We start from the raw sequence: 70,953 nt of genomic DNA, 5'->3' as shown, positions 1-70,953 counted from the left end.
GAACCTGACCATTTGCATTTCCTGCTGTTTTTATTTTAGATTAGCAGCCGCACTGCTGCAGAAACACAAGGTATTTTAAGAAAGACAGAAAAAGGAAGGACGAGGGAGGGACCTAGCATGGGATCTCCTTCCCAAAGGCCTGCAAAACACTCAGACCAAGGTGGCACCCATCCCAGCCCCCAGCCCCACCCTGGCCTCTCGCCTCCTCTCCCTGAACAGCACCATCTCCCAGTCCCAACACCTTCACAAGCACTTTCAAGCTATACAAGAACAAAACAGTTTCCTTCCAGAAAAAATGTCGAGCCTTGTACTCAACCTAACATGCAGAAAGCATAGTTTCCCCATGTTAGAACAAACAAACAAATAGAAACACTTCTAGATTCCCAAAGGAATTCTCCAACCCTGACAAAACACCTGATCTCCAAAGATTATGTTTTCTCCTCTTTCTTGCCCCTTCTCTCCCAGCCACTGCCCTAAAGATGGGGGCTTGATTTTTCCTTAAGTCTTCACACAAATCAGTGTTACCTTCCCAGATCCCTCTCCCTTCTACTAATCTCTCCCTCCCTGTTCTAAAAATACCTGCATAGTATCACCATTACCTTTGCTTTTGATCGGTAATCTGTTCTTCTGTCTCCCCCACTAGACTCTGGACTCCTAGAAGCCAGTGTCCACGCAATTTTTATTTTTTAATCCCCTTATTACCTCTAGAATATTTTGCTCACCATAGAGGCCCATTAACACCTTTTAAAATGGGTTCATCCTGGGCTTCCCTGGTGGCGCAGTGGTTGAGAATCTGCTTGGCGATGCAGGGGACACGGGTTCGTGCCCCTGTCCGGGAAGATCCCACATGCCGCGGAGCAACTAGGCCCGTGAGCCAGAACTACTGAGCCTGCGCGTCCGGAGCCTGTGCTCCGCAACAAGAGAGGCCGCGATAGTGAGAGGCCCGCGCACCGCGATGAAAAGTGGCCCCCGCTTGCCACAACTAGAGAAAGCCCTCGCACAGAAACGAAGACCCAACACAGCCAAAAGTAAATAAATAAAATTTTTTAAAAAGTAACAAATGTTCAGGTACAATTGGTGTCTTTAAAAAAAAAAGATACTATGCTGTCTCTCAAATAATAGGTATTGAATAAAATTAAATTAATATTAAAAAAATATTGCACCCAGTTTCCTGAGGCAGCTGTGGTGGTGAAGCAGAGCCAGAGACACCAGGAACTGTGTCATGGAGCTGACTCTTGAAGAGGGATTGAAAGTCCACCATGGGATGACCACACTGATCAGATGGAACAGCCCGTGCAAAGGCACAAAGACCCGAGAGAAATGGAGTTGAATCTACCACCCAGGTCCTTCACAAGTGGAATCTTACTCTGGTCCAGTTCACCTCTCTGACACCCACACCCCAAACCTGCCCCCGCCGTGTCTTTCTTAAGAAGTAAAAATGTCTTCTCTCTCCTTGGTCACCTATTCCAGGCTGTGCTGCCAGGAAGAAGATGACGAAGACAGACCAAACAAAGCCGCTCCTCGACACACATCACAAAATCCCCTCATTCCTCAATGGAACAAGCACCCATTTATTTAGCCTCCTTTCAAATAACGAGCCTTGTCAGAGGCTAAACCTGCCAACCTCACTTGGGAGGACCAGCCTCTGAAGACCTAGTGTGAACTCAGGAGTGGCTGATGGGTTCCCAAGACAAAGTAGGCACTTTGATGCTCGGCCTTAGTCTTCAGTCAGCTTTGCCTGGGCAGTGGGCATGGAAATCGCAGAGAGATGTAACATCTCCTCCCTCGAATCTGAGATTCTTGACCTTCGGTGAGACAGAGACTGCAGCAGAAATTCTTGATTATCTGTCATTCTCGCTTTTTTCTTATTAATAGAAACACATTTTATGTGGAGTTGCAACATGCTCAGCCGAGAGACCGTATTTCCCAGCCTGTCTTGAGGGTGGGTGTGGACAGGAAGATGGAAGTGGATTTCTGGGCCAGCTCATGAATAGGGGGACAGAAAACTGGAGTGGAGCTTTTTTTGCCCTCCTCTTCCCATCGCACTGTTCTCCTGCTTCCTTCCTAGAAGACAGATGTTCAGCTAAGGCTCTAGCAGCCATCTTGAACCATGAGATGGGTACCACATGCTGAGGATGACCCTGTGGAACACCACACCAGCTCTGAGGGAAATTCATAACTCTCCCCCAAAAGTTGTCTATGTGCACACACATAGTTTTGCAAACAACTTCCAGTTTCCTGAGCCTTGAAACCAATGCATGGACCCCAGGTTAAGAACCCTGCCTTAGAGATGTGGGGAGAGCCAGCTCTACCCCAGCTTCTTAAATCACCATGTTAAAGTGAGGAGAGTCTAGGATTGTCCTGTGACCACATCCTCCGTAACCTGACAGCCCTCTTCTCCCCGCTCCCTCGCCTCATTCCTCTTAAAGGTTCTGAAGCTGGGCTGCCCATCTCTCCTCTCCTTCCCTCTCCCCAGCTATTCTCCCTGGGCTGCCAATCCCGCTCCAAAGTCACTTTATACCAGGAAGGAAATTAGCATTTGTGTTGGGACAGAAAGTGACACTGCTCCGCTTTCACTGTCATTCTGCTCTTAATTAATATTTAACCTCAGAGAGATTGTGCAGCAGACGGAAGTGGCTGATGGGAGAACAAAGTTGGAGCTGGCTCTCCTTTTCAACACTGCCTCTCCCACTTCCAGCTTCTCTCCCTGTACCTTCGGGCCCTGAAGGACACAGGGCCCAACGGGAAGTGAGGAGGGTTGGCAGAGGAAGCCCCTGAGGACGCTCGGTTGTACTTTTTGGTTTTGCTCGCTCAAATCTCTTGTCTAGAGAACCCTTCTGCAACAAGATGAGAGCAGCTAGAGCTCAGAACCCAACCCCCAGGGCCCAGAGCTAGACCCAGGCCTGGCCTGCCCAGAAGGATAAAGAGACCGGAGGGGGAAAGAAAAGCAATGCAAATGTGCCCCTCCACAGATTATATTTAATGCACTATTTTTAGTTGCCTTCAATCCCTCGGGGTTGTCAGGGCGCATGCAGCCCCACTCCCCCGGGAGAGGAAATGACAGGCATTATTACCCAGCCCAGAACACTGGTGCAGTGCGTGATGGGTGGGGGAGGTGCTGCCTTGCCGGTTCCAAAACTGGGGAACTTACTTTCCAACGGGAAATTGAGGACACCGAGAAAGATCAGGCCACGGACAGAAGGTCCGCAGGACCCCCTCCTCCGTTCCCCGCCAGGCTGCCAGACCGTCCCCAAATCCAGTCCACTGGGCGGGGACCAGGAGTGTGGGAGTCTCCTCCGTCCCCCAAGTGTCTGTAAAGTAGGTTATACAACATCCCTCCTGCCAAATTCTTCCCTCTCTCTAATCTTAGCCCTGCCTTCGGTCTAAGCCCATTTCCCCTTGCTCCGCATGCAGAGGCAAAGGAGGACAGCTGGTCACCACGCCCCGGCAAGAGAGCCCTTCTTTGTCTTGAAGAAGATGATTCAGTTTCCTCTCGGCCTTCTCTTCTCCAACCTGAGTCATTCTGGTTCTTTTAACCTTTCCACACATGTCATGTTTTTTAGCTCATCTCCTTGTCACTCTTCTAACTCTGCTCTGAATATATTCCCAAATTCCTCCTTGGAACCTCAGCAGATGCTGGGCCTTCGCCAGGGAGCACCTGAGCATCCATCTGAATGGCAGAACTTATCCTGCACCGCCTTGGAGAGGTTTTCTACTTGTCTGAGTTGTCCTGCCTCCGCAGGACCAAACTCTCCTTACAGGTCATATCCTGTCCCTCAGCATCCTCCCGCACCCTCCTGTACACAAGTGCAAGGCTTGTACTTAAGTGCAAGGCTTCTAAGTAGTGGTAGGTGCATTTTCATTGTGTTTAGGTTTAAATGAGATGCAGATATAAAATTTTTCAGCAAAGTAGTTATCATTTACTTTGTAAATTATACAATGGCATCTAAGTGGTAGCTTTTATTATTGTGGTGCCCGCCAGACCTCTGGAGAATATTTGCTTTCTTAACCATAGCATTGCAAACCGTAGCATTATCCTGTATTATATTCATTCATTTGATAAATATTTATTGAGGTCCTATATGTCAGGCACTATGCTAGATGCTGAGATGTCAGAATGAAAGACCGGATCCTGGCTCCACAGGCATTCACAGCCTAGTGAGGAAGATAAGATGTAAACAATTACTAGGCAGGGTTGTAACTGCTAATAAAGCACTAGTGGAATATTGAGAAGGAGGAGTCTGACCACAGCTCTTCACTCTATGATTCTGCCTTGGTAGGGGTTGATATGGATGTGTTTATGGCTGCCAGCATCCTGTCCTAGGCTTGGTCTGGTCTGTGTCATCCTGGAGTGTTTGTCAGTAATGTGGACAAATACCCATGAAGGGCTGAGCAGAATGCTTTCAAAAATGTGGTATATGGATACATACAGAGAGATGGTCTCTCTTTTTTTTTTTTTCAGTTTGGGCCTAACTGCAGCCTTCTCACCAATGCAAGGGTAAATCTAATACAGAGAGACTCTGAGGGAAGCACTGCTGAAAATGGCAAGGGAAACAGAGACCTGACAACACCATTCTAAGCCCCTGGGTCCAGCCATGCCAACCCAGTTAAGTGGCCCAAGAAATTCTTGGTTTTGTTTAAACTAGGAATTCCAGAAGGAAGCAGAAGCCTGACAAGAGCCCTCAATACCAAGACCCTTTCCTAGAGTGGAGCAGAAGGTGGCTGCCTAACGTGCAAATTTAGTGTAATTTGTCTTTATGGCCCCATGACTCTAAGATACATGGATTGAGGAGAAATTCATCTAGGCAGCAGAAGTGGCAAGGTAATGGAGGAGCTTTGGGGTTAAACAGACTTGAGTGGAATCCCAGCTCTGCGGCCTACCAGCTGTGTGACTTTGTTCAACTTACCTAACCTCTCTTTTTCCCCACATGTCCCTTGCTGGTAAAACATGGATAACAGTATTTGCGTCATTGGACTACTGTGAGCATTATAGGACATAGTGTACCGAGAATGGACATGCATTACTCAGTCAGCCCGGTCCAGAGCAACCCCCTTTCTTTTGGGGAACTGCTCTTCCCACACTCTAACCAAATGGTTCTGGAGGGCACTGCCAATCATACAGTCCAGCTGGTGACACAGTTGTGCCACAGGCTGGGTTACTTATAATACTTTAATCCTTCTAGCCACAGGGATTGGTGCAGGGATGGGCAGGCGACCCAAGTCAGGTTTATCAGAGACCACTCCTGGGAATTTTAAAATTATTATTAATGAAGCTGGGATTGAAGAAAGACATTTCCTCTTTGTTCCCAAGGCTATAATGGTTTAAGTTCAGTGATACCTGCAGCCACAATTCTAGTATTATGGGGAAGGCAGCATTAAGCAGAAGGAAGCAGAGACAAGAGATTAGAAAGGCAAGAAGAGAGTTTTGGTTAAGATTTTCTATTCCTGGGGCTTCCCTGGTGGCGCAGTGGTTGAGAGTCCGCCTGCTGATGCAGGGGACACAGGTTCGTGCCCCGATCTGGGATGCCGCAGAGCGGCTGGGCCCGTGAGCCATGGCCGCTGAGCCTGCGCGTCCGGAGCCTGTGCTCCGCAATGAGAGAGGCCACAACAGTGAGAGGCCCGCGTACCGCAAAGAAAAAAAAAAGATTTTGTATTCTTGGATCTGGTTGTGAAGCTCCTCCTCTGCCCCTGCAGTGCATTGATGCTTACGTTGATGTAAGTCGGGTTTCTATCCCTTAAAACCAAGAGACTCTTGATCAATACAATGTGTGATGCCCCTAATGTAAGGCAGATGGCACATAATAAATGCTCACAGTAAATATTTGGCATATTTGAAAGTGCTCCCAGGAAAACGGTTTGAGATCTTTCAGACTTATGAAATTTTTACTTTAGTTTAAGGTAAATTCAGAAGTCCTTGTATATACATATGTGTTTACAACAATAATAATGTCTACTAATAAGTGCCGTCCCAGTGTCCCAGAGATTTCTGCTTATAGGTACAAGTCATTCCCATGTAGCGCTTAAAAGTAATGCCTATTTTAAAGGAGACAAGTGTACTTTACCCAAAGAACTGGTAAGGAATATTTGTTCTAAGGACATCTGATTAACCCTTTAGAATATCAGCACAGATTGACATATATACACTAATATGTATAAAATAGATAACTACTAAGAACCTGCTGTATAAAAAAATAAATAAAATAAAATACAATTCAAAACAAAAAAATATCAGCCCAACTAGTCTGGCAACTGCATGTGGATGTACTGTCCTCAGGAGTGGTGGCGGAGAGGGGACGTGCCCTGAAGGAGCTCTTAAAGGCTCTACAAACAAGAGATTCAGGATGAATATCTGCTCTGCTTGAATCTGTCTCCTTCCAGTGTTAACCTTGGAGGGTTTTATTTTTAGTAAAAGAGGTGGGAAGTTTCTTCACTGGGTGATCTGATATGGTTGATCCCAATTTGAAAAAGTTTGTATGTTAATGACTTCTCTCTACCAAGCCTGTTGGGTGGATAAAGACCAGCCTGTCACTGCTAATTATAAGGAATTACGGGTCTCCCACCTATCACTTTTTTAAAAACAATAAAGATCAGCCATCTGACTAGAGAAAAAAATGCCCAAATCCACCCAGTCCTCATCTATCTCTGGGCTCTCTTCTCTGTCTTAAAGGAATTTTCCTTACTTGCCAGTAAGTCTAAGTATAGCAAGCCCACACACGAGACATGGGACAAGGGTGAGGGGTTGATGTGATAGAAATGCTGAGAGAGGGACTTCCCTGGTGGCGCAGTGGTTAATCTGCCTGGCAATGCAGGGGGCACATGTTCAATCCCTGGTCTGGGAAGATCCCACATGCTGTGGAACAACTAAGCCCGTGCACCACAACTACTGAGCCCGCAAGCCACAACTACTGAGCCCGTGTGCCACAATTACTGAAGCCCACGCACCTAGAGCCCGTGCTCCGCAACAAGAGAAGCCACCACAGTGAGAAGCCTGTGCATCGCAACGAAGAGTAGGTCCCGCTCGCCGCAACTAGAGAAAGCCCGCACGCAGCAACGAAGCCCCCATGCAGCCAAAAATTAAAAAAAAAAAAATTTATTAAAAAAAAAGAAGAAGAATGAAAGAAATGCTGAGAGAGACCCAGGGACCAAGGCTTTGAGTGTGACCACAGGAATTATAAATGGTCACCCAGAATCCTACAATGGTTCCTCAACTAAGCAGAGCCAATCTAGGACAACCAATTAAGAGGCCAAGCTGCACGAGGTCGCATAAACTCATGTCTGAAACGCTAGCTGTTCAAACTTAGAAATTTCAGGGTCTGTCATCAAAGAATCCCTGGAAATAACTTGCACATGCTGCCCCCATCCTGTCACAATGCTGGGTACATTGATCTGAGGCACTCAAACATCTCTTGTATTATTATGGCCTATTAGGGATTCCTTCATGTAAATCTCACAGAAAGCCTGAATGATACTAGCTTAAATATATAGGAGGTTGTTTCTTCATGATTTTAGCATTTGAATTGTTGCCTTCTGGTCAAAAGACAGCTGATGCAGCTCTGTACTTCAGGTCTGTATTCAAGGCAGAAAGAAGAGGGACTGGTGATGCCAGCTGCCTTTGCCTCCTCCTATCTGGAAAGCAAGAGCTTTCCAGAAGATTTCTCAGCAGAAATCTGCTTCTATCTTATTGGTCATATCTGGGCCATGTGATCAGCCCTAGCTGTCATAAAAGCTGAGAAAGTGGAAACAGGCTTAGACTGATTATGATGCATTCTCAGGCCCGGACCCATGACAGGCTCCAACAAAACTGCAGTTCTGTTAGGAAGCAAGTAGGGGGAATGCATGGCTGTTGGCTAGGTAACCAACAGTGTCTGCCATGATGGTTTTATTAAGATCCACACATCCTCACACAGCATCCCAAACATGGAACTTTCCCGTTGTTACGATCTGACATATGTTTAGCAAATTATAACATAGCTCAGCTCCACCATCCTGTTCCCAGTAGAACAGAAAGTGCTCTCTCTTCTTTAAGAGCCAAGCTTTAAATTATTAGAGGAATGCAAATCAAAACTGCAATGAGGTATCACCTCACACCAGTCAGAATGGCCATCATTAAAATGTCCACAACAATAAATGCTGGAGAGGGTGTGGAGAAAAGGGAACCTTTGTACACTGTTGGTGGGAATGTAAATTGGTGCAGCCATTATGGAAAACAGTATGGAGTTTCCTCAAAAAACTGAAAATAGAGCTACCATATGATCCAGCAATCCAACTCCTGGGAATATATCTGGACAAAATTATAATTCAAAAAAATACATGCACCCCTATGTTCATAGTAGCACTATTCACAATAGCCAAGACATGGAAACAACCTAAATGTCCATTGACAGATGACATAAAGAAGATACAGTACATATATACAATGGAATACTACTCAGCCATAAAAAAGAATGAAATAATGCCATTTGCAGCAACATGGATGGACCTAGAGATTATCATACTAAGTGAAATAAGTCAGAAAGAGAAAGACAAATACCATATGATATCACTTATATGTGGAATTTAAAATTGACACAAATGGACTTATCTATAAAACAGAAGCAGACTCACAAACATATAGAAGAGACTTGTGGTTACCAGGGGGGAGGGCGGGGGGGAGGGATGGGTTGGGAGTTTGGGATTAGCAGATGCAAACTAGTATATAGAGGATAGATAAACAGCAAGGTCCTACTGTATAGCACAGGGAACTATATTCAATATCCTGTGATAAACCATAATGGAAAAGAATATGAAAAAGAATGTGTGTATACATATATATGTGTGTGTGTATATATATGTGTGTGTATATATATCTGAATCACTTTACTGTACACCAGAAACTAACAACATTGTAAATCAACTGTACTTCAATAAAATAAATTTAAAAAAAAAGAAGAACCAAGCTTTATACTCTTTCACTTCTGAGGAACATTTGCTATAGGATTGTGCCTACTGTACAGAGACTCGGTCTCCCAGGTATGTGTGAACACTGAACACCGGTGGAAAGACTAAATACCTTAAGGCTTCAGGGTCAAAGGGACAGAGTGGTTTTACCTAACATGCTTTCTGTCTAAGCAGCAGGAACGTTTCCACTAACAACACAATCCAAAAACAGCTCATGTTCCAGCACTCCCCACCCTCACCCCACTCCAACACACGATCCCACGGCAGGCAAAGCAAAAATAACAAAAGTATATCAACCCAAATAACTATCAGTTCTTACCCCGTTAAACGCAAACACTCCACCCAAGCTGCAGAATAACAAAAGCTTATAGATAATAACCCTTTACTTCCCAGTGCTTCAGTATGACCAAAAAGGAAAAAAAAAAGTCAAACCAAACAAACATCACTTCCCAAGGTTAGAGCCAGGGTTAATCTGAGTAGAACTTCTCTCATTTTTACATTTTACACAGGACTGAATGTCCAAATTCCTGTGTCATGATCCAATTTGAGGGGTGCGTGACATGACTTTCATGTTGGGTGGTACCCTTGAGGAAGCTTTCTCTTGCAGACAGCCTGCCACCCAGGCCCTACAACGGCTGAGTTCTAACATCTGTTCACCTGTGTCTTGGCCATATTGGATGACAGTCTGCGAGGACAATTCTGTCAATGTTTCCTTCCTTTTGAAGTCTAGGTAAGAGACATTTCCATACCAACGGAAATCAAATACTTGAATATTTATGAATAAAATGATAATGGGGGAATCATAAGGAGTATAGATAAAATAAGTTTGGTGATGAGCTGAGAATTATTGTACAGATGGATACAGTGGAGTTCCTTATATACTACTCTATTTGCTTTTGCATGTGTTTAAATTTTTCTACAGTAAAACAAAAGTTTTTTTTGAAGTATAAATACAAGGCAATAGTCGCTAGATGCCAAATGAATGACCGCCATGGCACATGGACCCAGATCAAAACCAACACTCCATCCAAGCTCTCAGACTAGAGAGTGTCAGCGTGGAGAAGCGTAAGCCTGGGTTACTGGACATATACACACACTCTAAGAGGTGCTCATCCTGGATGATTCTGAGAGTCTCTATCTCCTATATAATAGTTTCTCCCTTCTTCCCTAAGGTAGACAATGGCAAGGGAGAATGGCCTGCACTTCACATGACACACATTACTGGAAGAACCACGAATTTCCTTTATTTGACTGTCCAGCTGAACCACAAAAGGAGAAAAGGTCTTTAAACAGACTAAGGAATAAGGAAAAATCATACCTCATGTAAGCCTTTTTATAAAAAAAAAACAATTAAAATAGGCATTTTTCTGGACCAAAATTGAAGTGGTTCTCAGGTTTGTGTGAGAGTTTAAAATATTAGCAAAATGGTTGTATCCTTGTTATAAAAATGATTGTGGGACTTCCCTGGTGGCGCAGTGGTTAACAATCTGCCTGCCAATGCAGGGGACATGGGTTCGAGCCCTGGTCCAGGAAGATCTCACATGCCGCGGAGCAATGAAGCCCGAGCACCACAACTACTGAGCCTGCGCTCTAGAGCCTGAGAGCCACAACTACTGAAGCCTGTGCGCCTAGAGCCGGTGCTCCACAGCAAGAAAAGCCACCGCAGTAAGACCACACACCACAGGGAAGAGTAGCTCCCGCTCGCCGCAACTAGAGAAGAGGAAGCCTGCGCGCAGCAATGAAGACCCAATGCAGCCAAAAATAAATGAATAAATTTATATTAAAAAATGATTGTGTTGGTCCAATGTCTGCAGGTGGGATGTGAGGCCCAGCAGGTACACACGTTGCCTGGCCATCACTAGCTTTTTAAAAAATTATTTATTTTATTTTGGCTGCATTGGGTCTTCGTTGCTGCACACGGGCTATCTCTAATTGTGGCTACTCTCCGTTGCAGTGCATGGGCTTCTTACAGCGGTGGCTTCTCTTGTTGCAGAGCACAAGCTCTAGGTGCGTGGGCTTCAGTAGTTGTGGCACGTGGGCTCAGTAGTTGTGGCTCAAGAGCTCTACAAGCGCAGCCTCAGTAGTTGTGGTGCACGGGCTTCATTGCTCTGCAGAATGTGAGATCTTCCCGGATCAGGGCTCGAATCCATGTCCCCTGCATTGGCAGGTGGATTCTTAACCACTGCACCACCAGGGAAGTCCCCACCACTAGCTTTTATTCATAAGGAAGTGTGGGGAAGCAAACTGAGGAAAGGGAAGTGGAGGGGTAGAGATCGGGTAAATGTTTGGGGTGCTATGGGAACAAGGAGCAAACCACATCCAGGACTTTGAACTACACTGAGACCCAGAGGAGATGGCACGGAGGTGGAGGAAGCAGGCACCTGGCACATGGGCAGAAGCAAGAGGCAAGTGTATGTTAGAGTTCCGAGGAGCAGTGGGGCTGCCAAGCAGGCACGAGCACACAGCTGGTGTGACCTAGAGGGCCGGAACTGCTCCAGTGTATCTAGTCAGGGCACTGAGCTTTAGACAAAAAACCCTGCGTGAGAGGCAGGAGACGGGGTTTGCTGTCCTCAGGGCCTTTCCGCACTGGGACAGCGTAAGCTAACAGTGACACTAAATGCAGTGCATGGCTCACAACTTTTGCCCCTGCCTGAAATGTCCCCCTGCCTATTCCCAGGCCCCTTTACTTCTTTGAGTCCTATTCTTCCTCCAAACTCTCCTCATCCAGGAAGCTTTCCTGGACCATCCAAATTCTCAATTATTTCTCTCCCATCTCAATTCGCATAATACTTACTGTCCACATCATTCATTTGGCATCTATCATGTATTACTTTAGGAAATATAAATATATCCCATACATGTACATGTAGATATGTATATATTTATATACATCCATATCTATATATACATAAGATATATGTGCACATAGATATATACACACATACATACATATATACTTTTTTCTGTAAGACTGTAAGAGACAAGAGACAAGAGACTGTGAGTGATTTGCTAACCACTGTAACCCATTTCTTCGAGCCCAGTGCACATGCTGGGAGCCAAAGAGGTGAACACACACAGAATTCAAAGCTAGAACTCCTGCGTTTTAGCCCTAGTACTGCAGTTCACTAGAGGTCTAATTCCAACAAGACACAAGTCACTTAATTAACCTCTCTAGGCCTCACTTCCTCCTCAGAAAAAGCGGTTAAAAATACTAACACCTCCTCACACAGTTCTCAAAAGCAACAAATTAAATCATGGATGTGGAAGCACCTTGTAAATCACTCTTCGGATTTAGGATAATGTTATTATGCTCTTCTGAGTTTTAATCTGGACTCTTCCATTTCATGATGGTGTAACCTTGGGTAAATTCTTCAGCCCCTAAAATCCTTCACTTCCTCACCTGTAAAACAGGAAAGACAGTGCCTAACTTGCAGAGTTGTTGTAAGAATTAAATGAAATCACATATATAACGTGGCTAGTACGACACACAGCACCCAGCACTCACTCAGAAGTCTTGGTTCCTTCCCTCGTCTCACCAAGTGTGTCCTGTTAAGCCTTCTATATCGTGTCCCTGACGGTACCTTGCACACAGCAGAAGTCCGAGGAATATTTACTCTTCTTGATAAAGCTGCTAATGAGAACGATGTCGATGATGACAGATAACGACTATCCACTATCGGTGAAGATGACTTAATGGTCGTCCAATGCCCAGCAAGCCTGACTTTTAAATTGGAATGCACCCCTTGAGCCGCGTGCTGTCTCCCACTCTCCTTTATGACCTGTGGGGCGAGGGTGGGAGGAGGCCTCCCGTCTAGCAGAGGCCCCTTTAAAGCTGTACCCGGGCTCCCCCTCTGCCAGCCAAGTTGCTAAAAATACTACTACAGCAAAAGCTGGAATATTTGCCGAGAAAACTGAATTTCCTGCCACCCTCACCCCCTCCGCTCAAATGAGTAAAATCCTGACCTAAGAAGACCCCAGATCAGCTCCACTAAAGGCACAGCCTCCTACTTCCCACCCTCGTCTTATCATGGAGTCCCTCTGTGGGCTTGAGCCGGGATGTTATGTTCAGAAAGTGCCCACTCCCAGGAGGGGAAGCCGCAAGTACTGGCAAATAGCTTGTCATGTGGCTTGGCTTTTCTCTCTGCTCACAAGGACCAACTCTCTCCAAATCCCCCTCCATCTGTCCCAAGAAGGATCTGTATCAGACCCCAGAAGCTTCCCACTAATCCATCTTTTATCCTCTCTTTTTTTGAACCATCTCCTCCTCTGCCAGCCTTGCCTTCTATTCTGTGCCCTCCTCCTCCATGCTCCATGCTGGGTCCAGACCCTGTACCCACAGGTCCCAGCTCCCTCTCTAACCGGACCCTTCCGGAGTTCCTCTCCTGTCCAGGCCTGCAGTCTTTCTCCTTCAATAGCTTGGGGCGGGGGGCAAAGATAGAGGAGAGTTTTTGAAATCTCGAGATTTCAAGAGTCAAGGAGGATAACTGTAGGGCCCAAGCCCAGCAGGTTACTAGGCAACACTCTAAAGGCTGACCTTGGCCCCAGGCGAGACGCAGGGTGAGACAGCCTGCTCCTTAAGCCAGCCAGACCCAGCATTCCACACCGCTCCTGTCCCCTTTCCTTCTCACTGATTCGAGAATCAGAGGCTCAGAGTTCCACCCAGCCGGACTTGCTGGCAAACTCTGGCCACTTAGTCCAGATGAGGAACCCCTTACTAGGGGAAGTGCGTGCCCTTGATGTGTGCTGGTGAAGGGGTCCACTTCTGTGCTTGGATGTGAGTGTGTGGCAAGGTGCCCACAGTCTGTGTCTCTGTGGCTGTGTGGACATTGTGTGTGTCTGCGTGTAGGTGTCATTAAATGGGGCCATCTGTGTTGCTGCTCCTGCCTCTGGATATTTGAGTCTGTGGGTGTCTGTCTTCCTATTCCAGTCTCTGCCTTCCTGTCTGTCTACCTTTTCCTCACCTCGGGGCCTGCCCATCCCCCAGGACAAGCACTGCGGCCAGTTCTGCGTAGGCGCCTCAAGTGGGCTGTCGCTGAAATGGTTGTTTTGCCGATGGAACTGATAAGCGCGCGTACCTGTTCTCCCTTGGGCCCACTGGTGTTCAGAGACACCCTCACCCCACACAAAGGTGTCTTTTAGGGAGATGAAAGGGCTGTGCTGCCTGTGAGGGGGTTTGACGGGGGGGGGCACATTTTAAAGATAGCCCCTCTTCAGCTCTGACCAGCAGGAAGAAGGGCCTAGAGGCAGCGCAGCCTGCAGAGGGATGTTGCCTAGCAACTTGGGAGACTTTACTGCAAACTCACTAAATCCTGAATTCCTCAGCTCTAATTTGGGAAGAGAAAAGCACGGAGTCCAAGCCTGATATCCAGTCTGCCCCCAGTGTCCTCCTTCCCTCTCTCCTCTGGAATCTGGAGTTGAAATCCAACGGGAACTGGCACAAACCAAGGAACTGGCACAAACCAAGGCCCTAGATGTGCGCATCATTTAGGCAAGGGCTCGAGTTCCCAGGACATCCTGTCATTTGGTGGAGGTGGGGGGAGGGAGGATGTGCCAGGGACAGATTGGGGAACAGATTTTCAGCTACAAGGGTGGGTGGGTCCCAAACATGCTGGGAGAGACACCCCTACACCCCAAGCTCTGGAATCCCAGCCAGCATCCAGCTCAGCTTGGGGCCCCAAGCTGGCTAACCCTGTCCCCAGCCAGAGTGGCCACTGGAATTTCCCCCCCCGCTCATCTTCCCTTTGGCAAGCAAAGCCCGTGGCCCAAATATTCAGGTAAGAAGGAAGCGTGTGACAGCCATGCTAAGACTGGCCAGGGGCTGTTGGTTCATAGCAGTGCTGTTGCAGGATCCCCTGTCCCCACCAGAGCCACAGGGCATTTCCCCCCTCCTCCCTCTGCTTCAGTCAACAGGCCTGAAGGGCAGCCTTCCTTTCTTCCTTCCCTCCCCTGGGACCTCAGCTGAGAAAGACTTTCTAGTTTCCTCAGAGGTGGCCCACTCTCTTCACTAACATGCCGCACTGCCAGCTCTCGTACCCTGACTGGTTTGGGGAGGCTGGCGACCACGAAAGTGGCAGGCTGCTCCTCCACGAGGCTCCTCCCCTATCTCCCCTTCCCAGGCCTCTCACAAAGCCCACATCCTTCCTCCATCATGGACCTAACGAACTGATGACTTCTGATATTTCCCTATACTGGGTTGAGAGTATTTTTTTCCTCCCAGGGGCAAGGGTGAGAGTGATCAGTTTTTGTCGTATTCAGAAACAGTAGATTAAGAGGTTAAGGAGAGTGTGGTTCAGTGAGTGGGAAGGAAGAGTGTCCATATCCATATATAAATACATACAATGGGTGTTGTGTATGTATGATTTTGTCTGTTTAGTGCAGGGCATTTAGATAGAAGGATGGATAGATAGATATGTAATGCAGACATTTCAGGTAGTGTGATTGCCTGTGGATGTGTGTGCGTGTGTGTGCACATAACAGGGAGTCTGCATGTATCTGCTCAGTGTGTGTACAAGGTCTGTGTAGTTATTTTTGCAGGCTGTGTCTGTAGCGTCTGCATGTTGAAGAAGTGCACGTTTTAGTGAGCCTGGGGAGTATCCTATATGGGCATGTGGGGCTCAGGCGTGAGCTTTTGTGTTTATGTGTGCCCACCTTCTCCATTCCACAGCAGAGTGATGACGATACCTTTAAACCGCACGTCTTAGGGGGCATTTCTTTGAGGACTGAGGGGGAGGGAAGGTAGAGGGAGCCATATTTGGGACTCTAGCTAGGTTGTGGAAGTGTGGGGAGGTGGGTGAGGGGTGCATGCTTTTCTCTATGTGGGTGGGAGGGGTGCTGTGCACAGATGCGAGTGTATTTATGCCCGGGATGTCGGGGTCCTCCTTCTGCCTGCGCCAGCATACATCTGCCTGGCAGTCTGCCGCCTCGGCAGCAGGGGCGGTGAGTTTGGGAGGATGGGGTGTGTAGGAGGAATGGATGGAAGTGTGTAGGCAGAGGGGTTGGGGCAGGAGGGGGAGCGAGCCGGAGGGAGCCGAGAGGGGGCGTGGTCCCCCTCCAATCTCCCCGCCCACCCTGCCGAAGGCTTCTCCTGATTGGCTTCTCGACCGCAGGGCTCAGGTTACTTTCTCCCGCAGGGCCGAGCGCGGGAGAGAGGACCCGAGAGCTGAGCGGCTGGTTTGGCCCCGGTCGGCTGCCTCCCCACTGCCCCAGAGTCCCCACCCGGCACCGCACCGACACCCTGCGCCAGCCTCCATCCCAGCCAAGGGCCCCCAACACCAGCATGGACTGCTGCACCGTAAGTTAGAGGGTCTGGGGGACGGGCACTCAGCTTGGCCTGGGGGAAGGGGCACCCTGGAGGGCGAGTGAGGGATGGAAGTGGGTGCAGAAGACCTAGCAGCAATAAGGGTGCCTGCTGAGACGTGGGTGGTGGGTGGTGGAAGGCGCCCGCCTGACTTGAAAGCCCTAGGAAGACTGTCCCCCAACTCGTGGGGGCGTCTGGGCGCGCATCCGCCAGGCAGTCTAGGTTGGTCTGGGAGCTCGGCAAGGCTCTGAAACAGGGAAGCTGCAGGTTAGACGAGAAGAGGAACTTCCCCCAGAGAGACGCCGGAAACCGTCGCCTAGCGAAGCTACCGCGACTCCTTTCCCCTGGCTTTCGTCCCCCACCCCATTCCCCATCCCACTGCCGCCGCCGTCGGTGGGCTGACAGTTTGACTCTCGTGACCCTCGCGCCCTGTACAGCGCCGGGTGAGATAGTCAATTATTATTGGTTAGCTCAGTAGCGATGATGGGTTGTGAAAAGCCTAGTCCATGTGGTTCTGGGGAGGGACTGGCCAGACCTCCAACGCCTTCTAGCCCTGGAGGGGGCTGGGTGAAGTGACCGCGAGAGAGCCCTGCTGGCGAGGGAAGGAAGTGTCTGCAATTTGTCAGCGCCCACACGGAGACCTAATGCCAAAGCGGGCTGCTGTTAAAGTACTCTGGTATGAAAGCGCCTGGTACAGGACCAGGCTGCTGGCACAGTCGTGGAGTGCAGTGATCATGCATGTATACAATTTATTTGTTCATTTATTTGATATTTTTATTTATTTATTTTTAGCCCCTACATATGGAGAAAGTCCTACTCCAAAGTCTTGTATTCTCAGACGTTTGGTCAACCCAGCTAATAATACAAGAGGTTATGACTTTGCCTGCTTAGAAAAGGAAAAAAAGTGAGGTTTGGAAGGAAAGAATAGACCAGTTTAGAAGAAGTGAGACTTCCCTATGTCTGGGTACCAAGAGGCAGAAAGAACTTAGGGACAAGTGGTTGTGGTTGTTGTTATGATGTTTAACTCTTATTAATACAAATAATAGTTGTCAATTTGTGAATGCTTACCATGTACCTAACATTTTATGTTTAATCATCACAACAACCATGAGAAGTAGATATTTATCCCATTTTACAGATGTGAAAACTGAGGTTTAGAAAGATTCAATGATTTGCCGAAGGAGGCACTGCTTCTAAGTGTGGAGGTGGGACACTAGCCTTGTCTGATTCCAATAGCTGTAATTTAACCTCTCCTATAAACATTTACTATATTTCCTCATTATAAAGGTGATATGGTCATAACAGAAAAATTTAAAAACTAAAGAAAAGTATAAAAAAGAAACATATCAATCATCTACAGTCCCACCCCCCTGGAGAAAGCTCTAATAACATATTTTCTTCCAGGCTTTCTCCTCTGTTTGTTATTCCCCAGGAAGCAGTTTTTGGTTGTGAAAGGAGGAATGGGCTCTTAATGGAGGCTCCTGGGCTCCTCACCCCCGAGCAGTATTTTACAAAACAGAGAAAATAAATGGATGGTGGGTTCTGGATACACATGTAAGGGAGAGGAAATAGTGCCAAGATGGTAAGAATGATGGGGAAGGGAAGGTAGGAAGACTGGTCAGTGGAAGGAGGTGAGAGAGCAAAGACTCCAAGAAGCCAGGGAAGGAATGTAAATTGTCTCCCCTGGTACCTGCAGGACTAATTAGAGTAGGATGTCGTGTCCCTGCCTGTAGGCTCTGGTCTGCCCTGGACCATGCTCCTGGGTGCCCACAAGGCCATACTGAGGGATTGGCAGACATGGTTGGAATAAGTGTCCCCTAAAAAAAAGGAGAAGCTGCCCACCCAAACAGTACAGAAGAGGCAAATGCACAGTTATCCCAGTGGCCCAGCACCCTGGGTCACCTCCTCCAGCACATTCTCTACACAGGAGCCTTCCCCTTTCAGGCCCTGTCCTGGGTCTGCGGGGCTAAAGAACTGAGCAAGAGACAGCACCGTTGTCAGGCTGTGGGGCGAGGCGGGGAGGGGTGGCGTGGCGGCCAAGAAGAGGTAACGGGGCAGAACGTAGGGGCAGTGCTGGCACTGAGCATCTTCCTACCCAACCCCATTCTGTGGAGGGCCGGGCTCAGTGCTGGGAAGCAGCTGGGACATGCATAGAGAGCAGAGCACATCGGGGGGGTGGGGGCCGGTCCCTCTTCACCTTCCATTCTGGGGCTCTCCTTGCTGACCGTCCGACCTGGTGTTCGGGCAACACCTAGTCCTGCTTTATTTTCTTCTTTCTCCTTTGTAAGGAGGCTCAAACTGAAATGAGAAGAAGAAAACAGATCCGCTTTTTTTTTTTTAAGGGCAAGAGCTGTTGATTCAGAGGTACCAGTTGCCCATTTACATAGTCTGACTTTATATCTGAACTTCCTGAATTCACTTCATATAAAAAGGCAAAGAAACATGTTTTTGGACCCATTTTTTGCTTAGTCTAGTTGACTTGGTCCAGCTGAACTCATAGAAATAATTACCTGCCCTGAGGTAGTGGTTAACAGCACAGGTTTCTGAATCCCATCACTATTTGTCAGCTCTGTGACCTTGGGTAGGTCACAAAATGTCTCTGAGGATGTGTCTTTACCTGCAAAATGGGAATTAAATGAGGTAATGTGTGCAAAGCGCTTAACACAGGGCACAGCATATAACAAGCAGTAGGCAGGGATCATTCTTAAAGCTTTTAGGATTGGGGAGCTGAAGGAGACTTTATTCATCTAGGCCAAGTTCTAGTTGTGGCTGAAGATATTGAGACCCTCAGAGGTGAAGTGATGGGACCATTTGGGACCAGAAGCCATGGCTCGTGTTTTGCCCACCTCTGTCCACCTCCCCCTCCCCCTCCTACAAACCCCCCAGTTCATGCAGAGCTCTCAGGCACACACCATCAGATCTTGGCTTTGGAAGGCACTGACCCAGGCACCATGACCCTTCCTGGATTCCTTGTACTGTCCCTCCATTTCTGTCCCTCCAGCTTTGCCCTGAGAATTCACCTGGAGGGAGAAGGGGCTGATTCTGGGGAGGAGCAGCGTGCTGAGGGTGGCTCTGCCTGTTGTTCCATCCTGGATCCAGCTGGGGTCGGTGGTGACCGCAGGTGGGCCTTAGCATGTTTGGGGGAAGGTACCCCTTCCTCCGCTCAACCTCTACAGCTGCTGGCCCAGGAGAGGGGCTCAGGAATGTTTTCTTGATCATTGTCCTCTTTTGAGAAGAAGTGTCCCTATTCTCTGAGACATCCCAAGAAAGGCTTGAGCTCTGAGAATCAAGGATCCAAAAAGGGTTGTTTCTGTTTCTAAGTGGGGAATAAGATGTCGGGGGGCGAGCACTAGACCCAGGAAAGACAAAAAGGGTGTGTCAGACCCCTCCACAACCACACCAGCCCTTGATAACTCCTTTTAACCGAAGTTAAATCAATTGTGGACATATTGAGCACACACTGAGGAACTCTGAAGCCCAGGAAATGAAGACAGCCTTGGGAACCATAATGAGAGGAAGCCATTTGTAAACCTGGGCTTAGGGCATCTGGGATGTAAATCTGTGCCTCCTAGGACAGGACCAGGCTGGGGCAGTGATCACTGAGGCCCCACGCACACCCATCCCAATTCTGTGAACCGGACGGGTGATGGAGCAAGGGGAAAGGAATAGAACTGAATTACTATTACTGCGTGAGACCTCTGCAGAGAAGCAAAGCACAGGGAAAGTAGTGGAAGTCCTCAGGCAAAAAAGAAGCAAATTCCTAGAAGCCAGAGGGTCAGTTCAAAGAAGAAATGCCCTTCTAACTCCACAGTACCCTTCTGCTTCCTACCCCACGTCATCACTGCGACTAAGCAAGAAGCAGGCTGGGGGCAGGGGCGCTGAGGCCCTCTCCGTTCCAGAGCCTCGACTCTGAAATCAGTCCCATCAATTCCCTAACCCTTTCTATTCTCAGCTAGGGCAGGCTGCTGAAGAAACAGAAACCTGGAGCCTGTGGGTGGGTCTCATTATTTTTAGGTTGATCCCTATGAAATTGTTTTTTTTTTTTTTTTTTTTTTTTTTTGCTGTACGCGGGCCTCTCACTGTTGTGGCCTCTCCCGTCGCGGAGCACAGGCTCCGGATGCGCAGGCTCAGAGGCCATGGCTCACAGGCCCAGCCGCTCCGCGGCATGTGGGATCTTCCCGGACTGGGGCACGAACCCGTGTCCCCTGCATTGGCAGGCGGACTCTCAACCGCTGCGCCACCAGGGAAGCCCTGAAATTGTTTTTATATGACCACTTTAGCCTACAAAAGCAGCTCTTTCACGTCAACTCACTATCATTTAAAGGAATCGTAATAGCTACCATTATCGACCAACTAGATCATGCCAGAAGCTTTCTGCATATCACATTGTTTATCCTTCCCCACAACCCAGAGGTAGATATTATTATCTGATTTCAGATGAAGGAACTGAGTTAGGAAAAGATTAGAAAAATTGCCCAAGACCACTCAGTTAGCAAGTGGTAGAGCTTGGTTCCTTTTCTTGACTGCCTTTGCTTACCTGCAGAGTAGGGGTTAAAAATATACTCTGGACTCTGACATACAAAGGATTGACTCTTTGGTCCACTGATAACTACCTGTATGACCTCAGGTATGGTTTCAACACTCTAATCAGTTTTATCAGGGGTAGACTGGGATAACAATAAAAGGTACGTCATAGAGTTGTTGCCAAGACTAAATAAAATAACATCTGTAAAACTCCGTGATGCTGAGCCAGGAACAAGGGCAGTGCTTAAATGGTAGCTATTGTCATAATTCTTTTCTTTCTCTTGAGCACATCATGGAAAGGGCTTCTTGCTCCTGCTATTTTCCTTTTGTCCTTTTTTGGAGTGAAGCCTTTTCTCTGTAGCTTCTTCCAGACCATCTCCTCTCTTCTGTGTTTGAGTACATCCTGAGGAGCAGTGCAAAATGGAGAGGCAATGGGAAAGCGGTCTCTGGCCTCTAGCCCTGGGTGGAGGGAGGCTGCGTCGCTGAGGGGTAAGCCCCATCTTCACCCTAACTCCAGCTTTGAGCTCTGGTGTGATTTTACTCAGTGTAGGGACTGGCCTGCTGATTCTTCTGAACCCTCTCCCAGGAAATCCTGGACTCAGAAGGGACCCTTCTGAGCTGGAGGCACCCTCTGAGGACAGGGGGAAAGGCAGCCACATCCAGGAGTCCCTGCTGTGGCTTACTGTGCTCCTCCAAACCCACCCTCCGGTCAGCTGGGCAGCTCCCCTAACTCGGCTGCTGGCAAGGGGCCTTCGCTCACTCAGGGCCACCCGGCTCTCCTCTATCCCATCTACCGCGCACGTCTCTTTCCTGAGCTGGGAACACAACTGTGCCCACCTGACCCTGAACCTTCCTTTTTACCTGCCGCTGCCCAGGAGACACACACACACACACACACACACACACACACACACACACACACACACACACACGGGCCCTGTCTTAGCCCTTCTCTGCACTTCCCACTCCCGCGTCGCTCTCGTCTCAATCAATCCCCTCAATCCCCCAACACTCTCCTCCCACCCCACCCTCGGGGGGCCTCGGCCCGGTCACCCCACAAGGACGCCCCCCCCGCCCCCCAGGAGAGCGCCTGCTCCAAGCCGGACGACGACATTCTAGACATCCCGCTGGACGATCCGGGTGCCAACGCGGCCGCTGCCAAAATCCAGGCGAGTTTCCGGGGCCACATGGCGCGGAAGAAGATAAAGAGCGGAGAGCGCGGCCGGAAGGGCCCGGGCCCCGGGGGTCCTGGCGGAGCTGGGGGCGCCCGGGGAGGCGCGGGCGGCGGCCCCAGCGGAGACTAGGCCAGGTGAGGCGGGCCGCAGGCTCTCCTTCCCGACCCCGGACCCCCTCCTCCGAAAGAGCAAGGAAGACAGGGTGGATGGCGGGTGGAGAGGGGTGTGGAAGGAGTCAAGGATGGAGACCTAGAAATCTGAGACGTGCGGCGGGTGGGAGGAGGCTGAGGATGCCGCGGGTTGGAGCGCTCACCTGTTTCTCTCTCTCCACCCGGCCTGCTGCCCCGCCCCGGACCGAAGAACTGAGCATTTTCGAAGGTAATGAACACGCCTCCGAAGCAGCGGGGTGGGACCCCTGGGTGGGAGGAAAGGACCAAATCCCCAGCCCTTCCCTTCGCCCGCCCTCACCTCCTCCCAGCCAGGGAAAATGCACCTGCGCCTGCAGGCTTTCTGACACTTGGAGACGCCTGAGACTGCGACGGGGACGCACCTGGACCGACACAGATACCCAGTCACCCGCGTTTGACCAGCCCGGCCGGGGGCCATAAACACCCAGCGTCTCACACGTACCGGCCGCGGGCTCATTTCAGCTCAGTGACTCCGGGTGGGCAGTTCCGGGTGACCGGGGCTCCCTGGTGCTCCCCGCCCTGGTTCCTGGTTCAGGAAGGAGAGGGAAGAGGAAGTACTGGGAGAGGGCAGGTGCTCAGACCTTCTCTCCCCTCAGTTCCCGAAGAGAGCTGGATGCCACGTCCCCTTCGCAGTGACGAGACTTCCCTGCCGTGTTTGTGATCCTCTCCTTCCCACCAACCTGCCAGCTTCAGGAGCCCTCTCTGCGTCCTCAGAGACTCCCTCACCAGGCAGACTCCGTCGAGGACTCACTAAGGCCATGCCCTTTTAGTTAGTTCTCCAGTCTCGTATGGTCCCCGTTCGCCCTTCCTTCGACCCTAACCCCAATCTCCGCGCTCCCAAATCTTCCTTCTTTAGCTTCTCGCCCACCTCTCCCCGCACCCAGCATGCTGCTCTGCCTCCGCAGCCTCGGTGCGCTTCCCTTCGCGCTCTGCGGAGGGCGCCCTAAGCGTTGCCCAAAAACACTCCAAAAAAAAGTCCTTTCGATCTCTGCGCAGCTAAAGGGGGAGCCGCCTCTCTGCGCTGTTCACGTCCCAGCTTAGTCCCAGAACTTTGGATAGGGGAGGAGGGTTTTTATGGTGTCGGATACCCCTAGCTGTGATCGGAAGTCCCCATTTCACACCCCAACCCCACACCTGCCTGTAATCTGCCCTGCCCTCTCCCCAGCGCACCCCGAGAGCCGCCTCTCCAGCTCTCTGCTTGTTTCTGCAAAGGCCGAGTGTGGGGGAGGCTCGGTAGGAGGAGTCTTCCGCGGCCCCGCCCCTGCTCCTGCTGGCCCCGCCCCCACGGGCTCCTGGGGCTGTGGCCGGGAGGGTTTTTATCTCCGTGTGTGCATGTGACCGTGCTGGGTTGGAATGTGAACAATAAAGAGGAATGTCCAAGTGTTCAGAGGGTGCCAGGGGGGAGGGAGTTTGGGTGCACAAGGCCACCGTTCGAAATTTGAACAATCTCCTTTGACCCAACCAAAAAGTGGAGGTGGAGAGGGGGAAGGGAGGAGAGGAACCTAGGTTAGAACGTACCTTCGGAACCAACCAGACTTCCCGCCTACAGCATCCCCTCTGGGACTTCAAGCCCGCTCCTTCCCTTACCGGTAACGCTCTCTGGGCCGCCAAGAGGAATCTGCTATACCGGCAGAAAGAAGGAGACAATATGGTACCCAAAGGCTTTAATTCTTGATATTCCCCCTCAGGGATCGGGAGAGAAATCAGACAAGCATAGGGAGCTTAGACTTGGCGGTCGTCACAGTGCTGGCAGACGGGGGCCTCTCCAGGAGCCTATTGTTAGAATCAGCCCTCACAGAAGTTTGCTCAGAAATCCCAGGTGCGGTGGCATCCTCCCTGATAAACATAGGCAATTCTTAGTGAAGGCTGGAAGCATCCCTCAGAGCACCATCATCCTGTAACCCAGGGACTTCTAATTTTCACTCTGCATAGGAATCATGGTGGAACTTTGGTTGAAATGAAGATTTCAGGCCCCAACACACACACATATACACCACACACACACACACACACAGATTCTGCTTCAGGAGGAATAGGAAGTGACTTGAATCTGAATGTTTAACAAGCTCCTGGTGACTTCTGTTCGAGTAATCTGAGGACCACACTTGGAGAGATATTGCTCTGATCCCTATTCTGGACCCCATGACTGACAGCCAAAGTTGACGACAGGCGGCTTTTGCCTCTCCTTTCCTTACTGCCTCCCACACAAGAACTAAACTCAGCTGAGTGCTCAGGACAAACAGTTCCTGGCCTCCACATCCTGTCGATGTATATAAAAGGCCTTAAATAGTGAAAAGTAAAAATTATTCTAAATGTGAGGAGGTGAGGGCAGCTCATGAACCAAGCCCTCCACCCTGCACACTTCGCTCACACGCTCAACTACATGGGCTGTACTGTCACTCCTACCACAAAAGCCCAGGGCTGAGCAGCACCCCGTGCCCTGAAACCCCCCTTAAAAGTGTCAGAGTTTGAGGGCTGAAGTCACCAACTCTTAACCCAAGCCCTTTCTTCCCACTCTGCACCAGCCCTCAGCCCTCCTGCTCACCGTAGGTCACTACCCCCGTATGTCTCCTTGGGTTTCTTCCTCCTGTCTTTCTGGAACCTTATCAGGCAGAACACAGCAACTGACAGGAAGAGCACGCCCAGCAGCACCCCGATCACAGCCCCGGCCACTCGGCCTTTGGAAGGCTCTAGGAGACACAGGATCCTCAGAGCTGCAGACCTTCCTTGGTGCCTCAGATAGCTTCATGCAGACCCCCAACCCAGGCCTGCCAGCCCAGCCTTTGCCCAGCATCCCCTACCAGTCACAGAGAGGGTCAGCTCACAGGATGCGCTGCCCATCTGGTTGGTGGCCACACAGCGGTAGGTGCCCGAGGAAGCCAGGGAGAGATTGGTGAGAATGAGCCGGCCGGACACCTCATCTAGAGGGTAAAGAGGAAGTGTTCTATCACTCATTCAACTCACAGTGAGCTATACTGTGACAAAAGCATATTTCATTTCATCCGTACAGTAATCCTGTCAGGAAGGGACTAACCTCATTCTACTAGTGGGGAAACTGGCTCAGAGAAGGAAAGTAATTGTCCAAGGTGACCCAGAGAGGAAGTGTCAAAACCACTGCAACTTCTGTGCTCTTCCCACACTACACAGCTGCCTTTTCAGGGAAGGGGGAGACAGCACACACCTGAAGGGCTCAGAAACCACAGTGGAATCGGGGTGGGGTGTCTACTGGCTGATGTCAGGTTCTTGGTTGGGGAAAAGGGCTTGATTGCTGGAAACTGTGCCCTCTGGGTGGCTCTAAGCTGACCCAGATGCTCTTCTAAGCTGCTTACCTTCCCTTTAGAAGGAAGAGCACACATTGGGAGGTGATCTGGGGGTCTCTCCGGATTGATAAAGGGGCTTGCTGGGGCTGGGAGGAGAACCAGGGCACCGGAGCCAGCATGAGGAGGCTGAGAAGCCAAGGCTCTTAGACAGTCACATGGTTCCTTGAAGAAACTGGCTAAATGATTCAAGCCAGTCCATGCTACTCTGCCTCGGCTTCCTCTCTAGGAAGTTTGGAAATGATTCATGACCCTCAAGAAATCTAAAAGGAATCCCGACCCCCAAAATAGGCAAGTGAGAATCATAGAATGCCCCTGCCTTCCACTCTCTTCCAGGATATCAGAAGTATGCTTAGCTTGAGTAATGCTCCAGGGACCATGCAGCCACAGACTGTACAGGAAGACAGGAGGGAACAACAACGGGAGCCAAGGAAGAAGCAGGGGAAAGGTATAGCAGTGTGTCTCATACCTACAAGCTTGGAACTCGTACTGTGGGCGTGTGGAGTTTAGAGGTCAGATTTGCCCAGGTTCTGAGTCCCGTCTTCCTTGATGGCGTGAGCTCTTACCTTGCATCATGCTGTTGGGAGGTGGTGTAGGAGAAGATCCAAGGTGGATCCAGTTGTACACTGGCCTGGGGGCTCCCTCGGAAGAACTGCATCTCAATGCAGCAGAGCCCCCCACGGAGGTTTGACCACTCTGACTGCACGAGGGGCTATTGGGGGGCACTGCAAAAATCACAGGAAGTACCTTAGCCATCTTCTAACCCCACCCCCATGAAGTGCTAGGTTTCCTGCTTCGATACCTCCTACCACGTAGCGGTCCACCTCTATTCACATACCACTGCATCCCAGGGAAATGATTTCCACTACTGGAAATTCTGATTGTTAGAAAATTCTTCTTCATGTTGAACCAAAATCTGTGTTAGTATAATATCCCAGTTGGTCCCAATACCTGCCCTCTGGGCCCACAAAGAGAGATGAAAAAAATCTCTCCTCCCTGGGACAGCCCTTCAGATATTTGAATGCCGCTGTCATATACCACCTCCTAAGTCTTCTCTTTCCCATCTAATCATCTCCAGCCCCTTTAATAGTTTCTTCTGTTTGCTCATCTCCAAGCAGGCTCTAGTTTGGGGTGAGATGGGTGCTCTGAAACACAAAGTCAGTGCTTAGTGATACGGGCCCTTTCTCCTTTAATGGGCCCTCCCCTCTCTGCTACTGACCTAGAGAGGGACAGAAACCTAGCTACAAATGGGAGGTTCCCCCAAAGGTGGAGCTGTCGGGGGCATGACTCAGATCCCTATCTGTGGGAAGGGCTTTCTCTCAACCCTCACTAGCGACTGAGGGAGGAGGCGTTCTTTGTGGAGGGTGGAGCCGGGGTAGGATTGGAGGACGTTGCGTTGGGAAGGGGGCATTTTCCTTCGGGGTCCCCAGTGCCATTGTGCCCTTCGGCTGGAAATCAGGATAGGGGAGGATTTAGCAGGGCCAGTGCAATCTTTCAGGTTATGTGGGTGGCTGGTGGGTCCCCAGCCTGCCTCACCCAGCACAGTAAGGTTGATTAACCCCAACCCATTGGTGTAGAAATCTGGCGGGTTGTTAACATGGCAGAGGTAGGTTCCAGTGTCCGAGGGGCGGACATCGGTCAGTTTCAGGGTGGCCACTCCTCCTGTGGGGGGGTTCTGAAGCAGGCTGGCCCTCTCTGCCTTAGAACCAGTTGGATACAGCTGGCCATTGGTGAAGTACAGGATCTGGGGAGAAGCAGAAGACACATATGTGTGCTTTTTGCCACGTGGCGTCAACTCTGTAGTCCTTCTTCGACGCGGGTGTTAGAAGCCCCTCCCTTATGGCAGCCAGGGAAGCTGATACTCTGTAGCCAGAACCAGGAAGGTCTATCTGTCGCCAAATACCGTCCCTTCCCAGGTGCTGAATGAACTAGAGTCATTGCTTTCCGCTAAGCATGCTCTCAATCTGGGGGGAGGGGAAGCAAATATTCCCGGAGGGGGCAGCATTTTTATCCTGTTTTTAATCACAACAGCTTAGCCTTGGTGGGTTTATGAACTGACACTGGAGCGGCACTAACGTTCGGGGGTTGCATGGAGGAACGCTGGGGGAGGCGGCTGGATACACAGGGCTGTATGTGTGAAATAGCCTCACGGAGACTGCGTTCCCAGGAAGATCTAGAAAGATCTTTTTCATCCAAGCGTAGTGATCCACAAATGCACCCTCTCCGACCCCCTCGTCCTCATCGCTGGGTGGATCCCCTGTTCCTGCCTCTCCTGGCCAAGCCCGCCAAAGGCAGGAGGGCCCCCCATTCCGCGCGGGTGCCCTTAGCTCACGGGTTGGGACGAGGAGACGGGCCTCCCAGGCTGCACGAAGCTCCACTCCAGGGCGAAGTTGTCTCCCACCGATGTGCTGTAGCTGCACGTCAGCTCGGCGGTCTTGCCCACCGGCGCGCTCAGGGGCTCGGTGGGCACCTTCACCTCCACGGCCAGCCCGGGGGCTGGAGTGGCCGAGAGGCCGGCGGGAGAAGTGCTCAGATGACGCGGCCGGGGTGCCCTTCTTCCCCTGGGGCTCAACTCCCTCCGCTCCATCCCTCCCTTCCTGAAACCTGAGGTTTCCCGGAGGGAGGAGCCCACACACCACCAGCTCTTTGGGTGAAAGGACCTGAAAGGGCCAAGACTGGGCCCGGTCTGAGGGTGTGCTTGTCGGGGAAAGGAAAACAAAAGTCGGGTGGTGCTTACACCCTCCCGAGAGGCCCAGCTTGTCTGCTGGCCCAGCGGCCTCCACTGTCCTCCACCCTCCCAGCAGCCTTCGATGTCTTCTCCCGGGCCTCTGCCCCCGCCCCCTCCCAGCGCCGTCCGCTGGCCCCCTCCTCACCACTCAAGCAGACCCAGCCCAGCAGGGCCCCGCAGAAGAAGGGCCCCTGGAGCCAGGCCATGGCCGCGTCCTGCCGGCTCTTGGTCCGTCTGGGTGTCTGGCTCTGGGAGAAGGTAGCAAGTGCCCACAGGGCAGCCTCCTGGTGCCCGGCCCCAGCGGGACTGGCTATCTCAGAGCAAACAAGGGGAGAGGCCTGGCCGTCAGGTGAGGAAGTGTTCCTCCCTCCTCCAGGCCCCAGTACAGGAATCATTCGAGCCTTACTCCCTTCTTTTGTCCCCTTCCCCCCAATTCCTGAAGCAGTCAGGCCCTGGGGAAAGGGCTGGGCCTGGGGTGGGCACCTCAGGGCAGGAGAGGGATCAGAACTAGTGCTCTGTAGGGAAAGAGTGACCCAGGAGGAAGAGGGAGGCATTCTGATAACCTGGGAGCTGGCAAATGACGCCACCACTTTGGGGTCTCACACTGCGAGCTCGAGCCCCAGGCCAAGGCCCTACCACCCCCTTCAGAGTCTTGTTCCTTCTGAGCCCCTCAGCCCCTCTTCCAGTTACTCCTCTGAGATCCCTTCTTTGGCACCTTTATCCCCACTTGCTGAGGCAGGAGTCTCCATGGAAACTACAAGCCCTCCCCCCTCCCAGAGCCACCCCATTTCACGGGCAGAGAAACTGAGGTCTGGAGGAGCCCCTACCCTTGGTAGGAAAAGGTGTGGCAGGACTGGGGTGGACACAGCGCCACCACATCCTGTGCCTGGCTCCTCCCCAGTACAACGGGGGTCACTGCTGGATGGGCAAGAAGACGGGTAAGGATTCAGTGGTCTGGGAGAGCAGCAGAAGTCAGGTTCTTCTCCCCTGCTCTTGAGGGGGAAACAGGAGCTAAGTGCACACACACCTGAGCTGTGAGCGCTCAAGCTCCCGCAGAAAGTCACCAGTTTTATCCCCTTGCTGCTCAAAGTGAGGGAGGGTCTCCCAGCCCCAGGCTCTTTGTGCCTCTCCACCACTGCCTGACAGCAAATGACCCTTTTAAAGACTCTAGAAGAGCTATCCCGAGCCAGTCAGCCAAGCTGGAGGCTGTGCGGAGAAGCCCTTCTGGGTCCACCGCCTGGGCAGGGTCCTTTCTGTATCATCCTGAGACTCAGCTTCTCCTGGGAATTCCAAGCTTGAAAAGGTGATTTGACTCTCACTTTCCACACAAACACAATGTATCTTTATTGAAGTTTGCAAAATAAAAACAAAACCATGCATTTCAAGTTAGTATAAAAAAATATCTTCCTTATCCCCTGCCCCAACAAAACCCAACCAAACCAGCAGGACAGGTTATCTTAACGCTGGGAGCTGGAGGGGGAGTGAAGGATGAGGTTAGGTCGGACGGGGTACAGACCAAGGGGGCCTGGACGACTGGTTGACGGGTCCCTACCAGGCCCTGGGGGATGAGGGTGAGAGGCAGAGGTAGCGATCTCAGCAGCATCCCACTGCAGTCTTAGAGAGAGCCCAGGGCGGGGCCTTCCTCATCCTAGGTCCACGTCCTCTTCTTCTACCTCCTCGAAGTTTGGGTCTTAGCTGAGACTCAGTTTTCCCATAGTAAAGAAAGGTGGGGGCAGAGGACCAGAGGTCTGGAAGGTGGCCACCCTCCCAAAGCTCAGGCCTCTGTGCCAGGGGTGACCCCTGTAGGAAGGAGAGAAGCCAGATGCTCAGCCAGCGAGTGGCTGGGCCATCACACCAGAGACCCAGCCTGACTCTGGGCGGGTACCATCACAGGGACAGCACCCATGCGGCTCAGAGCAGAGGAAGAGACCCCCCCAGCGCTGGGGGATATTGGCTGAGGGTGGGCCCCATCTGTTCTGAGCAGCCTTGGTGAGGGCAGGACCTGACTGGAGAGGCTGGGTGTGGGGCTCAATGCACCAGGCCTGGGAGGGCCTTGGTGTGGCCGAAGGGCTCGAGCCGAGGTAACAGAGGAGAGGGTCCCATTCTTGGAGATTGTGTCTGAGCCCTTGGGCCAGGGCAGGGTCCGGGGAGCGATGGCGTCCTCCCTAGTCATCAAAGAAGCGATAAGAGGTCAGAAGCCGGAAGGGGGAGGGGGAGAGTTCCCACGTGCTTTGTCTTACTCTCACCTCCCCTCTTCTTCAACTCTCCTCTCACTTAAAATCTGCCCACAGGAAGGATGGTTCAGCCACCGCCCAACCTTCCGTTAGATGAGAGCTGCCCGAATTCCCAAGGAGAGCCCTCATCTTGGCAGAGACCAGGGACACTTACTTGATATCGTTGGCCGGCTCCTCTAGGGCCTTGCCCCGGCGTTGGTACAACAAGACCAGCCCAACCAGGAGCCCCAATCCAACCATGGTGCCCACGACAGCTCCAGCAACCACCGTAGCCTCAGGCCCTGGAAAAACCTTGCTGTCAGAGGGGGACTCTCAGCTTATTCCCTGGCCCTTTCCAACCCCACTGCCCCACTGTCCTACCACCACCATACACATTTTCTCTCGTTGTTAAGAAGAAGGTGACTGTCAAGAAGAAAGTGGTCACTGACCAAGCACCTGCATGGACATTTGACCAAGACAAGCTCCTTGTCCTGTTATAATGAAAGGCCTCCTCGCCTCTCTTGGAAACCCACCCCACCCCCCATTGACCAATCTTCTCCCTAACCACACTTACCCCTCACTGACCTGTGCTCACTTTCAGGGTCACATTGCACTGGGCACTGCCCACCTCATTGTGGGCCTTGCAGATATACACTCCAGACATGGAAGTAGAAAGGTTTTTGAGGTTTAAAGACCCATGGATGGCATCTGTGGACACAATTTAGCCGTCAGTCCAGGGATCCTCTTTCCCATGAAAAACATCCTGTCCCTCCTTTGGAATGTCCTCTTTGACTCCCTGGGAAAGACTCCCTGGCTATCCGTTCCCTGAGGGAAGGGGAAGGTGTGACAGCCAGTGTGCTGGGCTCTGCTCCCAGTTGCCTAACTGCTAGCTCAATACCCCTCTCCATTTCCACCGCTCAGTGTCCCCAAGTGATATCTGAAAGGAGGCTAAAGAGGAGGTGATGCCCAGAAAAACCAAAATCCAATTTTTACTTTTATTTCTGAATGGCAGAGAGTGAGAGAGAAAGGACATTGAGTGAGGAATTAGAAAACCTAGGATCCAGAATTGACCAGTCTTCTCCTTGGGAAGAGTGGTCAATTGACTTTAAGAAAGTTACCTGCTATCTCTGGGTCCCAATTTCTTCATCTGTAAAATGGGGTAATACGATCTACTTGATTGTGTTGAAAGGAATATATGAAATAATCTAATGATTTTAACAGTTAAAGTTTATTGGCTGCTTACTCTGCACCAAAGACTAAGTTCTTTACATGTACTAACTTAGAAAAGTTTCACAGCAAACCTATGAGGTAAGCTCTATGTAAAAATAATTTTAAAACTTTTACTATAAAAATGGTCAAATAAAAAGTAGAAAGAGGGACAAAATAAAAATCCACATACCCACAACCTAGATTCAACAGTTGCTAACATTTTGCTATACTTATTTCATTTCTCTTTCTCTTTTTTCTGAGACATATTAAAGTAAATACTTCAGCATGAAACTCCAAAAATAAGGAAGGACAGTATCCTACATAACCACAATACCATTACCACACCTGATAAGTTAAGACTAATTCTCCAAGAGCATCTAGTACTCCATATTAAAATTGTTCCATCGATTATCTCAAATTGAAAAAAAAAGTTCCAATTGCCCCCAAATGTTTTTTTATAGCTGGTGTGTTCAAATCAGGGCTATTGATATCCCCATTTTACAGATGAGGAAACAGAGTCACAAAGTCACACACCTAGTGAACGCAGATCTTCTAGCCCCAGCGCCTCTTGAGTAGCCTAAGTCTGCAGTGCAGCACGTGCCGGCACCTGGCAGGGCCTCTTTCTCCAGCCCCTCCCCACCGCCAGTGCTTTTCAGCATTGCCTCCCCTGGCACCCCGGCCCCTCTGGTACGTCATCTTTCCTCTACCCCAGCCGCACTCTCAGTGTCTCCAGAAGGTCCCTCACCTAAAACAGGTGCAAAGAAGACCTGGGAGGATGGGGGCGACCGCACCCACTGGTATTGGGCAGCGGGCTTACTCCTTGGGGACTGGCAGCTCAGGGTCACGTTGGTCCCCACGTGGGGCACGCCCCGGAGGCGGCAGGATGGAGGAGCTGGAGGAACTGGGGGAGGAGAGACAGGTTAAAAACTCACATCCGGGGGCCAGCGGCTCCCCCTCCCCCGATCCCACACGCGGACCCCCTGTCACTCTGTTTGCCCCTCCCCCAACCTTCACACTCAGTCATTTTGGGGGAGAGACCTGCCCGACCTCCCATGGGTGCCTCTCACTTACCCAGCACATTGAGTTCTAAAGTCTTGCTGCTGTGACCTCGAACAGTGCCTTGACTGTCTTGCAAGTTCACGGAACAGAGGTAGGGTCCGGAGTCTTTCTCCTGGAGGCCCTGCAGCCGCAGTGACACATTCCGGGAGGGCATGGGGTAGACCAGGGATGCTCCAGCTTTGCTTGATGTGACCCCACTGATGTGCGCCAACACCTGGTGGGCGGGCGTCACACCTCCCCATTATTACTTGTCTGCTCTGTGCCCAGGGCTCAGCTAGCCCCCCTCCGCCAAACTGGGGGTCTTCAAATGCCCCTCACCTGCACCACCCCCTCTAACCTCTACCAGCTCTCCATTCACCCCGGTCTCTCGAGCTACCGTCTCACCGCCCGGGGTGTTCTGCACCAGAGCAGGTCCTGTTCCCCTGGACGCTGTCTCTTCATCTCCCACTTGGGGTGTTTAGAAAGTGGTAAAATGGTTGAGGGATAATGTAAATAGGGGAAAATGTATGAAAGAAACTTAGACAGCAGGGGTAGTGCCAAGAGAAAAAATATCTTTTTAAATTTGCTTTTTCTTGAAGATCCCCAGCCCCCCACTGTATAAGCCCAGGCCCTACCCCTGCAATCTAAGTTTCTTTCATACATACCCTCTACTTCTCAACTGACCTCCTGAACACACTTTCTAGGACCTTGCAAGGAGCCCAGCAAATAAGGAGCTCTGAAAATGACGTTTCCTTGGCTTCTGGGTGAATTTGCCTCTGAGTCTTCGTCTGATGTCAGGAAGGAAGATAGGTGAGAGATTGTTGGAGGACATGTACCCTTGCCTCTCAAGGAGGTTATACGGGAGCCGCGGGACAGATAATCATTTGGAAAGAGAAGCGGCCTGTGACAATGTCCAAAGCACAGATAATGTGAAAACAGGAAGATGCTCAACTTTTAAAAGTTGTGTGATACTTGCCCTAACCCTTCCTGTTTCCTATACCCTCAATCCTCACTTTCCCCCTTGCCCGGCAAGTAAAATGCCTCTGCACTTGTCAGTGTTTGGTGTGCTGGATTTCTAGGGGAACCTGGGAAAAAGAGAATTCTTTGGGGAAGCCTCCAAGATCAAAACAAAAATTGAACCGGTGAGGTGGACCTTGCTTTTCCCTGACCCTCCTTCGAGTCAGCCATCCCCTGGCCACCCCTCCCACCGTTGCCCGTTCTTCCCTGCTCCCCACCCCGCCCCCGGCCCCGCCCCACCTCCGGCCGAGACGATTTCCCTCACCTGGCTCATATTCATATTCTTCCCTTCCAGTAAGAACCATATCACGGTGGGCACCTCCCAAGGCTTGGGCTTGGTCGAAGCTTGGTCCCCGTGCAGGGTGTACCACGCCGGGAGCACCACTTCCGCTCCCTCTACCGCCCGCAGCTTGGTGAGGCCGGCGGGCACGTGCAGCTCCACTTGGGCCCGCGAGGGGGACGCTGGGGACGAGACCGAGGAGGGTGAGCGCGGAGCCCAAGGACCCAGCTCAACGCGGCGGCAGGAGAGGACGAACCTCGCGGGGTCCCGCCACCGTAGGCCTCGAAGACTGCCCAGGGCCCGTTGGCCTGGGATCCCATTGTCAATTTCATCAGAGCTTCTTCTCCCCAACCTCAGCCCGCTGGCTTGCAGCAGGGATAGGGACCCGTGTCTACGCATTTATTTGTATCCAGAGGCACAGATTTCTGCGCACCAAGAGGAGGAGGGGAGATTTCTAGCGAGAAGGGAAAGACATCCAAGAGGAAGGGAAGAGTTAGTACTTTTTATCTACACCCTACGTAGGCTACTTGCTCCCCCAATTTTTCTGGGTGGAAAGGCGCCGGTCAGGATCAACAGTGTTCCCATCTCCTGCGTTCTCAACCAGATGGGCGGAGGGGTGTGGGAGGGTTAATCGGTTACCGATTAACTCCGCGGCTCCTTCTGAACTACTCCGAGCCAGGGAAGCTGGAGTGTCCCAGCGCCCAACCTGGCCCAGTGACTGCCCGTGCTCCACGGCCTCCCGCTGGGTTCCCACACGTGGGCTTCCCCAGAAAAGCTCCCAAGGGCCCTTTTGGGGCCTAGGGGATCTGGGCGGGTCACAGGGAATCCTGGCAGAGCTAGAGGAGAATGAAGGTCCCCTGACAATCAAGTACAAAGCAATCAAGTACAGAGCTTGCCTCTGCCTGTGACTGACCTTCAGGAGGTGGCCTGGGGTGTTGGTTTCAAGGAGGGGGCTGTCGAATCAAAGCTTGCATCATGGCGCCCAGGAACACTCACTTACTGCCCTTTGGAGAGGCAACGGAGCAGCCAGTCAAAAGCCCTTTGGGGGAATAAGCTTGGGCTTGTCTGTGGCCAGGCCTGAGGATGTTGGCCGACCTAGTCCTAAGCCCTGCTCTCACTGAGGCCCTGAGTCCTCGGCCTCAACACTCTGCCCTGGAGTCTGAGATGCCACCTCTGCGTGGTGATCAGGGGGCCACCGCTCGGACAGCGGCCGCGCACGGGTCCAGCTTTCCACCCTCCTAGAGGCCGGCTGAAGGCCTCTAAGGGCCCAGGAGTGGATCCGGCCAGGATGCACACCGCCCCCATGGCTTCCTGGCTGCGTGTCTTTACAGAACCCCAAGCCCGATTCCTTGGCCTTCTTAGCGCCCCCCCTCCCCATTTCCTGGCAGATCCCTGTGGGCCAAGCAGGAAACTTGTGCCCGGTGATAAGCCAGAAGACAATGAGGAGGGCGCCGCTGGACCGGAGGCTCTGCAGGCAAAAACAACCTCTGCCTCAAGGAGCCTGACACCCGCTCAGGACCAGCCCGCCGGCTGGGACGCGGAGAGGCCTACGGCTGGTGCAGGCTCTGGCCCAGCCTTTCTGCAGCTCACCCCCAGCGGCCAGACACAGTTCCCCGCCGCCGGAAAGAGGCCGCGGTCCCCGGAGAGGGGTGAGCCGCCTCCTCCCTAGGCCCCCAGCGACCTCCCTCAGGTCCTGCATTTACGAGGTCACTTTGCCAAAGGTAGAGGGGTGGTAAATCAATAGTAATGCGGACACAGTGGGGTCTGGGCAAAGGCCAGCTAGGAGCTGGAGAGGGCCCCAGGCTTCGCTGCCCTGGTCCGGGGTGTCCGCTGGAGCAGAAGCCCCTCAACTCTTCGGCCCTTTTTGCTCCCAGGTGCCACAGGGAGAGGCAAAGGGGGTGGTTGGGTCTCAGTGAAGGAGACGGGAGCAGCCCAGGAAAGGGACCCTTCTGGCCCACGCCAGACCAGAGTGTGGAGCAGGCTAGAGCGCAGGAGAAGGAAAATGGGCCTGCTCCCCAGGGCTACTATTTTTAGTCTCCCTCTTTCTCTGAGAAACTCCCCCCGCGGGCTTCTCACGCCCCAGGGGCAGCATCGCTGAGCCACCGAGGAGCGAGGGAGCAGAAGGGCCTCGGCGGAGAACCCTGTCGGGCAGAGCCCAATAGAGCCTGTGCCACCCGAAGTGCTGACCATCCCGAGGGCCATTTAACCCTCAAGTGGCCCCCCGGGGGTGGCCGGGTAGGGATGCTGAAGCCTGGGTCTTCAGTATGAAATCTGAGGCTCAGAGTTAGGATAGAAAGAGGACGGGTTGCAGGACAGCTGCCGAAGACACCCTGGCCGCTAACTTGAATTTTTCTCCCTTTCTTCAGAGATCCCCAGCAGGAAGGGGGGTGGGGACGTTGGGGGTAGAATGCAGAAGGGAAAGAGGTGTTGATGTTGAAGCTGGGACGGGGGGCCTGAGAAGTCAAGGGATCCTGGAGCAGCCCCACCAAGCCTAGAGGGGCTGGTGGTCTGGTCTTGAGCCCCACTTTGTCTGGGGACCCTAATACTTCTTGCCCCAACACCCTTGCAGCACAGACTGGGCTAAAGGAGACACGGGTAAAAGTTAGGTGAGCCCCATCACTGTGGTTGAATTTCACTCTACATCTTTCCAAGCCTTACTTGCCCTGGCGACTTCCAACCTGAGAGAAATGAGGAGTTAAAGCTGACCTGGACAAACCCACCCTTCACCCTCATTCGGGATCCTTGAAGAAAGATGGCAAGAAAGCCTGGGAGGCAGCATGTGAAACAGCTTATAATGAGCTTAGTTCCTGTGGGTCCTTTTATCCCAGATATTGCACTGGGCCACCCCAGCTCCTGGGCGCTCCTGGAGGCCTTCAAACACTCCTCAAGCACTTGCTCCAAGGAGGGGCCCTTCCTCTCTGACTCAAAGGCCCTCTTCTCTATTTCCTTTGTCCCTTTGGCTCTGGGAGCCAATGGGGGTGGTGGACCTCTTGGGGGGGCGTCACAATTCTGCTCCTCTAGGCATTCAAAGCCCTCCTCCATTTCCTGTGTCCCAAATGACCTCACGGTCGTGCTTTGGGGGCACCTCCCTTGATTCCCAGAGCAGGAAGCAGGAAGGGGGGCAAGTGGGAGGATCTGGGATGGAGAATTGAGGTGAAGTGTGTGTGTCAAGCCCGGGAACCAGGGAATTCCCCAGGGGCTCTTGCACATCAGTTTGTGGTGGGGTGGGGGTCGGGACGGGGGCTGGAGTTAAGTCCTTAAGCTCTTTAGCCAGTGTCTCATCCAGCAGCTCAGCTCATCCGGCTCTGCTGGGTGGAGGTGGGGAGTGGGGGTGAGGAATGGTTCCAACAACTCACCCCAGGCGGTGCCCTAACCCTCTCCCCGACCACAAACACACCTCACCCAAAGTGGGAGCTGTTCCCCGAAGCAGTGGGGACACAAGTGATGCCCTAGGTGGGGGGAAGTATAAGGGCGGGGAGGGAAAGAGTTAGAGACGGGAGTCCTGTCCCACCCAGTTCCTCATCAGTGCCCAAAACCACCTCCCTCAGGGTCGGATTCACCCCATCTCTCCCATCTCATGTCCCCTCCAGGTCCAGGGTTTCACTCACCGAGAGTAGTCAGCCCCAGGAACAAAAACCGCAGCAAGCTGGTCGCAGGGGACCCGGGCAGGGAAACCATGGCCTTCCCTGGCCCCGACGGAGTCAGGGGCGCCGGCTCCGGGACACACCAAGCGACAGGTGCTGGGGCCGCACGACAGCCGAAGCGGAGGCGGGAGCCGGGCCACTGACACCAAGGGCGGCTCTGGCCAGAGTCTGCGTGCGTGTGCCGGTGGTGGGGTGGGGACCGACGGGGACTGGGGGCGGGGCATTCGAGGGGGCGGAGAGGTCGCCGTCCTCGCGGGCGGGGCTCGAGGGTGACCCGCCGCAGGGGGACGCTCCTCGCGCTCCGACGGCCGGTTCCCGCGGCCTCCACCGGGTCAGGACGCAGGGTGGGGTCGGGTGAGTCGTGGCGCCCCCACAGCCGGCCGGGGGCAAGGGCAGAAGAGAAGAGCCCTAACTCTCAGACTACGCCATAGCCTTCCCCCTCCGCTAAGTGAGGTAGGAAGGAGGGCCAGGAAGGAAGGGAGGTTTGGGGATTATCCGACGTCCAGGGGCCACCCGCACCCGACACCCTAAGCGGCCGGGGCTCCCGCCCGACCAACCGGCTCCGAGCTTGGGGGTAACGCGTCCTCAGCCTAAGCGGGGAGGAGGGGAGCCGCGTTTTCCCGGGGCCACTGGGGCTCCGCAGTGTGGGGCTTGAGGCGGCAGGAAAGGTCCAGAGTGCCGGCCGCGCGGGCCCGTTTCTGCTGCCCGAAACTACCAATTTCCCAGGGCCAGGGGCGGGTTGGGCCGCGGGAGCGGGCAGGGAGAGAGGCTCAGGAAGGGAGGCGGCCACGCCCACCCCTGCACGTGCCGCGTGGCCCCGAGGCTGTGGTGGAGGATGCGCCGGCGGTGGACCCGAGGACCGTGTTCACCTGACCGGAGAAGAAGGGGCCTCTCAGCAGGTTCTTGGAGACTCCCTAAAACCAAGGCCCGAGGGTCACCCGGAGCTTGCGCCGCAAACCCAAGCAGGGAAGTGACTGGCGCAAGGAAACCCCAGGAGCTGAGCAGGAAACTGAGGAAACAAGATCCCGGTTCCCTGCTTAACTCTGAAAAGCCTTATGCAGACTGGGGAGGAGGGGGCAGCTGCGGGAAGGTAAACTGGACCAAGTCGCTCCATTTATTTATCCCCATGTCTTCGCTGCCTCCCATCCTTCCTCAGGCCCGCTCTGATCCTTTAATTCCCGGGACTAGATCATGTTCACTGTGAAATTTAATTTAACCGTCCTTCCCCGCGCCAGCCGGTCACGGGCACCTCTGCGCCCCCTGGCGGCGGACCCTCTCAGCTGCTTCTTCCTAGTGTGACCTGCCTGGCTGCTCTTTAAATACCTGCCATGCAGTGGCTTTGAGAAACGGCTATGCAAACACTAGACTGCTCATGCAACCCCTGGAATCTAGTACTTGGCGGTTCAGTGACAGCAAAGGCAACAGGAATAGGTAACTGCTAGTCTCATATCCTTATGCAGGGACCTACAAACTTGGAATTGTCAAGTAGATTGTGTGTGTGTGTATATATATATATATGGGGGGGGGAGGGTGCTGTTGGTTTGGTTTGTCTAGTCTATCACACTCTTTTTTCTTTTTTTTTTTACTTTGCTCTTCACTGCAAAGCACCTCTTGTAAACATCCCTCATTTCCAGGTCAGGCCTAGGTTACCCCAAATAAGTTATTCCTTCCAAAAACGGCAGTACAATGCTCTTGGTTGTATCCCATGAGCACCAAAGCATCTGATTACAGAGGCTGTGCTCATCCCTATCAAGTGCTACGTAAGGCAGGGAGGGCCTCAACATTCACTCTCAGTAGCTAACTTTCCGGAATTTGCACCCCAAATAATTTACAACATCAGAAGTAAAGATACAAATAAAGATGTGTAGGCAGTGATTCTCTCCATGTGACACTGAAACAGTCCCTTCAGGACTCTTTCACTGCTCTCACCCAATCAAAGAACTTTCTATACTATCTCCTACTCCAGCCACTTCTTTTCTGCTGACCCTGAGGCAGTCAAGCGGTAGAAGTTAGCAGAGCAGTTCTATTACTCTCTGGAAGTTTTTGCTGAGATGCAGTTTAGGGTGAACATTGCTCTCTACCCTTGTGTTAAATGGGAATGTTAGTGCAGATGATCTGTGAGTGACCTGAATAAACAGGTTGTGTGCAAGAACTAAGTTCATAGTTTCATATGTTAAGAGACTTCTCTTGGTCATACCTCATCTTTTATCTCTACAGTATTTTTTAATGCGGATTCTTACATTTGAATGTAATGTCTCCATCCTCCTGGAATCAGTTATAAGGCTTCATTAAGGTCTAAATAGTCTACTTTTTGTTTTTAGAAATGCTCATATAGTTATCTGACACCCTGTCCTCTTTTCTAGATTGTTCTGGCCAAAGAGAATGGATATTCAGTATCAGCAAGGTACTTTCTCTCCAAGTCTCCCTTTCCCAGTGCTCAGCTTTGTCCTCTTGCCCCTACCCCTCACCCATCCCAAGCCACATGGTGAAAACACATATTGGATCAGTCTTTGCCATACACTCTGTGCTGCTCACAGTGGTCTAGCAATGCCCTATTCTCAGTAACGACAGGTAGATCTCAGACATCCTCACTAAATGTTCCCAAATGTTCTGCCCCTGCTAAGTAACTAACAGCAGTGAAAAGCGGGATAGGGGGAAGAAATGAATGAAGCATAATGTTAGTTTTAGGGCTGATCAGTGGCAAAGTTTGGGGGATGCCATGTACTACTCCTGATGATAATGCTTTTTCCTGCAGCACTTGGCACTAATATTATGAGATTATTGCTACAAAATGGTCAATGAAGCCTCGGTCTTTAGGACTATAATTCCAAGTTCCAAAGAAGAGCAAACTCATGAGAATTTCCTAAAGCCCATACCTACAGCCTGTGTCCAGGGAGAAGAGGTGCTGCACTCAAACATTCCAGGATATTTATTTATACTCTCCCTGAACTAGCACCCACTTTTAGCAACTCACATCAGGAAACAGCCAACTCCATAAACCTAGACTCAAATGACATTAATAAAAGTCATCCCATTGGTTATAAGCTCTCTAGTCACTAGAAAAATAAGCATCAACCAACCAAGAGGTATCAGAATGAGAAAAACCACTGATTTAAGACAACTCAGGTTGCAGGAAAGTACATTTTTTTAATCAATATGCAATTTTATCTTCAATAGTACAGAAAAACGGGGAGAATTATAGCTCTTACCTGGATTTGCAGTCCATTTAGAGTACCCGAGAGATTCTGGGGGAATCATTAAAGATAAATAGCCAATCTAACAAGTCCCTGTCATGAGACCAAAGTGACCCTTGACTACTCTACTAGTAAGGTAGTTCTTAGCCAAGAGTACTAACCTCCAACTGGAGTGCTAGTTGACTCACAGAAATCACTGAAAGATCTAAACGTGATAGTTACCCTCCTAATGGACTGATACCTTACAGTTTCTTATCCTATGGATCACTTAAACTTTTTGTTTGGATGTTTCTATGAGATCTTCTCTCCTTTTTTACAGGAAGTATGATGACATCAATTCTCCACCTGTGCTCCTGAGAGAGCTGCCCCTGATTACTGAGTGCAAAGATGAGGAATGAGAGTCTCTTACAAATTCATGTACTTAGGGCCAAAAGGAATATCCTTTTATAGTTTTAAAAAGTAGCACAAAGTGAAATGTCCAATGACCTTTGTTACTCTGACAAGAGATAATGACATTGGTCAGTGGGGTACAGAGAGTGAAAGGAAGTGAAGCTGCCCTACTCTGTTGTGTTCATCCCTAGCAGTAAAGTCAGAGCACAGTCCCACTGCCAGTGCGACCACACTCCGCTACAAAAAGCTCCACTAGTACGCTGAGAGGCCAGGAATTACTTTAATGATTTTTTAAAAAAAAACGTTTAAATGGCAGCACAACCATAAAGTTGGTACATCACAGAAACAAAGGTCTTTGCAGGCAACACTGATTGGGAATAGCAAAACACTTGATTGGTGAAAAAAATGAAACTCTAAATTATATACAATAGTAGCTAAGGGTAATATTGAAAAACAGTCTTATTTACTGTGACTCAAGATTTAACTTGCCATTATCTATTGCTTATTTATTCAAGGTTGTAAATAATACTTATATAAGAGACATAGAGATGTGTAAAAATGAAACATCGTGAAAAAAATACAATTTTTCAATTTCATATGAAACTCAAAGTATAAGTTTTGTCCAATATGGAATGTACCTACATTTGTTTACATCAGGGCTCTAAAATCCATTTAAAAATTGATTTTGTTTTTAAAAAAGAAACAACTGACCCACCATGCAAGTCCACTGTATAGCTTGCTGGCTCAAAATGAGCATTTTCAGGTGAGGTCTGTTTTTTCTGCCCAAAGTCTATCATGATTTCTTAGTTGTACTGGCCCGATCGTGGAAAGAGTTTCCATGAAGTCTGATGGCAGCATCTGGATGAGGGACAGTCTGGGTAACGGGATGTGAGTAGAGAAGAGAGAGGTAAGAGCCCAAATCCTTATGAAGGATGACATTCAGTTGTTAAATTTTAAGGGGTAGCCAATGGCTTTTTCCAGGCACTCAACTAAAGAGCCAGCGGAAAGAAAATCCCTCTCTACTTCTACAAATTTGATATAGATGGATTTGGGGGAAACTCCAGGATCCACAATACAGTTCTGAGACAAAAACCCATTAATACCGACCCAATCTTTGCTGAAGGTTTTGGTATTTGCTTGGAAATGTAAAAATAAGCATTGCTGCAGAGTCCTGACCTCAGCGATCCCGAGGTAGCAATAGATAATTCGGGTAGGTTCTATTTCCACCTGTAGTGAGGCTTGTGCTGAAAGGGTTTCCAAGTCAACCCGGCCCTCCTTTCCTGGGTCCAGGGAGTGTCGCTCCGTGTGGGGTGAGGGGAGCCTCTCAATACACTCTTCGTAGCCAATGGCGTAAAGGCCTGGGCTTTTGGGAATGCCTCCTGGCAATAAATACTGAACAACGTTCCCACCAGTTGGTTTGGAGTGGGCAATGGGTATCCAGTCAATTTCCATGTGCAGCTCCAGGCACCGCGCTTCACTAATAGTGATCTCCAAAAATTTGTAGTAAACATTTTTCCAGTTCATTTTCTGCACTCGGGTCATGATGATCCGTCCCTCTGGCTTCTCAGAATTGAAGTACTCCCGGAGTCGCTTGCCAAGGGGCACCTGGGAGCTGATCTCAGCATAATGGTAACGGATATCCTCTTTCCAACGGGTGTTATAACCAATTCCAAAAATGGCCAGTTTATTAGAAAGATGAAGCCTTGAAAAGTCTGTCCAGCTCTGAAACAGTTCCCATTTCAACTGTACTGATTCCAAAATCTGTATGATATTCTGCATGATGTCTCTTTTCCTGGAAAGAGAAATAAAAGTCAGATTCTTCAGGTGTCTAGATGAGCACTGTCCAGTAGAACTTTCTGCAACGGTGGAAATGTCCTGTGTCTGTGCTGCCCAATGTTAGCCATTGCACTTAAGATGTGGCTAGTGTGAGTGAGGTATTAAGTTTTTAATTAATTTTAAATTACATTTAAATAGCCATAGGTGACTAGTGGCTACCATACTGGACTGTGCAAGTCTAGATAATCATAGTATTAAAATCTGAGACATGCTCACCCTTAGGAAGTTCCTAGGAACTAGTGAAAAACTGCTTTCCATTACTTCTAAAGTCTGGCTGTATTCCACTGAGTAACTATTGATACATAAGACCCTAGGATTTCAGAAACCAAGGATCATGTACTTTTTAAAGTGGCTATTATAGTGCATATGATGACCTTCAGACATAACTACCAAAAGCAGGTGAAGGATGCTGTACTCAGAAAAGTAACCAGTAGGTATCACTTAAAAGAATGAACACATTAATTTCTAACCTGGAAATTCTGCAAGTTCAATAAGTTTGGCCCATACACGCTGGCCATAGGAAAATATACAACTGATTATGACTATTGATCTGATACAAAAACATGAAAAAAGGGCATTTTCTTCTATTTGTCTGAAATACATTATTACTCCCAAATTTAAAAGAACTGTCAGTTTAGCACAGAATTAAGATCTTAGAATTCAGATGAAAAAATTCCATTATTAAGCTTCAGTTTTAAGAGAAAAAAATTCCAGATAATGAATTGAGATTTTTCTAAAATATATTTTATAAAGGGAAGCAAAAGTATAGAAATTATTTCAATTTTGATTTGGACAGTTAACAGAAGAAGACAAAGTACAGGGAAATTCTTGTTTCACATGCTGCTTAATTCATGTAATTCCAACGGATACTTCATGATGATTTGTACATTTATATGAGGATATTTGTTTCTCAGGTAGGGTACAACTTTGATATTGGAAGACTGAAGTTTGTTAAATATCAACTTAGCAACAAACAATTACACTCGACATCAATCATAGGTTTAAGCTACAAAAATACTCAACTACCACACTCACATACAATCAAACACAGGCAAGAAAAGAGGGTGTAATGGTGGTTTGCTAACAGCTTCTTGGAAGGAGACAGATCCTGGAAACTTTATTCTTAAATTCTCATACCTTCTGGAAGAGCTTTTGGAACAAACTGGGGAATCTTCCACATAGTCATTCTCTCTTACTTTCCTTGATTTTCTTTTCAAGATGGCAAAGAGCTAATGTTTTGTTATCAGTTGATTCTTGAACCAAAGACTGCCCTGGACTTATCCTCCACACTTTAGTTTGTCTTGAAAGCTACTCAAGTATCTAAGTGGCCATCAGGATGAAATCACTGCATTTCTGGAGATTGTTTCTCTTCTCAGAGTACACAAAAGCACTCGATCACTTTTCTAATATTTAGATTGTGGTGCTTGTGAGGCTAAGACATAGGACCATGTTTCTGCATGGGTCAATGCTTTAAAGAAAAATTATCTTTCATAGCTACCATTCTTCCTGTCCTCTTTTAAAATATTTTACTGATCTCAAGGAGGACTAGGCTAAGGAGGTGGGGTGGAGGGCAGAGCTTTTTGTCTGTTTTGCTCACTGCTGTATTCCTGTGCCTGACATACAGTAGGTATTTGATAAATAAGTGCTGACTCTTCCTCGTGGGTGAGGGATGGTGTATCTGACTACAGGCTGTATCAGCTAGTTCAGGCTAATGCCACTTAAACTTAGAAGGAAAAGATCCCATGCCCAAATGAAGTTATTTTATTCAGCACTGTCATAGCCCTAAATCATCAATAAGGAACAGTTCTGAGGAAACTGCTGCACTGGGAAATGAACTGTCTCTTAGAACCCTCTCACCCTGTGAGCTGAAACCTGGAGAAGAGGCAGCCACACACGACATTTCTGCAGAGCCTGTCAGTTTCCTGCCCCACTGATCTGATCTCGGCCTGAAGCTCCCTGGGCTCAAGCCTCAGATGAGCTTTTCACAGCTATGGAGCACAATGAGAACTAGATCCGGTTATTTAAACAGTTCCTGAGAACTATCTGTTGTGTTTCTGAAGTTCCAACCATGGGAAAAGTTCAGGGGGTCTGAGATTGGTGACACCAATTCTGTGAAGCTTGAGTTCATCCCTAGTTACGTCAATTGGGCCTCCCCTGTAGTTCCTAAGCACTTGCTTTTTGAGTCCCAAAATGGAATATTATAAGGAATTTAGGTGTCCTTCTGGCCCTCCTATCATTTCACTTAACCCCAGACAAACTCTGGGCCCTGTGACTTATCTTTGTATCTTATTTAAACATCCAAATACCACATCCACACACAGGAAAACACCATAAACACGCTTATTTTCATATATTTATTTCTTCTTGTTGTATACAACATTCTCAACATTTTGGATTAACCACTGGAAAACGTAGGCTACAAAGATGAGGAAGAACAACTGGACAAGCTCTCTCAGTGGCACGGCTGTAACTCTCAGAGCATGCTTCATTACAGCAAGACTTTTGTCATTAAACTTAGGTAAATACACTTTGTAGAAAGGTGGAACATCTACTTACTGTGCTTCTTCAGAAGACTCTTGTTTTATTTTTAATGTTCTCTTTGTGACAGGTATTTCATCTGAAAAACAGAGGTTTTGAAAAAAGTTATATTTTCCTAAGTGGTGCATACATTTATGTAGCTAAGTAGCTACATGTCCACTGTTTGTTCCATACTTTCCAATGTGAGAACTTAATTCTAGTGTCAAACACTGTCCAATGCCAGATTTATAAATATAACTCTTACATAATGAGATGCATACATTTACATGCAAGATCAGAAACCAGCTCTACAAGTATAAAATTCTTCAAGGTCACCAGTGGATTTCTAGCTAGGAGCTTAAAGCTTAATTTCATGGCAAACATGATTTTTAAAGGAACGAGAATGAAAATAATTCTGTTCTATTTAGACTTTCTATGTAGGTTTTAGAGAGCAATTATTCCCCTAATATCAGGATCAATATATACTATGCATGTTATTTTTTTCCCAAAGGTTTAGGTGACTTAACTCTCTCCAGCAAGACCAGAGTTAGAGGATGCCAGAGTAATTTAGACCTTAGTACCGTTTTGAAATTAAGAGGTAGTGATCACTTAGCATCTGCCCTTTTTATTCTTGTAGTCATCAATTCTCTCTCTTACATTGTATTACTCTTACAGTTTTATAACCTCTTTCTTCGCTCCCTCTCTCTTCTGATATTTGAGAGATTTTTTTTAGACACAGCATTCACAAGAAATATTAACATTTAATCCTTTTTCTTTCGAATTAAGCCTTTCTCTATCATCAGGAGTTCTGTAAAATAGTGCCCATTGGCTTTTGTCTTAAGCTAGGGAGGCACATTTATAGTACCAATCCTTGGGGGCTACCTGAGTATTTCACTGGAGAGTGAGAACATTTACTTGTAAGTGAGCACTCATTACACAACGTGCTATGAATGTACAAAGGTTGCAGCAGAAACTTGATTAGTACTTGCAAATTAAGAAAACTAAAATTGGAGCATGTACGGAAAAGAAAAAAGAAAAACAACTACATATACCCTCTTACTTAGTCCACACAAGTTTAGATTTGATGGCCGAGTTTTGTTTTCCATTTTTAATGTGAAGACTGGGAATAAATCATTCCAGCTACTGTTGGGATGGGATCCTTCACAGAGTTTGAAGGAGTATGATCCCTGATAATGTTCAAATATCAGCTCGTTTCAAACCAAGGCTTCCCTTCATTGATTATTCAGACTGAAGCCTAGAAAGGGATCTTTTGCAAATCACAAACAGGAAAAAAAAAAGTATTTGGGATAAAGGAAGGAAAAGACAGTTATATCTATACCAGTCGAGCCAAGAGTCAACACTCTTAGCAGTCATCTTAGAACTAAGAGGTGCAGGATATTTTTAATTGCATAGCCTGTCACTGAGCTTCCTTGTGCAGCTCAGCATTAGGAATTCTTCTGTGTCTTTAGGAACTTTGTGGAACCCAAGTCACTAAGCACTAGGCTGGTAGTTTAAGGATACCCAAATTGCCCCCAGTAGACTGGCTATATGCATTGTGCTGTCAGTGGGAATGGTATAAGATATTACAGATATGAAGTACCTGTGCACATATAAAGATATGTATATGCACGTGCACGTGCGTGCACACACACACAAGTAACATAGATACTGGCTCTCTTACCCAATTCCTGATCTGTTGGATAGCCGTGGAGATCCTGACTGTGGTTTCCCCAGTCCTCCTGTGAATACTCCTCCATAGTGCTGCCATCTGACTCCAGCTCCTGGTACAAGCCACTACTGTTAATAAGTACAGGCTGGCAGGGCTGAGCATCCCATCCTCCCTGACCAAACACCTGTTCCAACTGTTCAAATGTGTAACTGCTCTTTCTTTTCCCAACACCATGTTCTTTCACCCGACTGTAACACCTGCGAAGGGTCTAAGACACAAAGTCTTTTGTTATTCCTTTAAAGCTGTACTTCCTCTTCCAGGTACGGACCACAGATATTAATTACTATTAGACAGACACAGACAGACAAACACAGACACATTGTTACAGGAATGCTAGATTTTAAATTCATGATTATATTAGAAAAAAATACTAATTTAGCATTTACTCAAACATGTTATAATTCAAACAATTACTTTGCAATTAATTATCCATTAAACAACAAGAAACATTACAACATTATTGCATGTGTCCCATACACGTATTTGTACACCCCACCCCCATTTTAAAAGAGTAAGAGAAAAAAAAAAAGGAAAACAAGAAATACCAGCCAGCCAATAGGATGCACACCTGCCACAGAAAAGAAAGAGCTGCTATTTGTGCCCAGAATTTGGAAAAAGTGAGGGGGGGGGAGGACAGAAAGAAGAATTTCCCAAAGCAAAGAATATAACCTTCCTTACCCTTGATTAAGAAGGAATACAGGGTAAAAACAATTGCCTAAACAAATCAGCTGGTAAAACTTGTTACTTACATAGTCCATAATCTTTACTAACTCACTCTGTCTTTGGGGAAGTTGCTAAAATTTAAAAGAGATCAAATCAATAATGCTACAGACTTCCAGTCTCAAACATCAATTATCAAGAAACAATACACTAATACCTACATCTAAAAATTAGCCAGTGATAATACTAGTCTATTCTACCAACTCAAACTGCCAGCCAAACACACCAACAAATGAAGCCAATAATTTCCTTTTGGGGGGGAAGTGAGGTGGAAGGGTGTTATTTCACTTCTTTTTCATGGCACACAGCAAATATCATTATGCAAACCCACAGATAAAACCTGGATAGTTTTATTATCTTGCACAACCCTTCAACTTGCTTCGTGGTCCTCTAACGCATATTTCTGATGATTTCCTTAGTTTCACCGTACATCTCATGCTACCTTACACGGCATTTCAAAAGATAAATCAAGGACTTAGTCCCCGTCCTTGGGCCTTAGTCCCAATTTAGTTTAGTTACATTCGTCCTCTGTCCCATCGCTGTCTCCTTTTTTTCCTTCTGCTCTCCTCTCTGCTTTACTGGGTTTTACTCTGAGGATTTTCGTGACAGACAAGACCCTTTTTCTCTGGTGGCTCCAAATACTTTCTAACTCAGCTGTGTCAAACAAGTTCACCTCAGGCTTACTTTACACACATTAGCCAGACTATAAATTTCTCCTGAATGTGAGATGACTCTCCATAAGCCAATATGTCCTCTATTCTCGCCAAACAAAAACAACTCTGAATAATCTTTATCGGGCCTCCTCGGAAGTTCAGTACCTTTAAATCGCAGTTGATAAACTACAGGAAGACACCCTGTCAAATACTTTGCAGATCTGTCCCTCAAGGCCAGAAATCCAGATGGGCAAAAGGAATAATAAACATAAGACACGGATGATGATCTCCCTCTGACACAAGCAGAGGAGTGACTAGAGTCACCCCGTCCTAAAACCAGCCAGCCTATCCCCTGCCTCATTCTCTCTTTCTGGAGATTTTTTCTGGTGCCTCAAATGATGCCTTAAAGAAGTTAGGTTTCTGCCACACTTTAATTAGCGTTCCTCCTCTCTCTTTGTAAAGGAGAGTCACGAGTACGTAACACACAACTTTCTGGAACAAATCAGAAATGAACCTGGGAAACGTGTGATGAGCGACCCTTCCAATGGAAGGAGACAAATGCCTGCAGCAGATCTCATCTGACTTCCTACACACTCCCCTTCCCGGTGCCCTCTGCCCTCCCCGCAGGGACTGGAATTTGAATTGCAAACGTCTCCTATTTATTTTTATCTCACAATGTCTACTTTCTGCCCTCCAAGAGCACCACAGCCACGCTTCTCAGCTCCTCCAAGGACCGTAAATGGAGAGTCCCAGCCATGTCCCTGTCACCCTTCCAAGGCCATAAATGGAGATGGAAACCATGCCACTGCTCATTACTTACTGGCCGCCTAGAGAAAGGCATTCAGCACACAAAAGAGCCCAACTGGATCTCTCACGGAGGGTTATTTCAGAAGCCAGGGAATAAAACTAACATTCCTTTGAAGGAAGGGGCCACACTTAGGACGTGACCTAGGCATAAGCAAAGCCACCAATCTTTGACACTATATATGGTGGGAAACCACAGAAAAGATTTACTTTCTCTGAAACCACCGAATTGAGCTTAAAATTTCACTTGGCTTGTGTAATTATGAATAAGCAAACTAGAAATGTCTAAGGGTTCTAGATATGGAAGAATAGTCAGATGATATATTTTATATTTCATCAAAAAAGCCTGACAGATCTTGCCACCTCTTACTTTGTAGTGTACTTTTGAAATACACTTTAATAGTGCAATATGCTGATATGTAAAATATCTATTAGGGGTCTGAATGCAAAATGTTTGGTAACTCCTAAATCCATATGATAGGTATCTGATGTATTGAAAGATTTCCAAATTGATTTTAACTCTCTCAAGACATAAATATACAAAAGACGTATCTTCTGGATTCAGTAAAGACCACAGATCCAAGGAGAGGCTGTTTAAATAGCACATATCAACTAAGAAAAAAAAGCAAGAACTTAAACATCAGCTTGACTGCTACTATAAGAAACACTGGGATTTAGATAAATGAGAGGGACTTTGGAAATGGATAAAAAGGACATATGGAGACCTTCCACTTCTTATCATCCATAATAAATCAGAAAAGGTTACACTTTCCACACTCTACATGATTAACCAAAACATATAATTGATTGTGTGTCTCTGTCAACAGTCCTAAATAAACCAACTTAACACCTACTGTAAATCTTAGATTAAGATAATGCTCTGGAATCTAGGAAAAACGAAGTCTTGCCTCCCATTTTGGACAGCCATACCAAACCCAAAAAGAACCTCAATTCAGCTTCCTTGGAGAACCATTTCGTGTTCAACACAAAAACCTTGTTTCTCTTCCTTCTTCCTTTACCTCACTCATCTTAGAAATTTATAGTCACTTAGCTCTAGCAATTTTTTAAAAAATTAAGATCTCAGAGGGGAAAGAATTTGCTTAAAATTATTAAAGACTATTCTAGTCACAGTGTAGAAGAACACTTTCCTTATTGTCAGGAATGTCCATGGTAAATCAGTATTACTGTCTCCTCCCTGGGACAAGAGCTATGAGATAATACTATATCCTGAGTGAAGTTATAAGGATAGAGGTCAGGAGAAGTCAAAAAAATCTGAACAGAAGAACTAAAGTACAGGAAACAACCTGACCAGGTGGTCAGATCAGAGAAGTCCAAAGGTATTTGATGTGGAAGAAATGCCAAGTGAATGCTTGGTAAATCCACCATGCCAAGTGTTCAATGACTAGGAAAGGAAAAGTACCACAGGAAAGACGTGAAAGACGTCCCATTACCAAAGCAGGGAGAAAAATCAGATGGCTGACAACTGACAATTTATAGACAGAGGGAAAGTTTTGCCAAAGTTTAAGATTACAGTGAAAGAAAATGAGAGAATAAAGATGACATTCATTGTGGATGAACGTAAGGGGAGTCTGGAGGTAGGGGATGGGGCAGGTAAACAAAGGCAGGAGTTTTAGATTGGCAGGATTGGGGGTTTAACGGCAGCAATGCAGAGAAAGACCCAGGGTTACAGTACACGTAACATTAAATACAGTGCACAATGCAGCTATCTTGCCAAAGTAAGTAAATCCAGTATTGGGTTGTATAAGCAGAGGAATCACATGTAAGCTATGAAGGTGGCTCTTCCTCTCTATTCAGCACCGGTGAGGCCACAGCTGGAGCACAGCATTCAGTTCTGGGCATCGAACCAGCTACAAGAGAGGGAAATTGTAGAGTTCAGAAAAGGGCAAATAAAATAATGAAAGGCTTGGAAAATAAGATCTTTAAGTAGGGCCAGTGGTTTCATCAAAGCCCTTCCTGACATTATATAAGCTACTTTGGGGGGGGTAAAAATAAGGTTTCTTTTGTTTCAGTGTCCTCCAATCCCTCCTTCGACTTCCAAAAAGTGGGAAGAACAGAATTCTTCCCTGGTATGGCAAAGTAGGAAGCAAGCTAAATAAATCATATGAGCATATGCCAACCAATTCTGCTACTGGCTCAATCATTTTCTCAAAATTTGCCCCATTTCATACAATCATAAAATCATCACCATGACAAAACCACTGTTCTAACAGAACTGTCTGTCGATGGAACAGGGTATATAACAGGGAGGAACAGAAATAAGGCATAATTGCCATATAAACGTGTTGTTTAGAAAACACCGGCATGATCAGTCTAAGATGTCAGATGAAAATAGTCACACTGCAGGGAGGACAGCTTAGTTATAACAGCAGGAAACAGTGTTATAAGAAAAAACAAGCAGTGAAACAGATTTTCAAATGTAGTTGTCAAACTGGCCATACTAGAAATGACTTACATACTATGGTTTATCTTAACCCTCTGCCAACTAAATATGATAAATTTAAAATTCTTTAACCCAAATGATTAAATAAAGAATACACTTATTTGCAAACAAAGTCTTAAAAATCACATATTATATTCCATAAGAGATAGGGGAAATTACACTGGGAGCAAATCTCCAGTGACTGTTTATAAGTGTTAGGAACAGTACCTCAGCCTAAGCAGATGTGTACTGCAAAGCAAAAGAAGCCTTTGTGAAATAGATCTATCCTCCTCCTTTCAACTAAAGCTACTGCTTTACTGTGTTGCAATTAGTTGCTCTTAGTTAACTGAGGCAACAGAACAATACTGAGTTTATTTCAATATCTCTAGGAAAGATTCAAAATTTCTTAAATTAGTTTTATTTTCTGTGAGCACAAAGGCAGGGGAAAAAAAACCTGAAATGGCAGACAACTGTAAAAACATTTCTGCAAAGTTAAGAGGGACATTAAGGACATAGTATAAATTACTATATATATTTTTGACACAGAGCTGTAACTAATGATGAGGAAGTCACTTAAGGTGAAATCCATCTGGGCCCAGTAGCAGCTTTACTACCTGCTTTCTTAGGTTTTCTGTACATTAAAAATTTGGCAAACTGACTTGCCAATCACCTAATCCTTTAAAACCAACCTAAATCCTTTAAAACCAACCAACCAAAAACCCCAACAGAGGAAAACCAAAACCAAAAACAGCACTTGTTTCACACTCCCCGGTTCTTAGTGCTACAGAAGTTTTGGCAAGTGAGAAACCTTTTTATTCTTAAGATTTCCTTTTCCTTTTCCACTCCAGAGCAGAGGTTCTTAACTTTTCTGAGTCCTGGATTCCCTCCCCAGAAGAACACACATACAAAACTGTTCCACACAATGTCAAGGGGAACATGGACTCTCTGAAGAGCTCATACAAGAACCTTTGGTTAAGAAACTCAGCTCTATACCATGTGGTTGTTTCTTCCATAAAAAAATATAATAGGTATTAGTCAGAAACCCTAAAATGAGGTAGACTTAGTCTGTGTCATAGGTTTTACAAGAGAGTCTGGAGACTGGGGCCAGTTCAAGAATAACTTCTCCAGTTTCCTCAGTATCCTGCTCATTTAGATAAAGCAGCATTAATATTTCCTTTAAGAGGTAAATTAGCAAAATTCCCATTTCTTGAAAGAAACAATTTCTATCAGTAAAAGCATACAAGGATATCAACTTACTCTTCACAAAAATATAGCGCTTTTTTTCTACCTGCTGGGGAAGAAATGCTTTTTCTGAAGTGGCAATTAAACAATAATAAATGATTCATAACATGTTGATCACCTGTTCCAGTTGTATAACATAGTACTTGATCATTCACTATCTGATTAAGTTATCAATAGAGATGCTATATAAATTACCTGAGGTAACAACTTAGGGAAATGCACACACCTAGAAACAAGTATAGGAAAGTAAGTCTTGACTACCTTCCTTAGTGGATAATGGCTAAGCCTTAACATTTCCCCATTTTAACACTGCCTGAAGACTAAAGGGACTCAAAGGAATAGGCAATGTCTACACTAATTCAATCCTTAACTCAATGGGATCAAAATCTGATCCATTATTCCACTGAAACTGTCATGGTCAGCAATGCCTTCTTAATTACTGAGAACAATGGTCCTCAAACTTTGTCCTGAACTCATTTGACTTTCCTGCAGCACTTAATACCATTCATTACCTATCTGTGTCACCATCCTTGCCAAGTGCCGCTTTTGTAAAACTTTCTGTAATACACTCATTGACAGAGAGTGGGTGGAGCTGCCCAACGCTCTGATAGCAAACCAGGTTCCAACCTCCAAAACATTACAGAAGTTTTGAATGGAAAAGAACTTTAGAGATCATCTAGGTCTAATTAACAAATGAGGAGCCGAGGCCCCAAGACAAGTGAGTATTCCTTCAAAAGGGATTTGCATAGAAAAATTACCAAATGCCACTCACAAAATGTTACTGTATCCTAAGAAAGCTATTCCACTAGACTGTAAATTCCATGAGGCAGGGGTTATGTCTGCCTAGTTCGCTGCTTCCCGGAGCCCAGAATAGTACCTATCACATAAGAATTGTTCAATATATATTTATTAAATGAATTGAGGTAATTTGAAAGTAGTAAATCACTACCAAGAATATCAACATTTTTTTAGCAAAGAAAATCAGGAAACTCATTGGTTAACCACAACGAGGTATTATATTTATAAAAATCAATAAATCCAAGGTAGGTAGGACTCCTAAAACCTTTTGAAAAAAGTAGGAGCCCTAAAGGGTATAAAACAGTTACAGCTATAATTAGCAAAGCAAATTAATTTCTTTGTAACAAAGGAGGACTAACAGCAGAGGGCAAGGCTATTTTAAAATATCTACCATGTTACACTTTCTTTGGGGGGGGCGGGCGGGATTACCTGCCAAATGGAACTCTGTAACCCTGTCCAAATTTTATTATTTCTTATGCCTTACAAATTAAATAAATAAAATATTCAAGAATATAATATTCTTTGACAGTAGTTCTGTCAAAGATAGAAAAGGAAAAAAAGATTCAATTGCTTCCTGGATTTTAACAGGGTCAGACAGAAGAATGACCACCAGAAACCAAGAGCTCCTGCCTCTCGGGAGCCTTAGTCTTTGTGGGGACTGTCCAGGATTGAATTCCATCAGCTGCACTTCATCCCCAATCTGCCTCTCAACGACTCACTTTTGTGTCTATAACTGGTCAGTGTGTCTTCATGAGGGAGAAATACTTGCATAGAACAAATCATTCAGGAAGTTTTGTTCTCAGTGAGTATCAACTCCTAAGCTTTCTAGCTTCCTCCATGCTAGGAGCTGAGGGTCTTAATCCATTCAGATTATGAAGAAAAAAGCCCTCAAGGAGGACAATACTAATCGCCAGAACCAAATACCTTTCGTTGCTCAAGGAACTATACTCGCATGGCCATAAAGCTTTTAACTCTACTCTGTATGTAAATCATACAGATACTCATGCAAAATCTCACATTGGCAGCAATACTAGATAAGCTATACCTAGTATGTGTGGTCATGTTTAAGGGCTTCTTTGGGATACAAGAACCCTTCTAGACATCTTCAAGGGCTTCTCCATTTAGAACGAGACAGGTAAAAATATTAGGGTTTACTGAACTACTTAACTATTTCAGACAAAAGCAGCAGGTAGTCATCAAGCACAGTCAGATAACACTATGTATCTAGAACTTTCCACCTAAAAGGGAAAAGAAATCAGTTGTTTGGTAAAGCACTGACTTGAATTAGAGGTTATTTTCATCTGATCTCCTATATTACCTCTGACGTTGCTACATTAGCATCTGTTGAATCTTTTCTCAGTACTTCCCATCCCACGGCACCACCTAGAAGTAGTATTTGGATGATATTAAAATGGTAACTTTTATTAGTATGTGAGAACTAGAAAACACACTCAAGAGAATTACCTAAAATATATCTAGGATAGCAGTGAGAGCCATTCATCTTTAAAGTCCTGCCATACAAACACCCTGCATCACGCACTGACTGTTCTGTAATCAGCGGTGTCTAAAGGTTAGGCATTACACGTGCACACATGCACACACATTCCAAAAATCCTCACAGACCTTTATCATTACAACATTGTATGGCTTCCCAAACACAAAGGTACTTTCTTATACTCATGAGACCAATGTTTATGTAGAGCAGGCTCACCCCTGAAATAGGTCACTTGATTCCTTTCATATGGTGACCATGTGATTCTGTTTTGTAGTTATTTTGTTACTAAAAACTACCATCTATGATGCAAAGATAACTTACAATACAGATTTTTTTCCCATTAGTAAGTTTTATGTATTTGGTTGTGAAAAAAAGTAATTTGGACATCTAAGATAAAATCATCTAAAAAGGTTATTAGAAATCCTCCATCAAGATATCTGGGTTCAAGCATTAAGTCAAGATTCAGTCGACTGTTAAAACCTGGTAAATATTAACTTACTTCAAAAGGGTTTAAAAAAATTTTTTTTTGCATTTACATGGTATAAACTATAGGTCATAAATGCATGAAAAGAATACATCTTCACATCCTGACATATAAACTTTCTATGAAAAATCTGAAAATAAGCCTGTTTTAAGTTTATGCGCCTGTCCTTGGGCAACCTGAACTTATTTAGGAAGTTGTTAGAAAGAAATTCAGGTAATCATAACACTTTTTAAAGCTCATTTGGTAGCATTTTTATATTTTACTCTTACCTTTATGAGATTGCTAAAAGCAATCACCATATGAAAAAATGTCTGTACCTTCTACAAAAATCAAAACATTTCCACAGGTGGCTCCATGTCCCATGCAATGAAAGTAAACCATAACTACCATTTTCTCAGTGCCTACCATGTGCTGAGATTTGGGGTAAGCAGTTTACACTTATTATTTCTAATTTTTACAATAAGGCTAAAAGAGAGTGTCCCAGGAAACAGACGCTGAGGAGACCGTGCAGGAGGCTTAGAGCGGAGGGCTCTTCAGAACAGCACTTGTGAGCAAACGAGGAGCAGGATGGGGCAGAGAGAGGAGTTGAAGTAACTCACAGTTGCAGCAGAGGCCTCGGTTAATCCTAAAGTGAAGTATGGAACCTGGATGACCCTTCAGAGTTGCCCCGAATTGAGGCAAGGAGGCTGTACCTTTGTATTTCAGCACCGACCAATCACTGGGTCCAGGATGCCACTGGAGAGGGAGCCTAACCTCGGGCAACGGGAAATTCCTGGGAGGAATCCAACCAGAAGCCATCACCAATCAGTGCTCCAGGCAGCTGGTGGAGATGCACCAGTGTCTCATTCCTGGAGGAGGGGTCCGGGCAGTGTATTACATATCACAGAAGATATGTGATGCATCGCTATTTAAAAGAAAAGAGAACTAAGAGAAAGGTAAGAGCTTATCCAAGGTCACTATCAGAGTGTCCTTAATGCAAATTCATCTTAGCTTTCAAAACTAGGACCTGGTACGCTTCTCTCCTGCAGACACTGAAAAGTACAGAAAGTCACTCTATTTACCTTTTTGCCATGGTTGCCGGGAAGTTCATAGCTCGTTTTACTATTTAGCTGAAGTAACCATATTTACCTGGGTTACTGCTATACTCCCTGTACTCTGATTTCTCATTTTCTGATTCTATTTTTAGCTTTCTTCATATGCATATTCCCTTCTTTGTATATCTATATTATACATTACAAGACAGTCCGTCTCATCCTCATCATCTCTAAGAAGAGTATCCAAATCATTTACACATCAGGTGAACAATGGCAGGCATAAAATAATGGACACTCCGTGGCCTCCTTTGGTAAGCCACATCCTTACCCACTTTTACTGTCAAAAAGTAATTCTACTTTGTAAATGTTTCTCCTTCTATAATGTCAAACTTACTTCCTTTAAGAGCAGTTGGTAGTCCAATAAATACCATCACGTATATAAAGGCTTGAATGAATGACTGAAATGAGCCTTCTACAATAAAAGTCTTATGTTTCAACACTTGTTTTAAATTCTTCCTTGGGACTTCCAAATCAATGTTTCTCACTGTGTTTACAATCTTAGGACACCATGAATTATCTGCAAGAATTTTTTAAATTTGTGTTTTCATTTCCATGACAAGAAACATGTATAAGCACAATGATGTCCATCTGGGTGTTGCTATGTGATTTTGGTATTTTTGGCATTTATGACTTTATGATTTCATTGTTGCCAAAATATTAGTTCAACTGTCAAATTTTAATAAAGGTGGGCTGATAATTCACAAGGTGACAGTATAATCAAGTGGTTAAGAGCATGCAGTCAGACTCCTTAGTCTGGCTTCACCACCTGCTAGCTTTGTGACATTAGACATATTAATCTCTCTGCCTCAATTTCTCCATCTGTAAAGTGGAGCTAATAACAGTACCTCCATCATAGATTTGTTGTGTTAAATGAAGAAATTCAAGCAGAGCATTTAAAACAGTGTTTGCTTAATAGCTTGTACTCAGTAAATGTTAACTATTTGTTATTATTACAAAAATGATAGTCACACCATTTGGAGACCAAGGTGCCTTACGTAAAGGTCAGTTCAAGTAGATAAAAAGTAGCAGCGAAGTTTTATCACTAAGCACATGGTAAGAATAACAAACTCAAAAGAACCTTACTTTAGCAGTCAGTATCAGAACCTTGTTTGGAAAAGCAAGTAAGTTTCAGCTAAACCACACCATCCAATATTAAAAGAATGCTCACTTTTCTGTTTTTTTAGTTTTATTAGTACTTAAAAAATATTTTATAAAGTTGTTTTTGTTTAATAACATGTGAAATCTATAAGTAAAAGTTTATACTTAGATTTAGGTTTGTTACATGTTAAGTAACATTGTTATACAAACATGTTTTTGCCACACATTATTCAAGTTTCATAAACACCTGGCTTTGTCATCACAGCTTCAACTTTTCACTCATATTTATTCTTTTATAGTTAAAAGCCAATCATTTAACCATTTTCAAAGGTTTATAGTCTTAGCAAGAATATGGTGACTAACACACTGATATATAAACAAGGGAGAAAAAAGGAATCCTAACTACCCATCCAGAGTGAGGATTTGGCCTCACGTACTGGGCAACCTGTCTGCAAGAAGCAGGTGGCAGGCATGAATCAAATAAGAAGTATGAATGACCTTTATATTTTCTTGGAGTTCAATAAAACAAAAAGCATGTAGACCTCTCATTTTTGGTGCATGGAAATTTTACTGGAATTAAAATCAGATTCACCACTTCTTGAAAAATAACATTTCACAGATATGTAGTTATGCTACAGTGGAGAAGGTAAAATTCTTCCCTTGCTTTTTTCTCTTAATTTTGTAATGTGGTTTACATAATTTTTATTAAAAATATTTTATATTGTTCTAAAATTGGCACAACTCTGATTTCTCAAGTCCAACTATTAACCATGATTCCTAATTTGTACAAAAGAGAAGGAACATTACCTATTTCCGCTGAAAACTGTACCTTCAGGACCAGCACAGACGTGCTTATTATCTAATGACTGCATGAATACCAACAATATGGCACTTTGCTGCTTGGAGGGGTAAAAGTGACAACTGAACATATCACAATAAGAAGGCGTAATATGAAATCATGTAAATCATTCTTAATAAAGCCAAGGCAAATGAATTTCTATTTCTTATGCATAATGAAAGGTAGAGAGCTCAAACTTTCTAAGATCAATGAGGCTGATATAAAGGAATATCATATTTGAGCGGTTTTCTAATTGTGTTGTTTTGAATTAACACATTTAAAATATACTGTTTTCTACCAGAATATAAGCTCTTTGAAGACAGGTGGGTTTTTTTTTCAGTTTTATTCACTGAAGTATTCCCAGTACCTGGCACCCAGAAGTGGCTCAATAGATTTTCGCTAAATGAATGAATAAATGAAAACTCCTTAAGATAGTATGTGGCAGTTGAGAGGTCAAATATAAGGTCAAGGTACTTTTTGACCTATCACACTCTTCTTTCTAAATCATAAACCAGCTCTATCCATTTAGAGAAAAGTATTTGTAAATTTTAAATAATAATGATAAAAGCAGGTTTTGGTAGATATGAACTTTATTCTGGTTTTATTAATATCAAGTACAAACATAATTGACTTTTTGGATAAATGAAGTAATCTGAAGGTAGATAGTAGAGAAACAACATTGTGAGTTTCAAAAAATTCAGGCTATTACAACAAAGTCATCTTACACAGGCTGAGAAAATGCAACTAGAAAACATATCTAGGTAAATAACTTCCATTCTATTGTATCACTTTATATTGAATGAAGTACTATTTGGTAGCTCAAAAACTGTAATTTATGAATACAGCCAAGAACACATATATAAAAGTAAGATGATGGCTGCTATTCCTAAGATGTCTGAGGATAAACACAGGTCTGTATTTTACTAAGAAATAACACCACATCCCACCCACTAAGTGACAAGGTAACACTCACTTGATTGGTGCCAAGAAAAAAAAGTATTTCCATTGGCTCTCAAGGACTCTCTCAACTATGAATAGGTAAGAATTATACAGATGTAAATACACGCCTTATTCCAATATGAAGACATTTTTCAATTATTCAGAACAATAGGGGGAAGACGCCACATAGATTACAAACCCCAGATAATTTGTAACATATGCAGCACACGAGGTACAGAGTCATTAAGCATTCATTTTGAACACTGAAGGGAGTTTTTGCAATGGTAAACAGCAGGCAGAAGAACACATTGCATAATCCCCACAACAGAAATAAAATTAAAGACTACCTAATAATCAATGGGCAATCCTAACAATTGTCTAAAATCTAGAGCTTTTTGTGGTACTGGTCTTTGATTTTGAAACTCAAGAAGTTTTTTCTCCCATTTTTTTTAACATTTTGTAAACATTACACAGATACAACCATCCAAAGGGTAGGGGATGGGAGACTGCTATTCTACCTCATCCTAGTGATATGAGCAGACTTCAGAGTGCCTGCATGACAATTAACATTTGAAATTTTGGATCTGAATCAAGAGTCTGTATATAGCCTGGATGTAACACAAACAGGACTGCCCTAAAACAGTGTTTTAGTTGGATCTCATTGGGTTCTAGAACCAACTCTAGGGAATTCCCTGGCAGTCCAGTGGTTAGGACTCCGCGCTTCCACTGCAGGCGGCACAGATTTGATCCCTGGTCGGGGAACTAAAATCCCACGTGCCATGCGGCAAGGCTAAAAAAAAAAGAACCAATTCTTAAAACTTAGGCTATGATGTACTGTGATGATCTCTGAGGACTACAACTAAGAATCCTCTGGGTAAGCTGGTAGAGAAGTACATAGTGAGTTGTGTGCCAGGTTAAGATCTAATAAATCCAATAAATTAGAATTTTCAGATTCTCCAAAACAGCTCCACTAATTTTGGTATATCTGAAATCTGTTCTCTTCTCTCCATTTTCACTGCCACTGCTTTATTTCACCTCCTGTCTAGCTCACTGCAAGGAGACTCTAAATGGTCTCTGTGCTTCCAGTCTCACCCTTTCCAATTCATTTTCTGCCTTACAGCCAGTTCTGGAACCTAAGATGAACCATGTCACTCCCCAGCTGAAAATTCCTTGATAATTTAGGATAAAGTCCAAACTCCTTAGCCCATCACCTGCCCTCGTGTTTATGTCTCCCGTCTCATTTCTTACTGCTTCCCACCTCCTTTCACCCTTTCCCTCAAACCCTAGGCTCCAGCTGTCTAGAACTACACAGTATAAAATATTTCACCAGAATACCTGGGACATGACCTGTTCCAAATTAATGATGTTTCTGGAGTTTTGATACCTTAAGTCTAAAGTAGCACAATGATCTCTCAACTTGATCTCACCTCATTCTCTTCCATTCCTCTTTTATCTAACTGCAGGTTCTGGCCCATTAGTACGTTGGGCAATTTTAATGAGTTGTGGGCACCTTTCTAAACACCCCAAGTGGGAGATGAAGAGACAGCGTCCAGGGGAACAGGACCTGCTCTGGTGCAGAACACCCCGGGCGGTGAGACGGTAGCTAGAGAGACCGGGGTGAATGGAGAGCTGGTAGAGGTTAGAGGGGGTGGTGCAGGTGAGGGGCATTTGAAGACCCCCAGTTTGGCGGAGGGGGGCTAGCTGAGCCCTGGGCACAGAGCAGACAAGTAATAATGGGGAGGTGTGACGCCCGCCCACCAGGTGTTGGCGCACATCAGTGGGGTCACATCAAGCAAAGCTGGAGCATCCCTGGTCTACCCCATGCCCTCCCGGAATGTGTCACTGCGGCTGCAGGGCCTCCAGGAGAAAGACTCCGGACCCTACCTCTGTTCCGTGAACTTGCAAGACAGTCAAGGCACTGTTCGAGGTCACAGCAGCAAGACTTTAGAACTCAATGTGCTGGGTAAGTGAGAGGCACCCATGGGCAGGTCTCTCCCCCAAATGACTGAGTGTGAAGGTTGGGGGAGGGGCAAACAGAGTGACAGGGGGTCCGCGTGTGGGATCGGGGGAGGGGGAGCCGCTGGCCCCCGGATGTGAGTTTTTAACCTGTCTCTCCTCCCCCAGTTCCTCCAGCTCCTCCATCCTGCCGCCTCCGGGGCGTGCCCCACGTGGGGACCAACGTGACCCTGAGCTGCCAGTCCCCAAGGAGTAAGCCCGCTGCCCAATACCAGTGGGTGCGGTCGCCCCCATCCTCCCAGGTCTTCTTTGCACCTGTTTTAGGTGAGGGACCTTCTGGAGACACTGAGAGTGCGGCTGGGGTAGAGGAAAGATGACGTACCAGAGGGGCTGGGGTGCCAGGGGAGGCAATGCTGAAAAGCACTGGCGGTGGGGAGGGGCTGGAGAAAGAGGCCCTGCCAGGTGCCGGCACGTGCTGCACTGCAGACTTAGGTTACTCAAGAGGCGCTGGGGCTAGATCTGCGTTCAAATAGGGTGGAACATACCAGAGTGTACTGCACAGTTAAGTACAGTGTCATTATGTGGGTTAAATAAGTTAATATTTGTAGAGCACTAAGAACAGTGGATGACACATAGTAAATGCTATATAAGCATTGTTATTATTTTGTGAAATGTGTTTCAGTTATACATATACATGTATATATTTATGCACATATATGTATGTTATGTGAGTACTAGGCCACAGGGTAAAATATATTTCTTCTTGTTGTTTGCTCAAAAAGATGCATTGCTTTGCTTTTCTTTCTAGTATATAAATTAAGGAATGAGATAGATAATGGATATTTGCATAACTGCAATTCAAACTATAAAAGTCATTTATCAAAACATATAAATTTCTAGAATTGGTATGTCCGCAGTTAACCCAAAACTATCGGCCCCACCCTTTGACAAGGTCCTTGATGACACCACCGAACAGTCATTCATGGCGTCTACAGCGTACCTTCATGAGCTACGGCAAACTGTTCTTCAACTGAAAGGCATGCCTTTTTAAACAGCTGATCACTTACAATTTTTGGAACTGCATTCTTTGGATGCTTCCAACTTTGGATTCTTGGACAAAATAGATTTTACTGTATCTGCAGTTTGCACCACTCTGGGCCATGCTGCCTCTGGGCTTTTACCCCAACTAGTGATCCATCTCTGTTCCCTTCTGCCCAATTTAGTCCCCCCTCACCTTCGCAATCCACTTCCTGAAAGCCTAAATTGATATGCCCTTCCTGTGTGCACCTGCAGCACCATGGGCCTAATGTCCACACAACACCCGGGCCGTGGTCACAGTGCTGGCGCTTTAGCAGCCTGACTCCTGCCCCGGAAGGCGGACGCCTTGGCAGTACCTGGTACACTGCTGTATTTCCAGGGCCTCCCACAGGAGGCACTCGAGTATCTGCTGGTGAATAATTTTTTAAAAATGAAGTCCTTATTTCAGACCTTAGTATTTAAAGAAACCCTGTGATTAATCTGTCAGATGAGTCTGATGATAGGGAATGGGTAAGATTTCCAAATCCTCCCCTAAGTGCTTGGACTTCAGCCAAGAGTTAAGCTCCACACCTCTCTCCTGTTTCCTATGGGCAGTGGAATTTAAGGGCCCAGGCCCTCTACATCTGCCAAGAAGGATATCGAAAAGATGCTCAAAGTTCTAAAGCAGTGGTCTTTAATTGTGGTACCTATATGCCTTTTTTAATGACTGATCAAGGCACCTTAAACCTTAGGGATTCCTGTCATTCTCAGTCTTGCATGTATTTTTTAGGCATGCAGCTTGGCTGCTGAATTTAGAATAGCCAAAGGAATATAGGTTAGTGATATTGTTTATTTTAAATGTAAGTGGAATACTGTCTGATCATCAACACTTTCAAGGTACATTTGATAAAACCTATAGATAAGAATTGGGGTGAATCTTTCAGATTCAGAGTACATTATTCAATAAATTTTACAGCCATTCTCATCTTACTCATCTTATACTAGATTTAATATGTCCTATACCCTGTTAATTTCCCATAAACTTTCAAACATATGATGAAAACATTTTAATGTCAGCTTTAAAATGTTCAAGAGTGCACGGATTTCAAAACTCTTTGGGGAGTACATAAGCAGAAAAGTTTGAACACCATTATTCCAAAGCTGTTCTGGCCAATATAAGTGCCACTAGCTGGCCACATATGGCTATTTAAATTTAAATTAATTAAAATTGAGATTAAAAATTTGGTTTCACAGTCACATTTCAAGTGTTCAATCACCACCTGGGGCCAGTGGCTACTGCACAGTGGCTGCTGGAGAGTGTAGACATGGAACACTCAAATCACCACAGAAGGTTCTATTGGACAGCACTGTCCTAGAGAACCAAGAATATGACATGGTTTGCTCCAGCCAACTGAGGTTATAATACTTTATTCCTTACAGGAAAAGTTCCTCTTCCTATGATGGTGGACCATATCTCTTGACTTCTACGGGGTTCCTCCTACTCAGGGGTAAAGAGACAGGGAGGGCAAGAAGAAGAAACTTTGAGCTCCTTTTGGAGGTTTGAATGTGTAGCCAAGAGAATACTTTCATAAAATAAAGACTTCTTTAATATTCTGAATAATAACTTTTTACCTACATTGTTCAATATGGTAGCCACTAGCAGCCACATGTAGTTATTTAAAATTTAATTAATTAAAATGAAATATAATTAAAAATTCAGTTCCTCAATCACACTAGCCACATTCCAAAAGCTCAACAGCCACATGTGGCTGGTGGCTATCACACCGAACTGCAGCAAATACAGAACATTTCCATCATTACAGAAAGTTTTATTGAACTACACTGTTTTGTACTATGGATTTTCTAATTTTTTTTCCTTTTATATATCCTCTTAATGAAGGATCCAGAATATTTCACTCCACTCTTCAGTAGACTTCCCAATTCGCCAGGAAATAAACTCAGATGCCTGTCTGTTCATGGACAGTTTTAACATGTGCTTACTAGATCCCTTACCTCCAAAACTGAAAGCCTAAATATAAATGTATGGCTAGGAGTCTAGGATGGTCTCTTCTTTTAGGATACATATCAAGCCTTTGTCAGACTCACAAGCAGACAAAAACACTGGAACACACAAGCTTTCCGGTGGCAATGACTTTAGAACAACAGAAATGGAAGGAGACAAATCTCACTAAATCTTACGAACTCTTTGAGTGGTACACCGTATTTTTGGAAAATCTTCCAACGATAATGCAGAAGGAAAGTCTTGTCTGCGAACACCAGAGAAGAGTCCTCAGAGATACATAGAGTCTTAAAATGCTTAAACAGGGACAATGGTATCTTTGGGCTCCAAGTTATCTTTGCCCTATTGGTTCTCACAGACAAATAATGACAAGTCTTGATAGCTAAAATGAAGACCACATATACTATACTGTGATTTGTCTGCTAAAGTACAATATTTGTTCCAAAGATTATGATGAATTATGATGAACAGGTCTAAGCAAAGTCCCTAAAAGATTAATCATCTTGTTTGTTAGGCAGAAGACTCCCTACCACTTTTACCTGATGAGCAACCGGCATTGATCCAGCAAAGACAAGTTTTTCAGGTCATACAATCACCTTGCATTTCAACTTGAGGGAGACCTAAAAGTACACACCTGTTTCAAAGACATAAAGCCAATCCTCAAGAGGCAAATTTTTGGAGAACACCCAAAAATACGGGACCTGAGAATGGGTTTTGCAGTGCATCAGATTAGCTGACTGAAGTGTGAATACAGCATCTGGCTCAGAAGTGAATGCTTTCATGAATTCCAAGTCTAGATAGGTCTTTCAACTACTACAGTATGGACTGTGCTGAGATCTCTCCCTCCTTTTGCAGTTATCACACTTATTGTCTGCTTTTGTCATTCGACACTCAATCAAGTACTGCACTGCATACTATCCCCTGTGTTGTCTTGTACAGCTTTTTAACTTTGGATGTGTGTTTACAGACTTCAACTGCACTGTAAGCTCTCGGACTGTACATTACAGTTCTTTTCTTCATCCTAACACCTATCAGACAGTAAACACTCAAGTATTTGGCGAATGGAGATATGAAGACAAGGTCTACAGAAAAGAACAGAAAACCACCTATTTGTTTATCTGACTCCAAAATTAGGCTGAAATTGCTAGCAGACTAATTTTCTTCTGGCAAACAAATAAAAAGCAACAAAACTTCAGAACAAAACAATAACGTGTAGCAAGGCAGTCTCAAACACATCCATTTTATCCAAATGGCTGAACAATAACAGGACATGCCAGACTTCAAAATGAAAGTCTTTGCAGCAATAAAAAAAATGTTTATATCTGACTTTAAGTTAAAATTCTGTGTGCTCAGAAATATACATATTCGCTTGGAGAGTATTTAAAAATAGTACTTTGGTAGCAAAATCCAAGAGTCATTAATTCAATTTCAATATTTAAAACTTTAATACTTTCACTGTATAGATAAGAGGACTGAGGCACAGTCCAGAGAAGGGAAGTGACGTGCTTTAAGGTTACTCAGGAAGGTGGTCCGCGAAGAGGCTGGGATAGGACTCAGCTTGCTGTTGCCTTCATATGATGAGGTGAAGGCTGCTACATCAATATATTGAAACTATGATTAAGGGAAAGTTTCAGGGAAAAACTGAAGTTACTATGTATCATGCTTCCTTTCAAATTTAGAAGAAATTATTTACTGGGTCTTCATAATTGAATTTTGATAGACATTTAAATACATTTGACCAGAAATGTAATTGACGCACATGGTGTTCCTTCCCTGGGAACCTCTGACATGAGTTCACACTTAAGTGAGCTACGTTAGCCTATACAAGATGTTTTTCCAGGTCCTTATCTTACTGCACTACTTTGTTTCTATTTTGCAAATTCTAAAGCAAAAAGGATTACTTAATTTCTTTTTGCAGTTCTCATTAACACGATAAAGTGAAAGAGATTTCTGAATTACTTGTTCTAAATTGGCATTTCTTTTTTTTTTTTTTTTTTTTTTGCGGTACGCGGGCCTCTCACTGCTGTGGCCTCTCCCGTTGCGGGGGACAGGCTCCGGACGCGCAGGCTCAGGGGCCATGGCTCACGGGCCCAGCCGCTCCGCGGCATGTGGGATCTTCCCGGACCGGGGCACGAACCCGTGTCCCCTGCATCGGCAGGCGGACTCTCAACCACTGCGCCACCAGGGAAGCCCTAAATTGGCATTTCTGAAACTAGGATCGAAAGATTTGTTTCAGGGGTTTGGGATTCTCTGAGAATTTTCTAAGGTTGTGTTTTTATTTTCATAAATGTAATCTGGAGTACTTGGACATCCACCTCATGATTGTGTAAAGCTATGATTTCAGTGACTACGTGTCCTTCTATGCTTAAGATTACATTCATATTAAGCCTCCTAGAGGGACAGAGCTTAGTTTTTAATGCAGTTTTTTCAAATTGGGTTTCAAAGTCTATGTTTTGGGGTTAAAGTTTGAGTAACACTGCTCTAGATTTCTATACTTTCCAAAATTCTCCTTCTAGACTTAGTTTATTTGGTGAACTTAACAAATATGTATCCAGTGCCTACTATGTGCTAGGCACTGGAAATACTGTTGTGAATAAGAGAGACCAGAACTTGTCCTTACGGAGCTTATAATTCCGGCAGGAAAGACCTACATTGTTCATGAAGAAGTCTGGTTTCTTGGTTGAAATCAGACTTAAGGAGGAGAGTACTTAAAAAGAAACAAAATAACAGTTATCTACCCTCCTTGTCAACTGTTGCTGTGGATCAGAGAACCCGTCACCATCATCTATATAGTCTCAAAATAGTCTAAGAGCTTGAGGTCAATTTGATCTTATCTGTTTGGAGACAGATAAGACGATCCTCTTTTAAAAATTCTTCAGAGGCACTTAATCTCCTTTCCTTGCTTTAGGTTATGTTTGTCATAACCGGACAAAGTTGCAACCCAACTAAAGATTTCCTGGTTATTTGAGAAACAAGTTTATAATCAGTGAGATTTATAAGCAGTGAGTTTTGGATAAGACTCTTTTTCCTTTTGATTGGGAAATTTCTATGGACAAAAATCAATAAAGCTAAAACAATTACAAATACCTAAAGTGCACTTCTAAACTCAAGAAAAGTTCATGGATAGATGCTAAACAGTACGATGCAAAAACTCTCCCCCAAATTTCACCTTGAACAGAACAACAAATGAGATTCAGAGAACAGCGGCTACTATTAGCTACTACTTTAATCCTACCTATAAACTATCACTTTAATGACATCCTTGTTCAAAAAAGGCAGGGGAGGGGATGGAACCCAGAGGTACATGTTATCAGGTAAACCAATTTAATTTTGTAATTGAGAAATGGGTGTCAAATTCCCTGAACAATAGTTAATAGGTTTGAAATATCTTGGTTTCTGGACCAAATTTTCTAAGCAACAATGTCCTCAGATGAACACTACTTGAGCCAAGATCTCTGGAACTTTGGAGCAATCTCCTTCTCTAGTGTGAGTATGATAGTTCTTACTGGGTTTCTACCCCACAAGGAGTTCCCAAAAAAGTGTCATCCCTGCCAGAAAAGAAGCACACAGATACTATAACTCTGAACAAGAAGGAGTTCCGTGAAAACTGGGAGAAAGAATCCTACCAGAATCTTTTAGCAGACACTGTGAAGAGGGAACCAGCTTACCTAAAAAACAACTCCGTATCTGCCAAGACTACAAATCTGAACTCCTAGGTTAAAAGTCAGTAGGAAGAGCAAAACGATAACCCGGCTGGAGGTGAAATTTCTAGCCCAAATTAAGCCTCTGTATTTAAACATTCAGGTACACAAGGATGGCCAGATGCACAGTGAGAACTTTACTTGTCACCGCAGCCGGCACAACAGCTAAAGCAGGGGAACACGGGCTTTCAAGAAGGAGTTTAGTCAGAAACATAGCAGGGCCTCAAACCAACCTAACTCTGCAAGCATCACACTCCAAATTCCAGACCAACTACCAGCCAGGCTAACTGTGTGCTCCTAACTCCACGAAAGCAATACACTATCTGGCTACAACCGAGCCTTTCCAATTCTCCAAAGCATCTCAAGACTTGGTCGCCCTTCGAGTTTGAAGCAAGCTCAAGTCGGAAGCAAGACGACTGACACAAAGGCCATCGTCCGAAGGCGCCTTTCATACGGCTCTGCCCCTGCCACTCACTTGAAAATTCCTAAACTGGGGGCTCAGCGGCCCCGCTCTTCTACCCTTGCTCCATCCCGCCCCGGCCGGTAAGCCTCTGCCTAGGAGCCCCCGGCCTGGAACAAAGCGAGGGGCCCCGGCGGTGGGGGCGAGAGGCGCGGGCAGCACGGGGACCGCCGCCCGCTGCACAATGAGAAACTACCAACTTCAGAGCGCAAGAACATCCTCAATTGGCAAGAAAGAGGGGCGGCGGCAGGCACGCCCAACTTCAAACTCAGGAAACCTACGGGCTGGCGGCCATCTGGAAAAAAGCCCCCTTCCCAGGGAGAGAAGAAAAAGGCGGAGGAGATGCGAATCGCCCACCGGGCCCCGGAGGGGAGCCCTGCGCTCAGACCGGCCCCCGCCCCCGAGGCCCGCTTCCCCGCCTTCTCTCTGCCTCTGGTTCGCTGCCCCAGGCCGGGCGGCCGGTTACCTTGATGCGCTCCCGGCACTGGGACGGGGTCCGCTCGTAGCCCAGCTCGGCCAGGGCCCGGGACACGCGCTCGTACATGGCTGGCCCGGGGGCCTTGCTGCCGAACACCGTGCCGGCTCCCTCCAGCTGCTGGTACCGCGCCTCCACCAGCCGCTCGTTGCCCCACACTGCGATGAGCGCGTTCGTCTCGGCCGGCGTCCACGACATGCCCCGGCAGGCGGCGGCGGCGGCTGCCGCAGCCCCGCCACCGCCACCACCAGGGGAGAAGGAGACCGAGGACGAGGCGGCGCTGCGGCCCCCCAGCCCCAGCCCGAGACCCCCGGACGCCGCTGCCCCCGAGCCCGCCGCACTGCCCGGCCCGAGCGGGGAGGCACCCCGAGGCGTGGAAGGGTCGGACAGCGATGGATTTCCGTCACTCAGGCCACCAGGAGAAGCCGGGGAGAGCACCTCCATCTTCGGGATTTTTAGCGGCGAGTTGGCGGGCAGCTCCGAGCCACAGGGCGCAGCCATCTTCCAAGCGGCCGCCGCTGCACCGCCCGGAAGTGACGCGCCCGCGCATCCGGCCGCCGCGGACTCCGGGGCTGCCCTCGGGCCTGGCTCTCCAGCGGGCGGACGGCTGCGGGCCCTGGCGGCCCCGCGGAGGCCGCCTGCCGCCCCAGGCCTCTCACCGCGAGCCCGGCCGCGCCGCCCGCTCCTCTCCCGGGGCGAGGGGCGGCGGTGAGGCGTGCCGAAGCCCCGAGCCGAAGAGTAGGGTGGGGGCATGAGGGCGCTGGTGTGAGGAACCGATTGAAGCCTTCCCACTTCCTCTCCAATCTCAACCCCTGGGAGGAGGGGTGAGGCCCGCGAGGGGGCCCAGAGTTAAGGAGGACTTGACCATTTCGCTCGCTCGCTCAACTCTCTCCCTCCGCTCTGCCGCTCCCCACTCGGAACTGGCCTCGGGGTGCAGAGGCTGACGTCCAGGGCGGAGGCTGGGGAGCCCTGCGCAGGGCACAGCTAGGAAGGCGCCGAGGCTGCAGGGGGAGGGTTTCTGGGGAAGACTTTACAAAAGCATTTGGGGACCAGGGTTAGAGTTCCTGCGGCGTAGCTTTTCAGGAAATCCAAGCGCATTATTTGAAGAGCAACTCTTATTCCAGTTCTGATCTATTTTCTGGTTAATCTGGGTGGGTGTGACGATTTGTAGAATAGTTAGATGTCTTTTTTGCGCTTGCACGGTTTGTCTACAACTTAAAGAGGTAGGAACTCTCGAGCTCAGCAGAAAAGTTACTTTACAATACCATTCTCCATCCGCCCTAATTTGGAAGTTGCATGTTTTTCCCACAGTGTTTCATGCTCTCAAGTGTAAGGAGGCTAAAAAGAAGACCGCCAGTTATGACAGCGCTTGTGACCTCCGGTAATTAGTGGTAATCGCGCCTGAGCCCTCCATAACATGCTGCAGTTTAATGCACATTAACACCCCAAGTCCAATACATCGCTGTAAGGTATTTCAATATTCTTC

General features: G+C 47.0%; 4 protein-coding genes across 6 annotated transcripts; 1 reads left to right on the top strand and 3 right to left on the bottom strand.

The window, feature by feature from the left end:
• Positions 1-16,140: 16,140 nt before the first annotated feature.
• Positions 16,141-22,764, top strand: NRGN (neurogranin). The gene is made up of 4 exons (XM_079708241.1): positions 16,141-16,228; positions 21,841-22,067; positions 22,294-22,311; positions 22,718-22,764. Exons 1-2 carry the CDS (start codon positions 16,214-16,216, stop codon positions 22,060-22,062), a joined length of 237 nt encoding a protein of 78 aa, XP_079564367.1. The 5' UTR covers positions 16,141-16,213; the 3' UTR covers positions 22,063-22,067; positions 22,294-22,311; positions 22,718-22,764.
• Positions 22,765-23,818: 1,054 nt separating this feature from the next.
• VSIG2 (V-set and immunoglobulin domain containing 2) lies at positions 23,819-28,372 on the bottom strand (the record flags this gene model as incomplete). The annotated part of the gene is made up of 7 exons (XM_079709569.1): positions 23,819-23,957; positions 24,667-24,811; positions 24,923-25,042; positions 26,005-26,163; positions 26,975-27,182; positions 27,771-27,934; positions 28,315-28,372. 7 exons carry the CDS (start codon positions 28,370-28,372, stop codon positions 23,825-23,827), a joined length of 987 nt encoding a protein of 328 aa, XP_079565695.1. The 3' UTR covers positions 23,819-23,824.
• A 1,172-nt stretch (positions 28,373-29,544) lies between these two features.
• ESAM (endothelial cell adhesion molecule) lies at positions 29,545-37,601 on the bottom strand (the record flags this gene model as incomplete). The annotated part of the gene is made up of 7 exons (XM_079709086.1): positions 29,545-30,331; positions 30,555-30,681; positions 30,965-31,087; positions 32,334-32,489; positions 32,660-32,861; positions 33,909-34,105; positions 37,532-37,601. The coding sequence occupies 7 exons, from the start codon at positions 37,599-37,601 to the stop codon at positions 30,016-30,018; spliced, it is 1,191 nt and encodes a 396-aa protein (XP_079565212.1). The 3' UTR covers positions 29,545-30,015.
• A 4,489-nt stretch (positions 37,602-42,090) lies between these two features.
• On the bottom strand, positions 42,091-70,220 carry MSANTD2 (Myb/SANT DNA binding domain containing 2; the record flags this gene model as incomplete). 3 transcript variants are annotated; one of them, XM_079708141.1, is made up of 5 exons in its annotated part: positions 42,091-42,943; positions 45,544-45,604; positions 47,186-47,441; positions 47,983-48,027; positions 69,459-69,968. In XM_079708141.1, the coding sequence occupies 5 exons, from the start codon at positions 69,966-69,968 to the stop codon at positions 42,091-42,093; spliced, it is 1,725 nt and encodes a 574-aa protein (XP_079564267.1). The 3 variants fall into 3 exon arrangements, with proteins under 3 accessions (XP_079564267.1, XP_079564266.1, XP_079564265.1); XM_079708140.1 differs by lacking the exon at positions 47,983-48,027 and having other exon boundaries at positions 47,186-47,285; positions 69,459-70,220; XM_079708139.1 differs by lacking the exon at positions 47,983-48,027 and having other exon boundaries at positions 69,459-69,983.
• Between the last annotated feature and the right edge of the window lie 733 nt (positions 70,221-70,953).

Source organism: Hyperoodon ampullatus (assembly GCF_949752795.1).
Source record: "Hyperoodon ampullatus genome assembly, chromosome: 7".
NCBI lineage: Eukaryota > Metazoa > Chordata > Mammalia > Artiodactyla > Ziphiidae > Hyperoodon > Hyperoodon ampullatus.
Note: the sequence above shows the minus strand (reverse complement) of the source record. Positions and strands in the feature narration are given on the sequence as shown.